The sequence below is a fragment of the Helianthus annuus genome, chromosome 7 (genome assembly GCF_002127325.2).
Source record: "Helianthus annuus cultivar XRQ/B chromosome 7, HanXRQr2.0-SUNRISE, whole genome shotgun sequence".
In the NCBI taxonomy this organism is placed as follows: domain Eukaryota; kingdom Viridiplantae; phylum Streptophyta; class Magnoliopsida; order Asterales; family Asteraceae; genus Helianthus; species Helianthus annuus.
Window position 1 is genome coordinate 117,184,444 of NC_035439.2, and position 72,089 is coordinate 117,256,532.

Below are 72,089 nucleotides of genomic sequence, written 5' to 3' on the forward strand. Positions count from 1 at the left end.
GTACTAAGGGTTAGGATCCTAACTTGGACCCTCAGGTATGATCCTTAACTATTTTTAATTCTATTCATTGTTTCTTTGAATAACCCTTGAAATTTGACAACTAAACTTATGATCCTTAAAATATATACTACTTTTTGGGATTTTTCAACTATAGGATATTTGATCATGGATCATATCCTAAATGTTTTCAATCTGACTTATTCAAAATTGCTTATTTAATAAGTGTACATCAAAACAGTTGAGAATTAAAGGAACAAAAAGAATAATAACACAAGATAAGCGACAAAAGATTAAGATTTTATTTATTAACAAAAAGACTAACCCTTCAAAGGTTGTCAAAATTACCTACCCCGAGCATCTACCAGCAATACGTGGCCCGTCCGCTGGGGTAGGTAAAGGGTGTCCATGATAATAGGTTCAAAGTAGTGCAGGAATTTAAAGGCGACAGGATCACAATGGCTTCATCCCCCAAACAGAGGATCCCTCCACCATTTGCAATCCTGCCTATTGTCTGAAGGATCCTAGATCCTTAAACCTAAAACTATTGTTCGAAATACAAACCATTAAATTGTTCAACAAACCAACCATCAAACAAAAAAATTGGGCTCCGGCTATGTCTAGAAGTTTCCATCATCGCCCAATCCTGCAGCCTAAACCTTCGCTGCATCACCACCTCCGGCTCCACTTGCTTCACCACCTTCACCTTTGCCTCCAGCCTCAATGGTCAGGATCTCTTCAGCCTCCTCATCATCCTCCAGTTCACCCAGCCTCGCTTTCCAGCCTTCCACATCCCAGGTGCTCTTGTCAAAGGTAGGATCCTGAGCTTCCAGGGCCATTTGCAACTTGGTTTTGTACATTGCTATGGCGGCGGAGACCTTGGCATCTTCAGTGATCTCATGCTTCTCATAATCAGCATTAACCAGCACCTTGGCCGTCTCGTGCTTGGCATCCTGGAGTTCCTTCTGAAGATCAGCAATTTTGAGATCCTTCAACAATGCAACCTGCTGGAGATCGGCAATCTTCCTATCTTGATCCTCAACGTGGCCGACATAGTCCTTGATTTCGGCAAATTTCTGCAAAAGAGGATAAGGTCAGGATAAGGTCTGGATAAGGTCAGGACCAGGTGATCCTCATATCAGCGGGATATAGGGGCAAAGACAGTGATCCTTACATTGTTAAAGTATTCGAGGAATTGGTGCCGGATCAAAGGTAGACCTTGCAAATCCTCAGCATCGGAGGCCTTTCTCTTCTTGACTCCTTTCCCTTTAAGGGGTGCCTTGGGGACTGAGGCTGTCGGGCTGGTAGGAGCCTTTCTCTTGGAGGACCTAATGGTGGTGAGATCGGTGACGCTGAACTTTGAAGCAGACTTGGTGGATTTTCCAACACCTATACAACCAAAACAAGATAAGTATCTTAATTTCACTTGTATTTCATTATATATTTGAATTTTTAAGCAAAGATACTTACTTGACATCGTGACAGAGCCTGAAGATACTTCCTGAGAATCTTGGGTGGTTGTCTTGAAAGATCTTGTTTCAGGATCAAGTCTCTTGAACGCGGCGAGTCTCTCTTTAGCAGCAGGAGTTAATCTAAGATGTGAAACGGAGATAGCTGCACAACAAGAAAGCAAGAGAATGTCAGTGATCCTTATATCAAAGGAAAGGTTCTCTGGTGATCCTCCTCGGGATCCTCCATCCTACCATGGGTAGCCCACTTCTTGGGTAGATCCTTCCCGTCAGGGATAGAATCTCTCTTGACAAAAAAGAAACGCCGCTTCCAGTTGGTATCATTTTTGGTAGCTTTAAAGATCGGATGTTCCTCACCAGGTTTACGTTTGAACAGATAATGATGGGAACCAAAGGTAGTGAGATCATACAATTCTCCCAGTTCTGCCATGCCTAAGTCTATCCCCTCCTGCTCGATGATCCTTTCAAGGGTATACAAAACCCTCTAGATCATCGGCATGGCTTGGATATAAGATATGCCGGTCAGGGAAAAGAAAGATTAGGTGAAAGCTGGAAAGGGATATGTGTAGCCTATGGTGAACGGGGTAACAGGAAACGCAACCCAGTTATATGAAATATGATCACTGAGGGCGTTGGGATCAAAAGATTTGAACACAGTGTTCGCCGGGAAGCAGTAGCGGATCCTATCGATTTGCGGGTCGGAGAAGCAACATCGTTCTTTTATGGAATCTTCGATGATTCCCTGGCTTTTTAGCGGGTTGTTCTTCGTGTGATCCTTAGATGGGGAGTTCCGGAGCAACATTTTGACAGAATAATGGAAAGAGGAGGAAAACAGAGCAAAGGAAGGAAGAAGATGAATACCTGTTTGTCTTCAGATGTGGTTATAAAGGGAGTAACTCTGGAATTTAAATGCAAACGATCCTATCTATATCTCCTATTTATAATCATGATTCTGCAGGGGTGTCACTTCTGTGACGTCATAGTGCAACGGATAGTTCTAAATCAACGGCTATATATCCGTTGAGTTAGTTGCGGATAAGATCAAGAAAACATAACTCGTTCATTTTACATATTACTCCTTATATTTTGGGGGCAATTGTTAGGGGAGGATTTTCTAACAATTAGTGATCCTTACTTGTTATCCTAATAGTGATCCTTACTTCTGTGACAGATGGTGATCCTCAGAAGAGCTTCAGGATCAGGATCATGGATCACCCTAAGGATCCTCATACTAACGATTGGCTGTTTGTGTTTCGTATTGTTTTGCAGGAGTAATAAGCTTGACTTGGTCTTGGCAACGTTACTGTGGGATATTCCACGGGTATTTCGCACACGTTTGAACAGAAATGGACGTTGTGGAGAATGTGGGAGCATGGCACAAAAGTCGGACAGTTTGTTAGCTTAGTTAGCTTTTATTTTTAAAGGGATGACGAGCTATTTTTAGAACACGTAGCCATTTTCAGCTACACACACTCTCGTACAACTGCACTCTTGAAGCTTTCAGCAAACACTTAACAGTTTTCACACACATTTACACAATTAACCATAGTGATCCTTGTACCTAGCTCGTCACTATCCGAAGTTGTAAACATTTATTGATTTATGTGAGCTTGGTGATCGGTAGTTTCCATCACCCGAGGTTTTTTTATGCCGGAGATCATTCATTGATCAAGGGCTTTTTCCTCGTATAAATCCTTGTGTTGTTTGTGCAATTTACATCGAAGTGATCCTTATTATTGTTCTTCATTCCAAGCATCATTCCCCGTAACTAAGAGTTTGGTTGCATTATCCTCATCAGATTTTTGACCAAAACAATAACGAAGCAGAATATGAGGCTTTGATTGCAGAATTGGCTAAGAAAATGAGTATTAAGAATTTGCAAGTATATGTTGATTCTTTGTTAATTATTAATCATTTTAACGGATCCTATGCAGTCAAGGTGAAAAGTTAATCGAATACCTTGGTATTCTTAAAAAAATAGCAGGATATTTCGATGTTTTTACACTTGAACAGGTACCAAGGGAGGATAATGCTGAGGCAGATGCCTTGGCAAACCTGGGATCATTAATCAGGATACTAGATGGGACCCAAATACCAATATTACATATCTTGTATCCTGCAACGAATCCTCAGGATAAAGAAGTAGCAGGTATTCAGGATCCTGGAGTGGAGTATCCTGAGAAGAATTCTACATCCTGGATGACTCCAATTGTGAGATATCTCAAAGAAGGACATATCCCCGAAGACGAAAATCCTAAGGCATTTAGGATGAAGGTATCACGATTCACTATTATAAATAATGTTTTGTACAAGAAATCTCTTGCAGGACCGTATTTGAGGTGCTTGGAGGATCCTGAAGCCAAAGAAGTACTTCAGGATATACATGAAGGGGATTGTGGTAACCATACTGGGGGCAGGTCATTGTTCTCCAAAGTATTAAGGACAGGATATTATTGGCCAACGATGAGGAAAGATGCTGCAGAATATGCTCGAAGATGTGATGCATGTCAAAGGCATAGTAACATACTACATCAACCAGCTGAACCACTATATCCTATAGCATCCCTTTTGTCGTTCATGCAATGGGGGATGGATATAGTAGGAAAGTTACCGAAAGCTCCGGGAGGAAAAGTCTTTATGCTAGCAATGACGGATTATTTCTCTAAGTGGGTTGAAGCTGAAGCATTTGTCCAAGTTAGAGACCAAGAAGTAGTATCCTTCATAAAGAGGAATATCCTGACCAGGTTTGGGGTACTAGCTGAAATCATCTGTGAAAATGGGTCCCAATTGTTTTGGTCAAAAATCACACAAGGATAATGCAACCAAACTCTATGTAAACGGGGAATGATGCTTGGTTTGATGAAAAAGTAAAGGATCACTTTAGTATGAAATATGCAAGTGACACAAGGATTTATACGAGGAAAAAGCCCTTGATTAATGAATGATCTCCGGCATAAAAAACCTCGGGTGATGGCAACTACCGATCACCAAACTTCAATATAACAAATAATGGTTACAACTTCGGATGGTAATGAGCTGAGTACAAGGATCACTATAGTATCGTGTGTCTAAGCGTGTGAGAAATGTGTTGTGTGTCTTCCGAATGTGGAAGAGTGCTATATATACAAGTGTGAGTGGCCCTATTTTAGGTAAATAGACTAACTATCAGCTCATTACCCCTTTAGGAATGAAAGTAAATCTAGCCTAAATTATCGCCCTTAAATCATGCTGAGTTTCCATATCTTCTACAACGTTCATCTCTGATTAAGCATATGCCAAAGTTGTAAAGACGAGTCCCTTGTTTACGTTGCTAAGAGCGGATCCTGCTAGACATTCCTGCAAGATAACATTAAATCCAATGAAAACAACTGTTAGCGTGAGGATCCCTATGGTGGTCCGTGATCCTGATCCTGGAACTCTTCTGAGGATCACTGTCTGCCAAAGAAATAAGGATCACTGGTTAGGATCACATGTAAGGATCATATGACATAAAAATCCAGCCCTAACACCAATTTATAAGCAAGAGGACCACTGACTTTTGCAAGAGTTGGGGGATCAAAATGATAACATCCACCCCAGTACATCCTCAAGCGAATGGACAAGCAGAATCCTCAAACAAGATAATCGTCAACAACTTGAAGAAAAGATTAGGGGCCAAGAAAGGAAGATGGGCAGAAGAATTACCCTTTGTTTTGTGGGCTGATAGAACGACAGTAAAGAATGCCACAGGCCAGACCCCATTTTCCTTGGTGTTTGGAGCAGAAGCAATGATTCCAACGGAAATGACGATACCTACTGCGAGATCTATCCTACAGGATCCTGAACGGAATCCTGAGGATTTGTGTCAAGATTTGGATACTAAAGATGAAAAAAGGAATGCAGCAAGGTTAAGGATGGCAGCGTATCAACAAAGAATATCCAGGGCATATAACAAGAATATAAGGACTAGAAGATTTCTAGTTGGTGATTGGGTGTTAAGAAAGGCTTTTCAAAATACTACTAATCCTGCCGATGGCAAGCTAGCTCCGAAATGGGAAGGACCATACGAGGTTCAATCAGAAGCAGGGAAAGGAGCATATAGACTCAAGGATATGAAAGGGGATATGCTACCAAGATCCTGGAATGCAATACACTTAAAGCTCTATTTCAAGTAAGAGTAGAATTTAATTTCTATCCTAATGGTATGTACTCTATCTCTTTTAAATATATTTATGCATTATCTTGAACCCAATACTGACTTAAGCATCGAAGGGGTGTTAGCCAGGCTAACACCCACCTTAGTTTGTAGTTGTTTTGCAGCATATGTTCCAGGATATAGCTCCAGGATTTGCACTCCGAACGAATCGGAAGACTAGAGGATTGCCCCCCCCCCCTCTCACATTTAAGGGGTCTCGATCCCTTCAAAGGTTTAAAGGTATTCACCTTTCTTTCGAATTGGGTTTAAACACCTCGCCTGGAGCGCAAGTTATCTAGGTATAGTTCAAGGTAGCGGGACCAGTTCATGTAAAAGTGGCTGACAATTTCGTTACTGTTGGCTATATCCTGGATCTTGAAGGTATATGAGGATTGATCAACCTCTCTCACGAAAGTGTATTTTCATACTCTCTAAGGTTTAAAGGTTTTCACCTTTCTAAGATTTGGAGTTTATACACTCTCGCCTGCAGCGCATGAAACTCAGGGTTTATCCCCAGAATATTAAGGGTTTACCCCAATATGTTGAGGATTCATTTCAGGATAACAAGGTGTTTGGAATTTGTTCGAGCCAAACCGTGAATACTTTTGCATTTTTGTCATAACAGGGGACATTATACTATTCAAAGGTCGGATCCAAGTTTATAAGTGAGAATTGGGGACATTCCTATGGTGAAAAATTGGAATTGACTCTTTGGGAATCTATGGTATGATCTTTCCTTTTCTCAGAAGTCTTAAATTTCCTAAGTTATATAATGATATCCTGACCAGGATATCTCTTAAGATACTTGTCAGGATATTCCTAGATGACGTTCCCATAATATTTCCAAAAATTCTCAAACAAAACAATTTTCATATATAAATTCACGTAATGAAAGGAGTAAAGCCAAAAAGGGTTATATTATTAACATAGCAAAAGATTATGCTTTTGGCTTCGTCTCAAACCGAGACCCATCCACCAAAAGCATGATTAGTTTTTCAACATATTTACTTAACAAATGAAGGCTTCGTCTTGGAACCCAAGATACCTCCACCTCCACTTGTTAAAAGTATTCAAAATAAACTATACTAACTGATAACCAAGGGCTTCGTCCTGAAACTCAGGATCCCTCCACCTTTGGTCATCATATTGTCTAAATGCAGGAAAGTAATTGTTTTAATGACAAGAAAAGTAAATTGTTCAAGGGACCACAACCATCAATTCTAAAAAAGTGGGCTCCGGCCTAAGCATCAATATCCATCATCGCCCACTCAGATGCCCTCACACAGCGGCATCCTCTCCAACCTTCTCCGGCTTATCAGCACCAGCATCCTCACCAGCATCCTTCTTGTCTCCAGCCTGATCCACCACCTCTGCTGACTTGGAGGACTCACCGGCTTCTGCAGGGAGTGGCACAGCTTTTCCTCCAAGCTCCTTCAGTTTAGCCACCCAAGAGTCCACCGGCCAAGCTGGGCACACGAGGCCTGTCTCCTTGGCCTCGTAGGCCATCTTAATGCGAGCTTGTAGCAAGGAGACGATGGCAGAGGCCTTAATCCCTTCCCGGAAAGAAACCATGGCCTGCTCGTGATCCATTTATGCGGTGGCAATTTTGAGCTCAGCCTCGTGGGTGACTTTCTTCATCAAGCTCTCGTAATGCTGGGACTTTGCTTCAGCGATGGCGCCTTGGTCAGCAACTGTGCTTTCGAGTTGTTTGATCCTGGCTTCGTGGAGTGCAACAGTACCGCAGGCATCATTGTATAGGTGGAGCAGATGCTGAAGGCCCTGCACATCAAATTCAGGTATGGGTCAGAATATATTAATCAGGATATCCTGTTAGGATATGTATGCAGGATATGTAGCAGGATATTACTTTGTTGAGGAAGGATGTCATGGGCTCTAAGGAGTCGGAGAAGCTGAGTTCATCATAGGAGAACCCCTCGGAGCCTGGGGCACTGATTTCAGAGCCCTTCCTCTTTTTTGCTGTGGAAGCACGGGTCCTAGGGTTAGCCTTGGGGGCCGGCAGTGGCTTGGAGCTGGTAGCAGCATGTGTCTCTTTCTTGACTATGACAGGAGTAGGATAACTGTCAAGCTCGTCAAGGTCAAGGAGGATCGGAACTTTGCTGGAGTCTGCACAACAGGGAGTAAAAATTCTTTCCTAAATATTTCAAATAAAAGCATGTATGCAGGATATTGAACAGGATCCTTACCAGACATGTTAACACTGGAAAGAGGGCTTGGAGATGGTGGAGACGGGTTAAAACTTCTTTCAGCTTCAGGAAGGAGTCTGATAGCGTCAATCCTTTTCTGTGAATCTGCAAGAGGAGGTGCTAGCTTCCTAAAATCAGCTGCATACAAAACAGTGAAAAGAAAGTTGATCAGTTCAGGATATGGAACAAGACACAAAACAGGATCATCCTAAAGCCCTAAATCCTACCCTTTCTCAACCACTGCACTGGATATTCCGTTCCACCAGGGATTGAGTCTCTTTTTACAAAGAAGAACTTAGACTTCCATTCCTCCTCATTCCTGGTGGCACGAAGTACCAGTGGGTCGCCGGAGGTAGAATAGAACAAAAAACGGCAAGAACCATGGCATCTAAGCCGATATGCTAAGGGAGGTCATGAATGGAAAGGTCAGGAATATGGTTGTTCTTGATTTGATCAAGAACAAGCAGGACTCGCCATAGCATTGGCATTGTTTGACTGAAACAGATTTTTGTGGTATCAAAGAACTCGGTGATGAAATCGGGAAATGGAAACTGTAATCCCAAGGTGAAAGGAAAAGCATTGAAGCATATCCATTCGTCGGAGACCATATCTGATCGGATTTCCCGATCAAATGGCCGGAACACCGTCCCTTTCGGGAAGATGCTGGAGGTTTTAAGGGCTGACAGATGTGCGCTGTCAAAGGTGCATATTTCCTTTTCCGGATCTTGGAGAATATTTTGGTGAATGAATGAAGGAGCGGAGTCACCGGAGCTTGATCTTGTCTGTCTCGCCATATCTTTGCCGGAATAGTGTAGAGGAAAGAAATAAGAAGAGAGAGAGAAGGGTTTTACCTTTTTCTTCTTGATAAAGATTAAATGGGGTAAACATGAGAAGATATAGGGGAGTAATGAGTAGAAATAGGCTGCACGGTTACAAGCGGTCACATCAAGTCATATCCCTTAATTGCCTCGGTTATTGTGAAAAATGTAACCGTTAGGACTCAGGATCCAGAACGGCAACATTTTTGGGGACAATTGTTATGGGTAAAATTCTGAGTTCCTCGTATCCTAGGAAATATCTTGAGTTATATCTTGATTGAATGATATCTGCTTATATCCGAGATGCTCATTCAGGATATCTATAATATCTTGAATAGTATCCTCAGGATTACTAACGGGTTGTGTGCATGAGTAGGCGTGCAGGCGCCTAACGTTCACAAAGACCCTTTCTCCAGGAGACTCGGTCCAAGTCGTTCAAATGAAGACGTTGAAGCCGCATTACTCGGACTACAACGTTAACAATGGAATATTCGGAAGCATCCCATATTTGTAGGAATTTCAGTTTGTATTTAGTTACTATAAATAGGTGGGTATACCGGATCGAATAGGACATCACAGCTACACTCACTACACTTACACGCTTGTTCTCTCGCAACTTGCACTCTCACACGAATCATTGTAACACTTAGCGATCTGGTCAATATCCTGCACTGTATCCTGGAGTTTGAAGTAATAAGAAGAACTAGGCAGCTGCGATTGTCAGCTCCCGAGGTTTTATGCCGGCGATCTAGATTGATCAAGGGCTTTCCTCGTACATCTCGCGCCAATCCCTTTACTTTTTGCTCATCGTTTGATCATAGATACAGCTCAATATCCTGGGTCGTATCCTGAACACTGTTTTTCCAAACAACATAATCAACATATTTTCAACACACTTTTCAGCACACTACCTCACTTAACTAATTTGATCACTAAATTGCTTCGGTAATTTTTGACCAAAACATATATATATATATATATATATATATTATAATTAATTTAACTGCTTTACTTATTTAGCGTCTATAACTTTTAAAATATGACGTTTTATAAAATAATAAATATGACATTAGAACGAGAATAATTTTATCTACATTTTGAACCAAGTTTCATTAAAAATAGAGTAGGTTTAATATAATGTATTTTTATAATTAGTAAATGGTCCATACGCTTGCCCAAAATACCTCATATTTCCATTGGTCAACTTACCTATAATGCATCCTTTTAATAACATAAGTTTTTATATATATTATATAAATAAAAATTTTGGGAATGTTACAACCAGTAAGAAGTCTGAACCATTAAGTGCTGAACCAATAAGAGATCTGAACCATTAAAAGCCTCATTAAGAGATAAACAAACAACCCCTAAGCCATATAAACATGTTTTGCAAATACAATAAACTAGCCAAAGATCCCTCGAATTTCGCGGGTGGACTAACACACAAATATATAACTTAAACTTGTTGAAATAATCCTTTGAAAGAAATAAACATTCAAGTAACAAAATCCATCCCTCTACCTGCGGGTACGTAATGTATCAAACGAAGTTACAAAACCAACGCAATTAGTTTTTTTACCCGCCAAAGCATGCTTTATTCACTTAAAGACGAAAACAAACATGCAGACGGAGTAGTGGCGATGTAAAAATGGAGTAATAGTACAAAGAGAAAAAACGTAAAGTTTAAAACTTGACGAAGTAGTGGCGGTAAATGGAGTAATAATGCAAGGACTAAAAACGCAACGTTTAAAACATGACGGGTGGTGGCGTTAAAAATGTAGTATTAGTTGAAAGGGAGAAAAACATAAAGTTTAAAACTTGAGGGGGTCATAGTGAAGGAGTACAAACGCAAAGTTTAAAATTAAGAGGGGTGGTGGCGATAAAAATAGAGTAACAGTGCAAGGGATAAAAACGCAAAGTTTAAAAGTTGAAAAGCTGGTGTCGGAATTCAAACTTGAGAGTTAAAAAGGTAAATTTCAAAGGTTGAGAGGGTGTAAAATGAAGTAATAGTGCATGGGTTAAAAATGCAAATTATAACAGTTGTTATAAAATTGTAAAATGAAACAATAGTATAGGATTAAAATTGTAATTTTCAAAATTGGAAATGTGTATGTATAAAGTAATTTAATAAAAGGTTAAAACTAAAAGTGTTTAAATTGCAGGAGGATAGGTGGTAAATATACCACCGACTTTATACTTTAAGAGTTATAAGAATGTTAATGCCAACTTCTATAGAAAGAAAACAAAACACGATATTGTTTATATTTCATAATAAAAGTAAAAGATAGAAATCAAGTAACGAACCCTCATTTAAGCACCAATAGTTGATTCGGAAGCAACCTCTTCAGCTCGCCTTTTGACCAAAGATTCCAACAACGGCACCACATTCGAGCTTAGTTGTCACAATCCACTTCTTGTCTTCAACCAGCCCAAATGGTCTTGATTTCACCAAGTGGTCTTTTAAGAAGCCCAGCATGGTATCTAGAAACATCAAATAGATAAGTAAAGTTTTGTTCATTGGCACTATTAACAAATATCTAAAAATTAAGTTGTTAACTTACAATACTAATAGCAGAAGGAAGACATCTGATTTAACACCATAAGGAAGCTTTTTTATTAGAGGATTAAGATGTGTAAATTGAAGGCAGAATTATATGAAAGTAATTCAAATGGTTTGAAAGACAAAATATATAAAATATATTGCATATTACATGGGATACAAAATAGATTCAATTTTCTAACCAACTTTCATATTTTCAAGTAAAGTCAACGCCTTCCCTTCTTATTGACTTTACTTATCTCAACCACATGTTCTATAGCAAGGAAATCATGTGCAGTTGCATAGGGATTAGCATTTGGTACTGGGTACCGGTCCCTACTGGTACCAAGTTTCCTATACTGATATTTTTTGTACCAATACCGGTACCCACTTTTTGGCATTTTCGATACCGGTACTTTTGGTATCGGTACCGGTAAAATACTGATTTTTACCTTCAAATACTGATACCTACCAAACATGTTCGGTACCGGTACCCAGTTTTGATGATTTTCCATACCAGTATTTTCGGTACGGTACCGGTACCACGTTCATCCCAACATCTGCATTCTCAACCCATTCTTCACCATTTAAACTCTGATTTAACCTTGACCTAACCCGATCCACCCATTTTATGTTGCCAATTTTTCTTAGTTTAATAGCAAATTCACACTGCGTTTATAGATGTGTTGAATTTTAAAACCCAAAAGATCCAAATTCATAGTTGCGTTTATAGTCATTTTAGCACAAACAAAGTGTTCAGTTTTATAAAACCATATTATCCAAATTCACAAATGTGTTAACACTCATTTTAGCACATAAAAGTGCTGAATCATTAGCCCAAATGATCCAAATATTCAGCTGCGTTTATACTCATTTTTGCAAATAAACATGCTGAATTTTTATACCCAAAGGATCCAAAATTCACAGTTATGTTTATACTCATTTTAGCACATAAACATGCAGAAATTTTAAACCCAAATGATCCAAATTCATAATTGCGTTTGTATTCATTGAGCACATAAAAATGCTAATTTTTTAAACCCTATTTTGATGATCTTATTAGTAAAAGAATAATAGAAACAACTATATGATGTAAACAAGGCGTAGTCTTGTACAAATAGATATTCGCCTATGAATAAGCATTAGTACAGCTGCGACATCACGCCAACCTGTCTTGGGAAGGAGAGAGAAGACATTTGAGTGGTTAAGAAGTTCATCACCAAACGCCCAATAAACAGGAGAAGCAGAGGGTCGTGTAACGTGTTAATGTGAAAACATACATAGTGACAATTAGGTAAATATACTTGAATTTTCGCAGTTTCCAAATTGAATGCATGATATACAATCTTTTAATGTTCATAAATAAGTGCCCTGTGCCCGTCAAAAGCTACAAAGAGAAGTTGCGTAAAAGAAGGAAGAAAGGGTATCTTTTTACAAAAGTTCTATAAACCAAAATCATTTTTATAATCGTGCAATTCTCAACCTTTTAATTCATAGCTTTATAGAAAGTGATTAGAAGAAAGCTTACAATGTGACAACACACCCTCCAAATGTGTGTAAAATTTCAGTAGCTCCTGTAAAATAGAGCACCAGCATTTTGGCCCAGAATGTTGAACCCCATAACTTTCGATTATCATGGTCAATTGTAACTTTTATCCAAATGAAGCAAAAACCCAATAGAGATTTGGATTTAAAACACTGAAATTTTAGTTTCCTTTCTAAAGTGTTGTGTTTTTATAATATTCGATAATCCCATTAATCAAGATAATATCCAATTATCGATCTTTATTACCAAAAATACATTTTTTTACTTCAACCCATGTTACATACCAGCACCGGGAAAAGAGGGATGTGCCCACGACCATCTCCTAGCACACCACACACCTGTATAATGATAAACAGGTTCTCGTATTAAAAGAAAAGGAAATGGTTGTACTTTAGTAATGTACATATTGTTAATGGTATAATGATATAAGTACAGGTTAGAACCATATTCTATCAGATGGCTATGGCTGGTAAAGGAAAGAGAAGAATAATCATATATATATGTTAACTAAGAAAAGCAAAACAACACAAAATAAGTTAAGAGCACAAAAATGAATAAGTTTATGTAGTGTTATTCACGTGTAGCCAGTTTGGTTCAAGCAATGGTACTATAAAATTTAAGTTTTTAAAAGCTTCTAGATTTAATATGTCTATACCTTCAAGTTGTTTGTATTTGGTCTACACGATATGAGGAAGTATATGTAGTGTTATTTACCAGGTAATGTCACGGCCCTCGCGCCCGGTTTGACCCGGTCCAGGAGCCGCGGGACAGAAACTTGTGGTACAGCGGAAGTCTAGCAAGATCGTTTAAACTTGAAAATGCCCGAGTATTATTTATTTCATAATTCGGGATAAACCCCTAATTTACAGTGGGGGAATTTCATAGGAATTTCCTTATTTTACAAAACATGTTTATTTATTTATTTATTTATTTGAGCCACTACTTCAAGCTTGGGAGTGCTCCGTAGCACTTGTTCTTGATTCACAGTAAGTCACCTGAAACATGTTTTAAAAAATATTTTTGTCAGCGGGGAAATACTGAGTGAATCATTCATTTTGATAAAATGACACATAGTTATAAAATTACAGCATAAGAGCGATTACAATGTCATTTATCTTATTTTTATCTGGCCTTGCCACCCATGTGACGATGGTCATACCACTATTGGGTCCAGTCACCCAAGTAGTGACGTTTTGTCACTGTTAGGACTTATTAGCCTAACCTGTGTTAGGGCTTATTAGCCTAACTCGTGAGAAATTAGTAATGTGCACAATACCCCACTAGCCAGTGATTAAGATAATCACGACTTAATCCCTGTAATTATAACATTTGAAAATAACTTGAGGTATTGTAAAACAGTTGATAAAAAGAGAATGACTCACATTGCAAGTTTATACAGGCAGGGTTTAGCCTACTGATAAGCCGAATAACCTAGTTTAATGCACACGAACCAGGTTAGTAACTAATACAGCATTTACGATAACTCACGAGATACAACCCTCACAACGAATGACAAAGTGCCATACTAAACATCCATCGGATGAATGACAAAGTATAACCCTAATGCGGACAACACTTAAACATACATTGGATAGTTTCAATCGATCGGATATTTAATCGTAGCAGCGATCGAGTTAATACCCGGTATATAGGGATGGCAATGGGTCGGGTTCGGGTCGGGTATTGGTAATCCCATACCCATACCTGGTTGTAAAATCGTGTCCCATACCTGACCCAATACCCGTCGGGTATATGTCGGGTAATTACCCGTTGGGTACCGGGTATACCCGCGGGTATCAGGTATACCCATTAGTTTGTTAAAAGATATATATTTGTATTTCCAAATAGATTTTTTACTATTATAATTATTATATAATTTTATTTATGCAACAACTATTATAAATTAAAAATGTGTATTACATACATATAAGTTTTATCATAAATTAATAATAACTTTATAATATTTATAAACTTATATGTATATACTTCACAACATACAAAATATAAATACTATCGTCAAATACATATGCTAAAAGAAAATTTATTTTTTCACATTATGAACATACTAAAATAAATCACTAATAGATAAAGGTTAATGGAAAATAAAAATATAAATTAAAAACTTCGGGTATATGATCGGGTATATAGTTCGGGTAAATGGGTATGTGGTTTCGGGTAATCAGGTCGGGTATCACCTAATCCCATACCCGACCCATACCCACGAAAATTTTTAAAACTAAACCCATACCCGGCCCAATACCCGTCGGGTATCGGGTATACCCGTCCCATTTGTGTCGGGGTTCGGGTATACCCGTCGGGCTCGGGTATTTTTGCCATCCCTACCGGTATAGTGACAGCACCTCACTATATGAAATTATACTTTTGAACAGCGAGAATTCGTCTATGAAAGATTTCATCGACACAGAATGAAAGTCCCTGAGCTAGGCTATTTATACCTTGAATTTAGGTTTTACGCAGCCCGCGTAAACCTAAGGGTAACACTTACGCGGCCCGCGTAGCCGCCTAGTCTACGCGTAGGTTTGATGGGTCATGGGCTTAGGGTTGCCAGATGGGTTATACGTGGCCCGGATGCTTATCCGGATGAATTTCAAGTTGACGCGGCCCGCTTAAACATCCCTTAAGTTTTACGCGGCCCGCCTAGAACCCAAAACTTATCCGGTGATTCATTAAGTTGTAGCGGCCCGTGTAAGGTTAAGCTATCCCTTACGCGGCCTGCCTAAAACCAAAATTTTCTTGTTTTTCTTGGTTTTTCATGCACAGTAGGGTTTTAGGGGTCCGGATGTACATCTATAGGTTGGTTAGGGACATTTTTGAAAGTCCTTACATCCTCCCACCTTAATTAAAATCTCGTCCTCAAGATTTATTGAAATAAGTGTGGATATTTGCTCTTCATCTCTGATTCCAGTTCCCAGATGTATTCAGGTCCTCTTTTTGAATCCCACTTGACCTTAACCAACACCAGCCGTTTATGCTTAAGAAACTTGATCTTTCTGTCCTCTATCTGTAGTGGTTTCTCCACGAATTTCAGTTTTTAATTTACCTCTACATCTTGAAAGGTATTACCAGAGATTCGTCAGATAAACATTTCTTAAGGTTGGATACATGAAATACATCATGTACTCCTGCTAGCTCTTCTGGTAGTTGTAAACGATAAGCAACTGGTCCTATTCGTTGGATTACTTGAAATGGTCCTATGTACCTTGGGCTCAGCTTTCCTTTCTTTCCGAATCGCACTACTCCTTTCCAAGGAGAAACTTTCAAGAGTACCTTATCACCGACTTGAAATTCTAGCGGCTTGCGTCGATTGTCTGCAGAACTCTTTTGGCGATCTCGAGCTGTCTTTAGTATTTCTTTGATTTGTGTTATCTTGTCGGTGGTCTCTTGCACAATCTCAGCTCCTGTTAATTGACTTTCTCGTATTTCTGCCCAACAAACTGGAGTTCTACACTTGCGTCCATACAGTGCTTCGAACGGGGCAACTTCAATGCTTGCATGATAACTTTTGTTATAGGAGAATTCAATTAAAGGTAAATGATCATCCTAGTTTTCACCAAAATCTATTACACATGCTCTGAGCATGTCTTCAAGGGTTTGAATCGTTCTTTCACTTTGTCCGTCTGTCTGGGGATGATAAGTTGTACTTAAATTTAATCGTGTACCCATGGCTTCTTGGAAACTTGTCCATAAATGTGAAGTAAAACGACTATGCCTATCTGATACAATGGAGAGTGGAACTCCATGTAGGGATACTACTTCATCTACGTATAATTTGCTAATCTTTCCATGCTGAAAGTTTCTTTCATGGGTAGAAAATGAGCTGGCTTGGTTAATCTATCCACAATTACCCAAATCGCATCATTACCTTTTCTGATTTTGGGTAACTTAGTAACAAAATCCATGGTTATTAATTTTCATTTCCAAACAGGCATTTCTAACTGTTGAAGTAACCCTGAAGGTTTCTGATGTTCTGCCTTAACTTGTGAACAAGTAAGACACTTAGATACATATCTAGCTATGTCCTTTTTCATTCCTATCCACCAGAAATTATTTCTTAAATCTTGGTACATCTTATTATTTCCTGGATGCATGGTATACCTAGATTTATGGGCTTCTTCTAAAATTTTATTTCTTAATTCTCCTTGCTTAGGTACCCAAATCCTTTTCTTGTGGAATCTCCAAATTCCATCAGCTCCTTGTTTCAATTCTTTTATTCGTCCTTTCATTTCTTCAGTATCATGTTTGATTGCTGTTGCTTGAGTATTCTTCAATTGTTCCATTGAATCCAACTGTAGATTTAATCTAAGTGCACGAGCTCGCCTTTGCTTTTCATGGTATTTACGACTTAAGGTATCTGCAACTACATTTGCCTTTCCTTCGTGATATTGAATATCACAGTCGTAGTCGCTTAGAATTTCCATCCATCTTCTTTGCCTCATGTTTAATTCTTTCTGCCCAAATATATATCTTAAGCTTTTATGATCCGTATAGACAGTAAACTTACTTCCATACAGATAATGCCTCCAAATCTTAAGAGCAAAAATTACCGCTCCTAATTCTAAGTCGTGAGTTGTGTAGTTTTCTTCGTGCTTTTTCAATTGCCTTGAGGCATACGCAATTACCTTTTTGCGTTGCATTAACACACATCCTAATCCTAGCATAGAAGCATCGCAGCAGACTTCAAAATCTTCTGTTCCTTCTGGCAATGCTAAGATTGGGGCATTTGTTAACTTTTGCTTTAAAATCCTAAAAGCCTCTTCCTGTCTAGGTCCCCATTCAAATTTTACGGCTTTACAAGTTAGCTTGGTTAATGGCACGGCTATCTTAGAAAAATCTTTAATAAAGCGTCTACAGTATCCAGCTAATCCTAGAAAACTTCTAACTTTCGTAGCCAATTACGGGGCTATCTTGGAGGGATCTACGTGAATACCTTCGCAATTCACCATGTGTCCTAGAAATTGCACTTCTTGGAGCCAAAATTCACACTTTGAGAATTTGGCATAAAGCTTCTCCTTTCTTAACAAAGTTAAGAGTGCATGCAGGTGCTCACAATGTTCCTCCTGACTTTTGGAGTGAATAAGTATATCGTCGATGAAAACGATTACAAATTTATCCAAATACGGTTTACATATTCTGTTCATCATGTCCATGAATGCTGCAGGAGCATTGGTTAATCCAAAGGGCATGACGGTAAACTCGTAATGTCCATACCTAGTTCTGAAAGCAGTTTTAGGTATGTCTTCTTCTTGTACCTTCAATTGATGATATCCAGAGCGCAAGTCTATCTTAGAAAAATATCTAGCTCCTTGCAATTGATCAAAAAGATCATCAATCCTAGATAATGGGTATCGATTCTTAATTGTATCCTTATTTAATTCCCTATAATCGATACACATTCTCATCGATCCGTCCTTCTTCTTTACAAACAACACTGGAGCTCCCCACAAAGAGGAACTTGGTCGTATAAACCCTTTACTTAGTAATTCATCTAACTGTTTCTTTAATTCCAGCATTTCAGTGGGTGCTAACCGATAGGGTGCCTTGGCTATCGGTATAGTTCCTGAAATTAGATGAATTCTAAATTCTACCTCCCTATCGGGTGGTAATCCTGGTAGGTCTTCTGGAAAGACGTCTGGGTATTCTGATACTATCGGGATGTCCTCCAGTTTCTTACTTTTGGTATTAACAACTACCGAAACCATATATGCTATTCCTTGTTTTCTTGAATAACTGGCCAACTTCATTACTGAAATAAATTTCAGTGGCTTTTGTGCTTATCTCCGGTAATCATTACTAATTCTCCTGTGGGTGTATGGATTTCTATGGAATTTTATCACAAAGAATTCGAGCATGGTTGGCTACTAACCAATCCATTCCTAACACAACATCGAATCCGGCTAAATTCATAGGTAACAGGTTTGCAGAAAATTTATGGCCTAAGAGTTCTATCTTTCCTTCTCGCAAAACCTTATCTATTTTAACAGAATTCCCATCTGCCGTTTCGACTGTGAAAATCTGCCTAAGGTTGGTTAAAGGTAAATTAAGAGCTTGGCAGAACAAAGTATTTATAAAAACTTTGGTTTGCACCAGAGTCAAATAATACTTTTGCATACACATTGTGAACTAAGAACGTACCAGTTATGACGTCAGGAGTTAGTTCGGATTCCTGAGTAGTCAATTGAAAGGCTCTTGCGTTCTTTTTGGTAGTTCCTTCTGTAGGTTTAGCCTTGTTATCTGCTGGTTTGACTAATTTCGGGCAATCTAGCTTGAAATGCCCGGCTTCTCCAGAATTGTAGCAGACTGTCGCCTTCTTTTTCCTGCAATCTTCTTCTCGATGTCCTGGAATTTTGCAGTAGTTATAGCACCCTTTGCATTGTCCAAAATGCCTTCCTTTACAGGTACTGCAAAATGGGGCAGTAGAAAATCGCCCTGTTCCTCTTTTCCTAAAGTTACTGCTATTACCCACTCGAAATCCTTGGGTAATCTTTTGGGCAACATCATTCCTTCTACTTTCTTCCCGCGTGCGCACCAGTCCGTCAGTTAAGGTATTGGCTAACTCCACTGCATCGTTAATCGTGCGAGGCCTAGCAGCTTTGACAATGTCACGAATCTCGCTAATCAAACCCCAAATATAGCGAGAGATAAGTATCGGTTCCGGCGAGGCCAGAGTAGGTACAATCCTGGCATACTCAAAGAATTTTGAAGTATACCCTCGGCAGTCAACATCCACCATTCGGTGGCTCAGAAATTTGTTTGCCATTTTTTCTTTTTCATATTCGGGACAAAATTTTCTTTCTATTAATTGCTTAAATTCTTCCCAACTCATGGCATAAGTCAAGTCACTTCCCTTAGCTTGCAATACTGTATTCCACCATTCTAACGCCTCTTCCTTGAAAAGGTGAGAAGCGTACATGACTTTATCCTCCTCGGCGCATTTACTTATTTTGATCACTGCCTCGGTTTTCTCTAACCAACGCAATGCTGCAGTTGCACCTTCATTGCCTGCAAATTCAACTGGTTTACAGGCAAGGAACTCCTTGTAAATGCAACCAGGTGTTGCAGCTTTCCTTCTTTTGTGTATCGGGGCTTGAATTCCGTTATTATTATTACCGCCTCCATTGATACTATTACTGGCAGTATCGTCGTGCGTACGTTTACTAGGGTGAGCTTGCGAAGGCTCAACAGGACTTTTTACCGCAACGATGATAGCTGGAATAGCATTAACTATTCCCTGAGCAACGATGTTTTCTATGTCTTGCCGGTTTAGGAAGTGATCCTCGTTATTGTGTTCCGATTGGTTAACTTCATTAACTGGTTCATTAACAGCGTGTTCCATCTGGATGTGTATCAATCACGAACTATTATTTAGTACAAATACTTTGGTACACTATACAATCAAACTTTATTTAAAACACAACAACCTTATAGATCTTATTACAATTGAAATTCAATGACATGCTATTATTTTAATTTAACTATAACGATTATGCTCCGTATTTATTTTATCGCCTCGTATTTATTTATCTAACTTCCATGGTTGGTCTAGGTTTGGCAGCTTATCTTAATTAAGGATCGAGATTTGATGCTATAGTGGCTAACATATAAAGATCTGACCCTTTTTCATCTAATTCATCTTCCCATGGCGGGTTTTTACCTATTTCCTGAGATTCCTTATTAACTATCACTTCTTTTGAATTGGACGTCCCTATTTTCTCGTGGCTTTTTCTAATAATCCAATCTCTCTTCTTGGGAGTAAGTAGTTTTCATAGTGTGCCTTACGAATAAATATTCCTTCATTAGTATTCACTGAATATCTTGAGGAATTTGATTGGGACGAGGTTCCCTTATTCTTTTGGGCACTATCTAGTTGATGATAAATATCCGAAAGCTTTTGCTTACCCATTCTGTACATTAACAAGTAGTTAAATAACACGAAGAATCAATAAAGAAACACATAATCACACAAACATGTACAGCCAAAACTGTCGACTTTGCGACTATTCGATTTTATATAGTTTTAATAGTATGCGTCCGGACACACTGATTATCTTACAACGTTTTATTTTTATACTATTTTACAAGATTTATATTTTACTATTATTGTTATTATACACTACAACCACACCACCCCATGCAACCCCTGTTAGATGGCATTTTAGAAACGACGTTCCCTCTCGTCGTACTTCCAGGAGATCTGCTCTCCTACCTCCTGAATCCTATTTCCGGCATCCACCAGCTCCTCGCCATAGTGGCGGAGTTCAGCTAAGTTTTCATGGCTCATTGGTGGGTTTGGTACAGGTTCCGGATCAAATTGAGGGAGAAAGGTGTCAGGGCTATTCATAATGTTCTGAAATTGCCAGTCGGCAGTCCACCATTCCTCCACTGCTCCTGGTAGAGGTCTAGGGTGAACAATAGGGTCTGGAATGGCAGGTTCTAGGTTAACAGGCAATAGGGCTTCGGCTGGGTAGTTAAAGAGAGTTTCATCGGCAGGTCCGATGACGTCACCAAATGCCAGTTTACGGTCCAACTCTTTTTCCCAAGATAGTGGTTCCTGGTTTTGCCTGGAACTCTCCCCAGTTTCTATTCCCTTTCCTTTATCCTTTGAATCTTCCTTTTTCATAGTTTTCTGTGTTGCTGGCTTCTTCCTGCGTACACGCCTCCAACCTACCCACCTATGTCTCTTTTTCACTACTTTTGGTTTTTCCTGAGGTTGGGCTTTAAATACCATAGGCTCCTCCACATCTGCCTGGTACCCAGTAGTAATATTGGTGATATCCATATCTGTACTATGGATAGAAATATTCTGTAGGGCTTCTGATAGTTCGTTCATGCTGTTAGCACACACGAAGACGCACACAATTCTAAGTTAAAATTTTTGTAAACTAAAATTTCACAAAATCACAAAATGGCAATCAGATAAATTAAGTATTTCTGAATACTTAATTGGCTTAAACCAGTGGCTCTGATACCACCTTTTTCTGTCACGGCCCCCGTGCCCGGTTTGACCCAGTCCAAGAGCCGCGGGACAGAAACTTGTGGTACAGCGGAAGTCTAGCAGGATCGTTTAAACTTGAAAATGTCCGAGTATTATTTATTTCATAATTCGGGATAAACCCCGTAATTTACAGTGGGGGAATTTCATAGGAATTTCCTTATTTTACAAAACATGTTTATTTATTTATTTGTTTGAGCCACTACTTCAAGCTTGGGAGTGCTCCGTAGCACTTGTTCTTGATTCACAGTAGGTCACCTGAAATATGTTTTAAAAATATTTTTGTCAGCTGGGAAATACTGAGTGAATCATTCATTTTGATAAAATGACACATAGTTATAATATTACAGCATAAGAGCGATTACAATGGCATTTATCTTATTTTTTATCTGGCCTTGCCACCCGTGTGACGATGATCAGACCACTATTGGGTCCAGTCACCCAAGTAGTGACGTTTTGTCACTGTTAGGACTTATTAGCCTAACCTGTGTTAGGGCTTATTAGCCTAACTCATGAGAAATTAGTAATGTGCACAATACCCCACTAGCCAGTGATTAAGATAACCACGACTTAATCCATGTAATTATCACATTTGAAAATAACTTGAGGTATTGTAAAACAGTTGGTAAAAAGAGAATGACTCACATTGCAAGTTTATACGGGCAGGGTTTAGCCTACTGATAAGCCGAATAACCTAGTTTAATGCACACAAACCAGGTTAGTAACTAATACAACATTTACGATAACTCACGAGACACAACCCTCACAACGAATGACAAAGTGCCATACTAAACATCCATCGAATTAACGACAAATGACAAAGTATAACCCTAATGCGGGCAGCACTTAAACATCCATTTGATAGTTTCAATCGATCGGATATTTAATCGTAGCAGCGATCGAGTTAATACCCGGTATTGTGGCAGCACCTCACTATATGAAATTATACTTTTGAACAGCAAGAATTCGTTTATGAAAGATTTCGTCGACACAGAATGAAAGTCTCTGAGCTAGGCTATTTATAACCTGAATTTAGGTTTTACGCGGCCCGCGTAAACCTAAGGGTAACACTTACGCGGCCCGCGTGGCCGCCTAGTTTACGGGTAGGTTTGATGGGTCATGGGCTTAGGGTTGCCAGATGGGTTATACGTGGCCTGGATGCTTATCCGGATGAATTTCAAGTTGACGCGACCCGCGTAAACATCCCTTAAGTTTTACGCGGCCCGCCTAGAACCCTAAAACTTATCCGGTGATTCATTAAGTTGTAGCGGCCCGCGTAAGGTTAAGCTATCCCTTACGCGGCCCGCCTAAAACCCAAATTTTCTTGTTTTTCTTGATTTTTCATGCACAGTAGGGTTTTAGGGGTCCGGGTGTACATCTATAGGTTGGTTAGAGACATTTTTGAAGGTCCTTACAGGTAAGTAGAAGAAAGACGAACTAAAATTGCCAAGAATAATGGTTGCTTAGACAACAGTTCAACCATGATACACAGTTCAACCATGATACAACCCGATGACTGGCGTCAATCGCAATAGAATAAAGTTTGGTTCCCAGCAGAAGCTCCAGTGCCCTAAGAAAGTATTAAACCACCAAATAAGATTATCATTCACTACAATAGCAGGATATCCCAATATCAATCATCTTATCTAATTTAATGGCAATTAAATCAGAAAAGAAAGGCAAATACATCCTGCCAATAAAAGCATAAAAATGAGGTAAAGTGTGCAAGTGATACTTAAATGTGTTCATAATAAACTACAATTCAATGAAGTGTAATTGTTATTTAAACTCTGAAATTTCAGTTGATTTTTTCTTTTACTTATTTTTGTTTTTTTTAGGTTTCTTTTCTCAACATAATACTTTTCTAAATTTTATATGTACCGTCGCAAGAGGTTATTTTATTTCATTCTGAACCCGTCGCACGTGGTTTTTTAGTCATCACATAGAATGTTTCGTCGCCATTTGCGGATTTACATCTCCGTTCGAACCTGTCACCATTTGCTGATTTTTATGTACGTTTCAAACCCGTTGCAGAGCATGAGTGGTAACCCACTAGTTCTAATTTCTTTAATAGCTTTTAAACTATCTATAATAAACAATTAAATATCAATATCTTTAAAAAATCAACAAACCCTTCTTGTCACAATCCCTAATCCAGATTATTAAAGTTACGAAATAAGGCAGCGGAAACTGCAGTCGAATCGTTAAGGTCATAACTTTTAACCTCAAAGAATCAAAATCACAATTCATAAGGGCGTCTACATCAATCGCAGAAATGTGGAGAACTGCTATGGCACGCGCCACCGGCGCTATTCGGTTGCAGTTGACGGAAATCACCACCACACCATTCCACCGTACCTACTCTCCGTCTGCAGTAATTAACTCCATGATTCTACGTTCTCTTAAAGAGCACTACACTGAAGTATCCAAAATGGCCCCTCCCCCTGTACGTTCCCATCTCAATCCCTCTCTCTCTAGGGTTTTAAGAGGGTTGATTTTTAAAATTATAATAAAAAATGACAAATTACTCTCTGCGGCATTTTATCAAACACCTGGTAGGCATTGTAAGATTGTGTTAATTGGGCATAAAAAACTGGATTTTGTTGTTAGGGTTTTAGTGAGGTTTATGTCCATTTGTCTCTCTAGGGTTTTACCAGGGTTTATGTTGAAAATTCAATTAATTTCGATAAGCTACTCTCTACGGCATTTTATTGAACACCTGGCAGGCACTGTAATCTTATGTTTATTGGGAAAAAAACTGGATTTTGTTTATAGGGTTTTAGTGGGGTTTATGTTCCATCCCTTTCTCTAGGGTTTTACCAGGGTTTATGTTGAAAATTTAATCAGATGCGATAATTTACTCTCTGCGGCATTTCATCGAACACCTGGTGGGCACTGTAAGCTTATGTTAATTGGGCATTAAAAAACTGGATTTTGTTGATAGGGTTTTAGTGAGGTTTATGTCCCAACTCCCATCTCTATCTCTAGGGTTTTACGAGGGTTTACCTTGAAAATTTAATCAAGCTCGATACGCTACTTTCTGCGGCATTTTATCGAACAGCTGGCAGGCACTGTAGTTCATGTTAATTGGGAACAAATAAACTGGATTTTGTTTATAGGGTTTTAGTGAGGTTTATGTATGTGTGCTTTTGACGATCTCTGATATGTTATTTGTTCAGAAGGTGAGTCCTCCAGAGCCATTTACAGTGGTGAAAGGGGCACTAGACAGTGGCGGTCCGGTTCTGACACGAGTGTATGGCGAAGAGGAGATCAGGTTATCGGTTATGCGGATGATTAACATTCTTCCCGGAGTGGATCCTTCTGAGATTGATGGGGATGATGAGATTTCTTCATGTTGATGTATCGAAGCCCGGTCAAGACTATGTTTTGCATTTCTTGTGCGGGTTGTACCCGGATGCGGTGGGGATTCATTCGGTTTCGTTAAGGCATAAGCTTGAAACTTCAGGGCTCTTCAAGGTTCCATCTAAATACAACGGTCCAAGTTTTGAGTAAGTCATGTTAATGTTAATCTTTAAATTTCTAATGGTAGAACAACTATAGTTATAATTTATGTGTATGTCATATCATGATTTGAATTTCTATATTGTGCTGTAGTTTACTTTTTATGCTATGATTTATTCGAATTTTTTTTCTGATCCTTAGATACCATAGTTCTTGGGTCAGTTTTATTGTTTTGCTTAGCATCGCCATCAACCATAGACTTGTCAATAGCGGTCACTATAGCGAATAGCGTAGTGTATAGGTTGAAGGTCGCTACAGGGTATGTAGCCATAAATAGCGGGATTTCAGTTATTATTTTTGTATTTTTTTTAAATACAAATAGATTTAAATATAGCTATAAAATAGCTGAATTTTAGGTTTTTGTTAAATATACATGTAAAATAGCATATATACCAGGGTATCTTCATATGATATACATAAGTTTTTTTTTTTTTTTTTTAGTTTTTTCTAGTGTATCACTATTTATAAAATAGTGCCCTCTATTTACGTTATTCGCTATGTAGCATATAGGTACCTTATTGCTATTTGTCGCTATTTGTCATTAACAACTACGGCATCAGCGGTGTTTTTGAAGTGATGTTTGTGTTTCCTGGGTAGTGAACAGTTGTTGCCACACATGAGTGTCTCTGATATAGGATATGAGAATACGACATACATACTTTTTTGTTATATAAGGATTTGTAGTTTTGTACACCTTATGATCAATCCAAGATTATGGTCCCTATTGCTATTTTGCACCTTCTAGTAGGTACAAGTGTACAACTTTAACATGCCATTAAATTTATATCCGGTAGCCTGGAAAGTTTGTTTTTTCAGTTTTTATTTTCTAATTTGTTTTTAGAAGGGTTAAATTACACACCCGCTAATCTTACTACTAAGGCTGGAGGGTGTGGGCGTGTGGCTAGGGGCTTTATCACGCCACCTCACCGCCACGTCACACAAGGCCTTTAAAGCCCCCTCCTTTAACTTGTAGGGTGTGGAGGGTGTGGCTAGGGGCTTTATAGCGACCCCCTTTAAAGCCAATCAAATTCGATGGATCCCCCCCCCCCCCCCCGCGTGCTCGTTAACCTGGTGGCGGAAGGATGATGGCGCCCCCTCCTTAATTGCGGCGGTGGGGACGATGGAGCTCCTTAGGCGCTATGGAGGCTGAGGTGGCGGGGTGGCGCCCCCCACACCCACCAGCCTAAATCTATACCTTTTGGAAAATTTGATTCTCGACTGATTTTGAATCCAGTGAGATGAAATATTCAATTTGACGGATTCCAGTTTTTAAAATGTTCCATTTAAGTAGACATATTCCTATACCGATTTAAATGTCTGATTAATTATTTATGAATTATATTTCAATTTTCGGATACTTATGATTTACTAGTGGGAGACCCGCGCGTTGCGGCGGTGTGAACAATTAGTGTGATATTACCATAGTGCCCGTCTCAAAACATTTATATGGTATAGTACACGTACCTGCACGTTACGGCAGAGGGTTGAACTGTGAAAATAATTAAGATTGAAATCCGTCTTCCGGATACACTACTTTTATGAGATACTTATTCATAAAATAATTACTTCAAACTTTTAATTATAAAGTTCTTGAATACTGAATCAATTTACTTGATAAACCAAACCATGATCATTGATTAAACAAGATTCTTTTTACATTTTTTACAGTCACAATTAAACTAAAAAGTGGCACACCTTCTTAAAGTTCTAAAACACCCTAATTAAATTAATACATAATCACACAACTTACAATTTGCCACACAAAAGCTTTTCCCAAGCTCAAAAAATGGTAGGTAATCAAAGCATATTCTACAAATTACATATACATCTTACTAAATTAAGTTTGTAAACGATGATGTTAAAACATACGTTACGTCAGCGAGGGGCCCACGTTGACCCGCCAAGTCATGAATGTCCCTCACGATGTCAAACACAGCCTCTGGTTGAGCCAACTTCAGGCTGTTTTCGGACATTTTCTTGAGCTCATCTGAGTTGGTGCTGAACCATCCAGCCACTATCTGGGCTGTTTCTTTTGGGCTTCGGGTGAACACACCCGCCCATTGCCCACCACATATGGGACGTTTCCTTTTTCCTGTTGGTCCAAAATGAAGCAAGTCAATTTAGGTTATTCTTTTTACTAACGGGTCAGGTAAAAGGTTAATGTTGGTTAAACTGGAAACTGGTTGAACGGGTTGAGCGAGTCAAACATCTAGGGGTGAGCAAGTTTAGGTCCGGACCGAAAATAACCGAGAACCGAACCGAAAATATACCCAACCCGACCCGAACCCAAGTACCTAGGTACTTAGATCGGTTCCAATTTTTCTTATAAAATAGGGTCGGGTCGGGTCGGTTCTCGGTTCTTTTCATGGTGAAACCCGACTTTTACCTATGAACCGGAACCGACCCTATATTTAGGGTAGTGAATCGGTTCTGTATTTTATGTTTGATCGGTTCTCGGGTCGGGTAATGGTAGGGTCGGGTCGGGTTTTTCCTTTTGCTCACCCCTACAAACATCACCTAAAGTGCATAAAACCTCCTCCTAAGTTTATTTACATTAATCATATTGAAAACATTAATTATATGAGAAACTGTTTTGACCTGTTACCCAACCCACCAGACTCGCTCATAGAAAATTGTAAGAAACACACAGAAGTGGAATTTACATACATGTCCTGGAATATAGTCGTTGAGGATGATCGGAAGCCCCCTGATCAGCGCCTCAGCCATCGGGTACCTGACAGATATGGGACCATGTATGGATACGGTTTTACAATCATAATCCAGACCGGAATTATCAAACCCCTCTCATACTCGCCTTAGTCTGAAATAAATTTGTTTTCACCATAACCAGATAACTTCTTAAAACACCTACAAAATACTAATAACTTGTGACATGACTTTAAGTTGATATGGAGGTTATTATTTGAATACATACCTGATTATTCTCCATCATCTCTTCCTGCAGTGACACAACAGGTCAACAACAAACATTCAAACAGTTCATGAACATGATAATGATGATTAAAGTTACAGTTACATGCCTGTTTTTTAAGCAATTCGTGGTTGATTTCTTTTAGTTTTGCAACTTCAGCTTCCAATTCCAAAGTATATGCCTACGAAATTCAATCAAGTGAACGTTAATCGAATATTTTGTTATCGGTGGGATTTACTGAGTATAATGATGATGATGAATTAATTAATTTCCTTTTTATTTGATGCATTGAAACATCACCCCCACAAGGGATGGAAATCATAACAAGACCTGATACAATGTTTCTGGTAATGGTAACGCACTTTTGTTGAGAAAAATGTTTACTCGCAATATCTACGAGAAAAGATGATGTCACGCACATCCATCTTTAAGTCTTTATATTGCTCCAACAAAGAGTAATAATTTTCTAAGCTATCCTCTTCTTCAATGTGAATTGGGTCCCTTTCCTCCTGAAGAACTTTCATTTGTCTCTGCAAACAGAATAAATACGTAAGCAATATGCGTGAAAATTTTGAATCATTACTTATGAAAAGAAAGATAGACAACCTCAAGATCAGGGATGGCTCGATCAGCTTGAAATTGATAGAATGAATTACGAAGCAAATTTTCTGGATCACCGTCTTTGCATCTCAACTGATTCAAAAGCATGTTGTAGCTTAAATGGAACGCGCTGACAAAGTCAACAACAAAAGTCAACTCAAGATGCAAATCATAATACTCAACACCAAGAACAATGTAACGATGTAATATGGCCACAAATGCAGCATTCAACAAAAGTTGACTTACACTACAAAAGGTATGCCTTTGACCATGATACCTGTTTAAACAGTCGGCGCTCCTTTTGACCATCATTTTAGCGGTGGAAGATATGCAGACCCCACGATCATCAATTCCTCTACGACCCGCTCGACCACTCATTTGAATATATCCACCACTCGATAGCCATCTGAATTTATCGCCGTCAAACTTCCGAACATTTGAAAAAAACAACCGTTTTTGCAGGCATATTGAGACCTATGCTAAATGTCGCTGTGGCAAACAAGCACTGTTGCAAAAAATCTCAGTATAAAAACCTCAAAAACACAAAACATAAGGCAAAACCAATATAAATGAATGCTTAACAGTCTCATCCCAACCTTAATTAGACCTTCTTGGAATAGTATTTCAATGACTTCTTTCAGTATGGGGAGTAACCCAGAATGATGCACGCCTATTCCACGCTTCAAGAGGGGAAGCATATTCGACACCTGGCAAAGCCCAAAATCAGAAACATTAACCGAAGAAAAAATTAAATAATAACTCATGAAAAGTTCCAAAATGATATATACTTCAACAGAAAAATATAGATATTGAATGAGGAGAAAGCAACCTTTGCAACATAAAGGCATTGACGGTCTCCAAAGTAGCAATAGCTACATGCTCATATGAAGTCCATTCTGTGAATTATAAAGATAAAAATAAAAAAATCAATTCATTTTATCATAAGTAATACATAATATTTTTGAGTAGTAAACCATAATATACATTTTTAACAAATAACAAAAAACACCGATTACAAGTTAAACAATTTCCACCCCCAAAAGCTCCCCTCCACCATTGAATAGCAACTTGACTATTAGCAAACCATACAGAACACATACATAGTCACAAAACAATAATAAATAATATGTTCTATCTACAAATATAACCTGTCAAAACATCCTTGATCTGCTTCTTTAAGACAGCGCCTTCAGCTTCAATTCATCCCTTTAAACACCGATTACACATTCTAAACACGGGTATAGATCAGTCTCACTCAATTATCATCATTACCGAACGTAATCAAACCCTGGAAGTCTCAATCGGAATCCTGTGTAGAAGATTTGGGAGGAACATTTATCAAGTCTTTGTTTTTGTGCGTTTGGACGATGAAGGGTTTCACAGTTACTGACATTCAATCGCCGGAACCCTAGCCTTAACCGGAAATGTTGAACCCATTCAGGCGATACACGAGCCGGAGGTTTGGAAGAGAAAGAGAGAGAATATGTTTCATGAGCTTTGGAAGAATGATCGGTCTGTATTTCATGAGGTTTGGAACAGAATTGAATTCCTTTGTGGCTGTAGAGATTCAATCATAAAGCCTAATTGAAGGAGAACGATTCGGCTGAACAAACTGATGTTTATATTCGAAGGATTTCATCATATCTGAAAGGGGATGTAAAGAGAGGAGGATAAAATGGGAAGGAAAATGTAAAAATATAGGGTTTATCTAAGACTTTTAATCTGCCATCTTAAAAAAGAGGTATTAAATTACCTTTGTGTCCATTGGAAATGTATTATATATAGTTATATAGAGTTATAAATTTTATAAAGCACCCACAGTCACACACACACACACACTGAAATAGCACAAGTTGTTAGTAATTAATAGGAGATTGAAGGCGAGGACACTTGATGTGATTTGTATGCATCATGTGGTGGTGGCGTTGATAGCCGAAGGACAAGGGGGTACATGCACTAATTGGCCTTTGCTCAGTGTTATGTGCCTTATGTCCAAGGCTTGATGCAAAACCACTATGGAGCCGGGGGGTCTCACTGGAAGCAGCCTCTCTACTCCTACTCCTACGAGGTAAGGCTGTCTACATCTTACCCTCCTCAGACACTACTTTAGCTTTGCTATTGGTGGGATTTACCGAGTATGGGCTTTTCGTACCCGAGGCGCAAGGAGATGATGATGATGATTGATAGGCGCATAAAAGCGATGAGGTCTAAGAATGAGGCGCAAAGCGCAAAAGCTGTGGGCTTTTCGTACCCGAGACGCAAGGAGATTATATGTATTTTTATATTTATCTCATAGGATTTTGGCATCCCTTATCCAAAATATAGCTATAATTAAGGTTTATATATGATTTTATCAAAAAAAAACTATTGTACAACACTTTGATGATTAAAAACAACATAAAAACACCCAAAGTACGTAAGGCGTGCACCTCAGACCCCCAAAAACCCAAAAAATTGCGCTTTTCTTGCGCTTTGTGGAAAAACACGCTTTTTAAAACCCAGGATTTGTTTATAAGTAGGAAAACGTTTCACTTCTCATTGGTTAAATGTTTTTCATACATTTGAACATTTTTTTTTTTGGTTTGGGATTGAACTTTGAAAGTTACATAATTTTACATTATCGTTTTAGTTGTTATTTGTAAGTTTTCTAACGCTTAAAGTTTATCATCGATTTAGCGGGGTTAGGTTATGACTTATGAGGCTGATTAGAGGTTGTATAGCTGGAGAATGTGTCATAGTAAAAAAAAAAAAAACATGTTGCCGGTTTCCCACTGCGCCTCTTTGAGACTTATTCTTTTATATTTACACAATTTTCATTTGTAGGGAGATGAAGAAGTTGAAATGTTTGTACCACTACTGGTTATTGCCGAGTCAACTCAATGAGCTGTAGAGTGTAGACCTAAATGTAATTTATAAAATGTGAATTAGGAAATATAATAGATAGAGGCAAGTATAATCAAACAACAAACAAGTTGATATGATTAATACAGATGATTTAACTAATTGTTTTTTTTTAAATAATTTGCAGGGCCCTTGATGATAGAATGAGGGATGCATTTCATGGTTACATTGAAGAACGAGGTATAAACGATGGTTTATTTCCCTTTTTACAAGCATGGCTTTATGTGAAGGATCACCGTGGTCTTATGCATTGGTTCAAATCAGTCGGGACATGCGTTAAAAGAGCCAATTAAGCTTTCATTCGACTTCTTATTTTGCCAACGGATCTCAGGCAAACACACAGGCTGCATTTACTGCCGTTACACAGGCGGTCCCATTCAAGTTTGGCTCAGGGACTAGCGAGACACCATCATCCGCTTCAGCGGGGTCTCTTTTTAGTTCTTCAGCTCCTAGTTTTGGTCTTACTTCTGTCGCCACCTCATCTGGCGGTTTGACCAGTAGTTCCACCACCAACATGTTCAGTTCTGGCTTTAGTGCAACACCAAGTTTTGGACTTAGCTCTACTGTCGCCTCATCGGAGACCAAATCCGGCGGCTCTGGTTTCGGTTCAACACCGAGTTTTGGAGTTAACTCTACTGTCGCCTGATAAGAGCCCAAACCTGGTAGTTCCGCTACCAACGTGTTTGGTTCTGGCTTCGGTTCGACACCTAGTTTTGGAGTTAACTCTACCGTCGCCTCATCAGAGCCCAAATCTGGTAGTTCCGCTACCAACATGTTCGGTTCTGGCTTCGGATCAACGCCTACTGTTGCTTCGTCAGAGACCAAATCTGGTAGTTCCGCCAGTAACGTCTTTGGCTCTACACCGTTTTCCTTTGGGGCGTCTACTACATCTATGCCTTCAGCCAGCAGTTCGCCTTTCATGTTTGGATCATCTAACGCAGGTGCTTCAACGGGATCATCCGTGTTCTCATTTTCTTCAAAACCGTCTTCTCCTGCTCCAGTTTTCGGAAACTCGACTCCTGTTTTCGGAACTTCGCCCACTAATAACACCGATCAAATGAGCATGGAAGACAGTATGGCCGATGACTCCAACCAAACACCAAGTCCAGCGCCTGCTTTCGGTCAAGCTTCCAGCGGCACACCACCGGGTTTCATGTTTGGTTCCGCCACACCGACACCACCGACAACGGTTCAGCCACCAGGTTTCATGTTCGGTGCGCAGACAAACCAACCGCAACCACAAGCACAAGCACCGTCTCAGAGTCCTTTTCCGGCAACACAGTTTAGTGCGGGAGGAAGTTTCTCATTAGGTAGTGGTGGAGACGACAAGTCTAATAGAAGGATTGTTAGAGTTAAAAGACAGAGCAGGAGGAAATGATAAAACATGTGAAGGGGTCGCTTGTTTCGACATTCTACAACATGTGTCGGGTATTGTGGTAGTTAGATTGTTCTTGTATCTCATTTTTGGAGGAAGTGTTTTGTATGAGGTCCATCGGTATAACATCTTCTTTATCTTCTTGTGTATCCATGTAAAAACATACAAGGTAAAGACATTGCAACTCTAGAGTCATAATGCTGAATGATATAGCTTGTAGTTCGGTCTTTATAATATATGGATGCTGTCTTTTGCTGGCGGTCGACAAGGTTCTATACATGGACTGTATAGCCATTGGCTAACCGGTTCTTGTGGCCCGTTTGGCGTCAATCTGGTGCCATTTGATGATTATGTAAGCGGGCCTGCGATTGTTTGTCATCTTATTTTGCTGCAATAATTTCTGTATCAATTTCTTAAATTCTCATCATATAAATGAAACTGGTCAAAAGTTAATGTCAAGGTTACCTTTAGATATATGAATAAAGACCTAGAGACATTTTTTTTATTCAAGTGCAATAAAAATAAAGTTCTGTTTCTTTTGTAGAATTTGTTGATATCTGAAAATTAAAACAAAAATAGTTTTTTTGAACATGGGAGGCAGTGTGGTGGTTTGTTTTCCTCTGTTCAAGAGGGTGAATGGTTCAAATTCCGTAATGTGTATATACTAGTTGATTCTCCGTCTGTGTTGCGGGGCGAATTTCCAGCTCAAAAGTCAAAACACAGGTTCGTTTTTTGATGCAGTTTCGCACGTTCACTTTATGTGCACATAGTTTTTTTAACAAGGTTGATCTAGTTATGCAATTTCATCTTTGAATTTCTTGGATATTAGTTATGTTGGTTGGACTTTCTCTGTCAACTGCTAATTTGGGTCGTATGTTTACTGTTTTTTTTTAAGGGGAAGTTGTTTAGGCCAGGCAATGGATTGGATATTGATCCATATCCAATCCAATCCAATCTGATCCATTTAAATCACTTATTAGATCATAAAAAATATCCCCTAATCCATTAATTAATCCAATGGATCAATCCATTTATCCAATTAATTATATGTAGTGATCCATCCTATAGATCCACAGTTCTCAAAGGCCAAACCCTAAATTTTGAAATAATCGAGCCTCCTCTCTCCCTCCAAGAGTCCAAAGTCGTCACGATTCAACGATCATCTTCACAATCATCATCGTTCCTCATCCAATCACAGTAAATATTCTATCCGTCTTTTTTAACAGTATTAATAACCTAGGGTTTTCAATTTTGCAATTTAGGGTTTCACTTTCGTAACCATTTCAGTCCACCTCGTAACCATTTCAGTCCCTGTATTTACAGAATAAATGGATTGAAATGGTTACGAAAGTGAAACTACAGGGACTGAAATTGTTACGAAAGTGAAACAACAGGGACTGAAATCGCAATTTTTAAACTAATGGACTAAAATAGTAATTTTTGACAAACCACAAGGACGAAAACAGTAATTAACTCGTTTGTTTGTGTGGAAACTGTAATGTGTACATCTTCATACCTTCTCGTTTACAGCATTAGTTAATTGTCTGGATTTTGAGGTTTACGAGGTCAGTAAACAACTTGGAACTTGATGCTAAACTGCTGAGGACACTTGTTAAAGTTGCGGTATTTATTTATTTATTTTTTTGATAATCTGGATTCTATGTGCGTACTATAACTCGGCACTCGTGATTTTAAAACTACTGCGATTCATCATTTCAAACTTTGTGCGTATTTGATTACTTTATTGTAATGGTTTATTGACTTTCCGTTTTTGAGTAATTGAACTTGTGATGAACTTATGAGGGCTCGTAGGTATTTTCTCAAGCTCGAGCTCGGCTCGTTTATTTTCTATTAATTAATGTATTAAATAAAAATAATATAAATAATAGACTTTTTACTGATGGCACCTTTAACTTTCATTTTGTTGTCAAAAGGCAATTTCGCTCGTATAATCGCCAACGGTTTACACTTGATTTTGCTTATAATAATCCATGTAAGCGAAGTCAAGTGGAAATCCACATGTAAATGTATGATGATTATGCAAGTGGGATTGCCTTTGGCAACGAAAGTGAAAGTTGGGAGCGTCATTAGTCAGATTGTCAGTATGGATGATTATCGGCCAATGAGTCATAAATTGAATTATAAATTTTTTATTCACTTTAAATTTATTATATTGTTAAATTCAGTTTCAGTTGTGTGTTGCAGGCTGGAGAAAAGGCTGCAAGTTGTGTTAAATTACTATTAAAGTTTATGAACTTTAGTTTACTGATTGCTTGGTTTTAAAAAGCGAGAGGCGCACAAAAGCGACAAGGTCTAAAATTGAGGCGCAAAGCGCAAAAGCGGTGGGCTTTTCGTACCCGAGGCGTGTGTATGTTTTACATCACAACTCATAACATGAACAGGCTAAACCAAATCATTCTTGGTGTGTACTTTTTACATCACAACTCATAACACAATCATGCTAAACCAAATCATTTGTGGTGTAATTACACGATATGTCGCCGCACCCCGCAGCGTCAAAAATACAATAACTAATAATATTATACAACTATCTTAATTACTATTAACACTTGAGTTCTTGAATGCATATTCCATAAACGATCATGTTATTGCTTTCTTGTTAGCAGTTCCTTGAGTGGCAGTTTTTGCACCATTTAATGCTTTTTTTGCTGCTGTTGCAAGTCAAAAGGCCAAGGTACAACCATATGCCTAGGGTACATGAGGCGCGCGCCTCAGGCCAAAAAACCCACGAAAAAACATCAAAAAATGCGCTTTTTGGGCGCTTCTTGGAAAAACACAAGGCGACAAGCAAAAAAGCCCAAGACCCTGCGCCTTGCGCCTAGGGCGCGCTTTTTAAAACCCAGACTGATTGGGTAGTAATTTTACATTCTCAGGACAGTGGACGAGCTTGGATTAGAACGGACACTTGTTACAGGTAAATTTGCAAGAAGATGTTAATGTCATATTCTTTCTTATATAACTATCTAAATCATATGGATGTGTTATGATTCAAACTGCTAACTTAATTACTATTCTGTTAATATTAACTTTTTATCTTACATTGGTCTTTCTTGCAGACCATTTAGAAGAACTAGAGCGGCTTCTTAATGGGATTTCTGTACTAAAGGATTTTTGCTGCATATTTGAATAAAATCGGTGTCAAAGCACGCCAAGTATGTGGTGGTCTCTTTGCGTTATTTTATATTTTAAAACACCTTCTGGAATATCTTTCATATTTTAGGTTCAAGCTCGTTTGCACCCTATTTTTAATGCAATATTTGGTTTGTTGATCTTTTTTGTTTGTGTGTAAACTGTAATGTGTACATCTTTATACCCGTCCATTCTAGAGCATTAGACAACAGTCTATATTTTCATGTTTGTGAAATCTGACAACTGTTTGAACCTTGTATATGCCTAACATTATAACTGAAAACCAGCCATTAAACTGGTCAAAGTAGATTTTTTTTTTATTTTATAGATTTTTTTTTTTTGGGGTTTTTTATTTTTTTAGATTTTATTTATTTATTTTTTTATTATTTTTTTAGCTTTTTTTTTTTTGAATTTTTACCATTTTTTATTTTTTGTGATTTTTAGAGGTTTTTTATTATATTTTTTTATATGGACCGATCCGGATAGTGATCCATCCATTTAAAATTATTTGGATATGGATTGGATCACGATCCATTATGTTGGATCATGGATCGGATCATGATAAATGGATCATTAATGGATCGGATCATGATCCAATCCATATCCATCCATTGACATGCCTAAAGTTGTTTGTTTATATTTATTCAAATTAAAAGTTTACAATACCTGTTGTATATGCCATTGATCTCGTCTTGAGGATCTTTTTCTTGTAGTGTTATATATGTACAGATCCAGAAGCCGAGGTTATCGCATTATCGCCAACATCAATAATGGCTACGAATCAATTCGTATGTGAGATTTGTAATAAGGGTTTTCTAAGAGACCAGAATTTGCAGCTTCACAAAAGAGGACACAACTTGCCATAGACTCTTAAGCAAAGAAACAAGAATGAAGTGGTGAAGAATAAAGTGTACATATGTCCAGAGAAAAGCTGTGCTAATCATGACCCTTCTCGAGCTCTCGCAAATCTGCACGCAATTAAGAAGCATTATAGTCGGAAACATGGAGAAAAGATATGGAACTGTGAAACGTGTCCAAGGAAGTATGCGGTTCAGCATTTGTACTCTCTAGTACCGCAAATCTTGCTAATCCGATTGAACCGCATACTTCTTTGAACACTTTTCACAGTTCCATTTCTTTTCTCCATGTTTCCGACTATAATGCTTCTCAACTACGGTCAGGTCTCCGAGAGCTCGAGAAGGGTCATGATGAACATAGCTTTTCTCTGGACATATGTACACTCTCTTCTTCAACACTTCATTCTTGTTTCTTTGCTCAAGTTTCCATGGCAAGTTGTGTCCTCTTCTATGAAGCTGCAAATTCTGGTCCCTTTGAAAACCCTTATTAGCAAATCTCACATATTAATGATGTTGGAGATAACGCGATAATCTCAGCTTCTAGATCTCACATATTAAGCAAGAAACTCCATGGATTTTTGGTTTGAGTTGTATGACAGATTGTTGGTCTTTTTCTCTCCATGGCTCTGTCCATTAATTCCTTTTGCATCAAGATCTCCTGAAATCATTCAGCAAATAATCAAGAAATGAACAGTAATCATCCGATCAATCGATCGATCAATCAAGTTACATGAAACCGAATAAAAGCTAAATAGTACTTACACAGAATCATAATCTAACCGTGGGTATTCTAAATCATAGGCTACTGAAAATAGAGCAAATAGTTACGAACCTCTTTAACCACTTTGAAATGAAAAACAAACTCAGTTGTGATAATTTCACTAATATTCAGGGTTAAGAAAATAAAAAATGAGGATGGGAAGAAAAAAGAGGACAGAAGAAGATGAAAGAAACCCTAAACCAAAATCACGATAATTATCAAGAATTCATACCTTCCTCATCTTCATCACCATCGCCATAACTTCAATTTTGTGTGTGCGGGAGAGAAGAATCAGCAGAGAATGAGGCAGATTGAATGGTGCACTCCGTCGGGCCACAAAACACCACCATGTCGCTCATTGAACCATGGTCACCTCTTTGCTGCCATCGCCAGTTAGGTGTCTCGAAACTCCATAGCCACCCTCCCTCTAGCTCATCAATATCTTTACTGCAAGAATCAAACAACAAAATATGTCAGTTGGTTTAATATGCTTTCAATCGACAGGGATATGGTGGCATAATTGAATTTCAAAAACCTTAATAGAGAGAGAGAACAGGGATATGGTGGCAGACTTGAATTTCAAAAACTCTAATAGAGCCATAAGAAGAAAAGGGCAGAGGTGAAGAATCATTGGTGGTGATTCAAAACCTCACTTGCGCCCAACTTCGGCTTGTTTGGGAGATTCTTTCAAAGCAGGAAGGAAGGAGATCCAATCAGAGTGAAGGAAGAAGAGGAAAGGGAAAGAAGGGTGGGAGCGTGTTCAGTTTTTGACATTATGTATACCTTTATTTATATTCATGTGTTTGTTTATTGTTCATTTGTTTGTTTTTAGGTTTTACAAAAAAAAAAAAAAGGATTTAAAAAGGGGCCGCTTGTGAAGGTGACATGTTTTTGGAGATATCGTAGAGAATAAATATAAAACTTTAACACACATGATAGCTACTTCAAAACAGAATATTTCTTTTTCTCTCTCTCTCTCAGATACACACACTCGCAGCAAGAGAGACAGAGAGAGAGAGGGGGCACGGTTTCCTTGTACGCTACGTCAACCATGGATTTTGGAGTATTACAATATTAGTAGTTCATGTGCTAGTAGTTCAAATAAATAAATGTGTAGATTAACCATTTGTGCTCATTCATAACCAATTTCATAAGTTTTTACAATTGTCTTTTTGTGCTAACTTCAAACCATTGTTTAACAAAATTCGATTAACACAGTTTGTACCAGATCTCAACTCGGTATCTATGTTACCCACATATGTAATATTTTCCACTCTAATAGAAGTTTTCACATATGTTACCCAAATAATGATGCATTTACTTAAGTTGTTAACATTCAAATCACATTTAAACATCTACTTAGTTTATGATTCTTATTGTTAGATTCATATGCCACTAGCAAATGTTATTATAAGTTCACCGGTTACACATAGATCCAATAGAACAACCTAGGTTAAGTCGGTTATGCTTGTGATGATAAATACCTCAAACCCCATTAGTGACGACCCACCCATGCCTAACTTTGAAGTTTTAAGAAAATATATTGAGATTACAAAGTAAAACTGAATACATGTTTATCATATAGCTACATTGTTTTAAATCTTTGGTCGATGTCAGTTTGTTATTGAAATTTGCTATTGCTTACAATGCCAAAAATATGTTTTATTTCGAATACTAGTTTGTTAACAAAATATATACTTATATATCGGAAAAGAAAACACAAATGCCTATAGAGTTTTTATAAAAAAGTTAATGAACGAAAGTTATCAACAAAGAATCAAATTTGTTGAAAATTAAATAAGTTAAACAGATATATTATATAAAGTATATAACATCATGTGAAATTAAAGCTTAAGAAAATTATTATTTATGGAACATTGAAATTTAAAAAAAATTAAAAAAAAAATTAAATGAAGGAGACATGTACAATGTGAATCTTAAAATTTTAACCTCCGATCTTGTTACTTCGTTGTAGATTATGCCTTGTTTTGAAACTGTTTCAAAGTTGTTTGAATGATTGTTATTGGATTTATAGCATAAATTCATTATTTTGTGTTACGAGTTTTGGACCTAAATTAAGTTTGGGTAATGGTATCGAGATATCCTTTAAAATTTGTGTACATCCTTCAATACAAAACGTATAGCCCAATACGTTTCTTATAGGGTTCAAACGCATTAAATGCGACACCAATAGGAATCGTATAGGGCAATACGCTTCCTATTGCTACGATGTACCTACTCTCTGACATGCAGGTAGCTCAGAACTGAAAATGTCTGAAAATTAACCCCAATAAGATTTGGGAGTCGTATAGGAAGCGTATAGGGCAATACGGTTTCCCTGTCAGTAAAGTATAGAAAGTGTACAGAGCAATACGGTTCCCCTGTCACTAAAGTATAGGAAGCGTATAGGGCAATACGGTTCCCCTAATCCGTTATCGAACTTATCCCGATATACATATACACCTATCCACAAGGATGTATGGACAAAAATACAAGAATATATATATATATATATATATATATTTGATGTGCATAAAGTGTGGTCTAATTAAACTAACTAATTTTAACCCTAAACTAAACACTCTAAGTTTTAAATTTATAACTAAGTCTCTCTAAAATCTAGACCACACAACCGGCAAGTGTACCGATCAATGTAGTACAACCTAAGAAGTCCGAGCATCGAACCCACGAGATTCCTAAGAAGCCGTTGGTACATCACCCGCTTTTGGAGGCTGATGAGGTTCAGATGCCTCAGATGGCTGAGCAGGAGGGCGGACATGATGATGTTGAGGTCCCGCCTCAGCATGAACATGGGGTGGCTGATGACTGGCATAGGTGAAATGTATAAGTATATGGGTATATCGGTTCCACCCCGTCCACCACCACGAGTTTATCCGGACCGGGGCTCGTTCTATACGCAGGAGCCCGACCCGTCCATGCAATCCTTTACCCAGCCCATCCCGTCCTTTCATGTATGTTATCTTATTTTTATTTCATTTATCTACGAGCAATTTAATGATATGTAATGGGTATTTTGTTTAAATTCTTATAGGTTTATGACCCCTATACTCAACCCAACTTTTTCCATGCCGCATTTTCTTCAGTCCGGCCAGACCATGCCGCTCTTTCCTTTGTCCGACCTTTCCATGCAGGTATGTTATTTTGTTTTTATTTCACTTTCTACGAACAATTTTAATGTTATGTAATAAGTATTTTGTTTAATTTTTTTATAGGCTCCAGACACGACCTATACGCGGCACAATCCGTCACCCTCTACTATGCATGGCCCGTACTTTACGAAGGAGGAGCTCGCTGAGTTTGACGAGGATTGATAACGGTAGTGGTTTATGTTCTTTTTATATGATGCAGTACCGTGCGAACAATTGAATTTAATATTCAGTATTTGTAATATTCGTTTAATTTGGATATGTTTGTTTTGATAAGTTATAATGTATGGATATGTTTAGTTTGTTTTAATTGCTTAATTTCACTACGTCTTTTATAAAATTTATATCAAAAAAAACCAACACCATTTTATAACAAAAAAAACCAACTTAATTAATTTAAAAAAAACACAAAGTTCAAAAAGATACGAAAAACAGTATGTTGCTCTTGAAAAAAAATCTCCAGGGAACGTGTGGCCCTTATATGATTCCCCTAGTCTCTCTGTACTTCAAGTACACGTATAGGAATCGTATAGTTCAATACGCTTAGACCCAAAGGAACTGTATTGCCCTATACGATTCCTAGAGAGTTTTAAGGACGTGCAAATAAAATGAGGAGATGTGTGGATAACCAAAGTTTTAATCAATAAGTAGTTAAGAGAATAATAGGCCAAAAGTTAACTCATATTCATTATTTCGGGCATATATACATAGGGGATGGTTCAAATGAAAGCCACTTTTATTGCGAAAACTAACTAAAAAATCCTAAAAAAACAGACAATTTTTATTTCATTTTTTTTATTAAAATCGCTAGTTTTTTTATATATATAAAAACCTTTTTTTCAAAAAAAAAAAAGAATTTTGTTGTGTAGTGCACATGTGTAGTACACATACACATGTGTACTATTACACATGTGCACTACAATTTTTTTTTAAAAAAAAGTTTTTTTATATAATTTAAATAGCGAAAATTGGTATGCAAAAAAATGGGTATGTTTTTTAAGTTTTTTTATTTAGTTTTTGAGTTTTCACGATTACTAGTGGTTTTCAATTGAACCTTCCCCTATATACATAATAATCATATCTATAGAGTTGTGATATAGAGAACACATATTACATTAAATATAAGGATATACAAATTGGGGTGCCACAAAGTGTGGCAAACTTAGTTTGCCAATTGGTAACACCACCGCTAACATAGTTTGCCACTCAAAAGTTTGCCAAATCGGTGTAGGCTTGCCGAAGTGATGAAGGGAGGGTATGAGAGAGAGAGTAGTGTGGGGTGGGGCCCATTCTAATCTCAACCAATCACACCTTTTTCCTTTTAAAAAAAATAGTTTACCACTTCACCAAGTGTCTAACCATTGCCAACACTTTTGAGTATAATTTACCACTTTGACATGATACACTCTCATTGGTTGATTTTTTAGTTTGCCATTTTCAAATGTCTAACCACTTCTTATACCCTAATATTTCTAACTTCTTAAAATTAATAGATAAAAAAGCAGGTCGTTTAACCTACAATTTTATTTTTAATTTTAGTTTTTATTTTGTCCCCAATGCATCTTCACTTGTTTAATCCTCACCCGCCTTTTGGTTTTCTAATCTTAGAGGCTGTTTGTTTACCTCTTAATAAGACTCTTACTGGTTCAGACATCTTACTGGTTCAAAGTGTTTGTTTCATGAGCAGGTGTCTGAATGGTTCAGACATTTGTCTCTGAATGGTTAAGATTTATATAGAGTCTGAATGGTTAAGACCTCTAATCTGAATTGGTCAGACATTTGCCTCTGAACGGTTAAGCATTATACAAGCTCTTAATGGTTCAGACCTCTTACTGGTTCAACACTTAATGGTTCAGACATATTACTGGTTCAACACTTAACATTCATATGTTGCCAAATAGGCCCTTAGTGTTTACTTATATGCTTTTATGATTAAGTAGATAAAAACTAAAATTACTAGTTTCAATAGTGATTATTAATTGCTAAAAATAGAAAAAAAAAATATTATTTAATTTCATGGGAGAAGCTAGGGGTTGTTTGACAACTTCTGAATGGTTAAATGCTGAACTAGTCAGAGGTCTAAAACATTAAGTGCTGAACCAGTACGAGGTCTGAACCATTAAGTGTTGAACCAGTAAGATATATCTGAACCATTAAGGGCCTGTATAATACTTAACCCTTCAAAGGCAAATGTCTGACCAATTCAGATTAGATGTCGTAACGATTCAGACTCTATATAATACTTAACCATTTAGAGGCAAATGTCTGAACCATTCAGACATCTGCTCACGAAACAAACAGTCTGAACCATTAAGTGTTGAACCAGTAAGATGTCTGAACCATTAAGAGCCTCATTAAGAGATAAAAAAACAACCCCTAAATGCTGAACCAATAAGAGGTCTGAACCATTAAGAGCCAGTATAATGTTTAACCGTTCAGAGGCAAAAGTCTTACCAATTCAGATTAGAGGTCTTAACCATTCAGAATCTATATAATGCTTAACCATTCAGAGGCAAATGTCTAAACCATTCAGATATTTGCTCGCGAAACAAACAGTCTGAACCATTAAGTGCTGAACCAGCAAGAGGTCTGAACCATTAAGAGCCCCATTAAGAGATAAACAAACAGCCCCTAAGCCATATAAACATGTTTTGCAAATATAATAAACTAGTCTAAGATCCTGCGAATTTCGCGGGTGGACTAACACACAAATATATAACTTAAAATTGTTGAAATAATCCTTTGAAAGAAATGTATCAAATGGAGCAATAGTACAAAGCATGCTTTTATTCACTTAAAGAAGTTACAAAACCAACGCAGTTAGTTTTTTTTTTACCAGCCAAAGCATGCTTTTATTCACTTAAAGAAGAAAACAAACATGCAGACAGAGTAGTGGCGATGTAAAAATGGAGTAATAGTACAAAGAGAAAAAACGTAAAGTTTAAAACTTGATGGAGTAGTGGCGGTAAATGGAGTAATAATGCAAGGACTAAAAATGCAACGTTTAAAACATGACGGGTGGTGGCATTAAAAAAGTAGTATTAGTTGAAAGGGAGAAAAACATAAAGTTTAAAACTTGAGGGGGTAATAGTGAAGGAGTACAAACACAACGTTCAAAATTGAGAGGGTGGTGGCAATAAAAATAGAGTAACAGTGCAATGGATAAAAACAGAAAGTTTAAAAGTTGAAAAGCTGGTATCGGAATTCAAACTTGAGAGTTAAAAAGGTAAATTTCAAAGGTTGAGAGGGTGTAAAATGAAGTAATAGTACATGCATTAAAATGCAAATTATAATAGTTATAAAATTGTAAAATGAAACAATAGTCTAGAATTAAAATTGTAATTTTCAAAAGAGTAAAATGCACGGATAGTCCCTGTGGTTTGGTGAAATTTCACCTTTAGTGCCCAACTTTTCAATATTACACTCTTAGTCCTGTGGTTTGATAAGTTGTTACTCGGATAGTCCCCAAAGCGGACGGAGGTTAGTTTTTCTGGTTAAGTGGGTGTGAAATGACAAGGACAATCCGAGTAACAACTTGTCAAACCACAGAGACTATCCGAGTAACAATTTGTCAAACCACAGGGACTATCCGAGTAACAACTTGTCAAACCACAGGGACTATCCGAGTAACCTTCATCCGCTTTGGGGGCTATCCGAGTAACAACTTGTCAAACCACAAGGACTAAGAGTGTAATTTTGAAAATTGGGGACTAAAGGTGAAATTTCACCAAACCACAGGGACTATCCGTGTATTTTATACTTTAAGAGTTATAAGAATGTTAATGCCAACTTCTATAGTGTTTAAATTGGAAATGTGTATGTACAAAGCAATAATAAAAAGGTTAAAACTAAAAGTGTTTAAATTGCAGGAGGGTAGGTGGTAAATATATCACCGACTTTATACTTTAAGAGTTATACGAATGTTAATGCCAACTTCTATAGAAAGAAAACAAAACACGATATTGTTTATATTTCATAATAAAAGTAAAAGATAGAAATCAAGTAACGAACCCTCATTTAAGCACCAATAGTTGATTCAGAAGCAACCTCTTCAGCTCGCCTTTTGACCAAAGATTCCAACAACGGCACCACATTCGAGCTTAGTTGTCACAACCCACTTCTTGTCTTCAACCAGCCCAAATGGTCTTGATTTCACCAAGTGGTCTTTTAAGAAGCCCCACATGGTATCTAGAAACATCAAATAGATAAGTAAAGTTTTGTTCATTGGCACTATTAACAAATATCTAAAAATTAAGTTGTTAACTTACGATACTAATAGCAGAAGGAAGACATCTGATTTAACACCATAAGAAAGCTTTTTTATTAGAGGATTAAGATGTGTAAAGTGAAGGCAGAATTATATGAAAGTAATTCAAATGGTTTGAAAGACAATATATAAAATATATTGCATATTACATGGGATACAAAATAGATTCAATTTTCTAACAAACTTTTATATTTTTAAGTAAAGTCAACGTCTTCTCTTCTTATTGAGTTTACTTATCTCAACCACATGTTCTATAGCAAGGGACTCATGTGTAGTTGCATAGGGATTAGCATTTGGTACTGGGTACCGGTCCCGTACTGGTACCAAGTTTCCCGTACTGATTTATTTTAGTGCCATTACCGGTACCCACTTTTTGGCATTTTCGATACCGGTACTTTCGGTATTGGTATCGGTAAAAGACATATTTTTACCTTCAAATATCGATACCTACCGAACATGTTCGGTACCGGTACCCAGTTTTGATGATTTTCCATACCGGTATTTTCGGTACGGTACCGGTACCACGTTCATCCCTACATCTGCATTCTCAACCCATTCTTCACCATTTAAACTATGATTTAACCTTGACCTAACCCGATCCACCCGTTTTATGTTGCTAAATTTTCTTAGTTTAATAGCAAATTCACACTGCGTTTATACTCCTGTTAGCACATAGATGTGTTGAATTTTAAAACCCAAAAGATCCAAATTCATAGTTGCGTTTATAGTCATTTTAGCACAAACAAAGTGTTCAGTTTTATAAAACCATATTATCCAAATTCACAAATGTGTTAACACTCATTTTAGCACATAAAAGTGTTGAATCATTAGCCCAAATGATCCAAATATTCAGCTGCGTTTATACTCATTTTTGCAAATAAACATGCTGAATTTTTATACCCAAATGATCCAAAATTCACAGTTACGTTTATACTCATTTTTGCACATAAACATGCCGAAATTTTAACCCCAAATGATCCAAATTCATAATTGCGTTTGTATTCATTGAGCACATAAAATTGCTAAATTTTTAAACCCTATTTTGAGGAACTTATTAGTAAAAGAATAATAGAAACAATTACATGATGTAAACAAAGCGTAGTCTTGTACAAATAGATATTCGCCTATGAATAAGCATTAGGCTATAGGGAGTGGTTGGAGCCCCATGGGGCTTTATCAAGTCCACCTAGGATCCACCTCACCTATGGAGCCCCCTTTTAATATAAATAGTGTGGATGGAGCCACTATTAAAGAAAATAAAAAAAAAACATTTGATTGGTTTAAAGCTAGTGGGCCCCACCTGAATTCTTCAACTTTGGCGTTACCACCAGTTACCACCATGGAGCCCAAGCCATGGCGCCTCTCTCTTCACTTGGAGGGTGTGGTGATGGAGCCCATACGGGTGCTATACATGGTGAGGTGGCGGTGATGGAGCCCCCACACCCTCCAGCCTTAGAACAACTGCGAAATCACGCCAACCTGTCTTGGGAAGGAGAGAGAAGACATTTGAGTGGTTAAGAAGTTCATCACCAAACGCCCAATAAACAGGAGAAACAGAGGGTCGTGTTAATGTGAAAACATACATAGTGACAATTAGGTAAATTAATAGCTCCAGTCATTATTTGTAAATATTGATATGATAGCAATCGCGTGTATTATGGAAATTTGTTATATCTCTCCCAAAATAGAGGAGATCTGTATCTTTATATTGGAATGAGAATTGAGGGAAAGGATCATCGATCCTATTACTGATTATCGGCCTCTTACATGGTATCAGAGACCTCTCCTAACCTTCCTCCTTCTTCTTCCTGTTCAGTCGATCTCCTCCCCTGTTTTACCCATCTTCCTCGCCGGCTTCATCACTTTCTCAATGGAGCCAAAGATTCATCCCGCCGCCACCGTAACTAACATTAAGAGCATGATTCCAGTCGTTCTCGAGATGGTATCTGGGCAGTATGCCTCCTGGTCCGAACTTTTCAAAATACAGTGACGTGCCTCCCTTGTCATCGATCATCTTTCACCCCGACCCTCCTCCTCTTCTGGTAAAAACAAGGACGCCGACAAAGACAAAACCGATAAAGACTCTCCAGCCGATGATTCCTGGGATCGTTTGGATGCCATTGTACTCCAATGGATTAATGCAACAATATGCAACGATCTCCTTCATACTATTCTAAAGCCGAACAAAAACCGCGTATGACGCGTGGAAGACCCTTGAAGGAATTTTTCAAGATAACAAAAGTTCTCGCTCCATTCATCTTCTGCACAAATTCTCGAACACACGGCTCGACGGGTTCCCCAACATCTCCGCATATTGTCAGCAACTCAAAGTGCTGGCCGATCAACTTGCCAATGTTGGCAGTCCGGTTGATAATGATTGCCTGGTTCCCCAACTTATCACCGGTCTCAACGAATAGTACGAAGGCATCGCTACCATCCTCCATCAACAGGACCCTCTTCCAACCTTCTATGAGGCTCGATCAAAGGTTATGCTAGTCGAATCACGTAAGGCGGAACAAGCACTTATTTTAGCCCAAACTGCGGGCACCGCCTTGAATGCAAACTCCAACAAAGCGCACCCACCAATGATGTCACACCCCAACCGATGGCGGAATCATCGGGGCGCGGCACTGAGCGAAACAGATTGTCCAGAAGTTTCCACAACAACTATTATTACAAATTCAGTTAAGTGATACGTCCCATACCGTATCCCAAATAAATAATCAAGTTATCATAGAATACAACTAAACAAATAGTATTGTTCCGACAACTCAGATTTAATTTATTACAAACCAAATGTTCAAATACTGCCCAGAGTCATTTAGACTCATCCGGACAAGATCTACAGACAACTAATGCCATAGATGCTTGATCGAACAACTCCAACGGCTCCATGGCTATTGTTTATTTGCTTCTAGAGACCCATAGGTAGGCTACGACCTACAACTGCTAGATGGGCTCTAAAGCTTTATTATTGCCTCGCTTTCCTAGCAAGCTAACACCTTAAACACCTGTCACATGCGTTAAAATAAAGTCAATACATAAAATGTAAAGGTGAGCACACAAGTTTGATAATAGCATATAGAGTTCGAATAGTTTACGCATAACCAGGCACGTACACAGAGGAAAACGATGCATGCTAATTATCGACATGGGACCATCGGTACCAACGACTGCGGGTTGGCTGTCCGAGACAGTTCGCAATACATGTTTACCACCGTAATCCATGCAAGTAATTGTCCTTAGCAACCCCCGTGTGAACGGGTGCTGAGTCCAAACTATAGTACTATGTTGCTAAAGCAGGTAGATAGCACTCCACGTGTAAACATAATAAACAGCAATCATTTAGTCATGTAGCACATGCAAGTCGGTTAAGCGTTCAAGTAGTTTGTATTTGAGTGTGATTTGATAGATAACGTATGTAACACCCAAAAGTGCTAAAGGCAAAAAGGGATCGAGTATACTCACAGTGAATCGGTTATGGATTGAAGGGAGCGCTGAGAGTAGGTTAGCCTGAATAGTTCGATAGCATAACGATGAGTAACGCGGAAATGCAAACAATGGATAATGGATCGATTGGGCCGGTCGATCGGACAACAGGTTCGATCGGATGGGCTGTTCGTTCGGCTTGATAGTCCGTTTGAACAGTCCCATTCGATCGGCCGGTAGGCTCGATCGGCTGGTCCTTTCGAGAGGATTGTTTCTTTCCTTAGGAAAAGATGTGTTTGTGTATGATGGTTTGAACTTTTGAAGTTTTAGTTGCAGTATTTGAAAACATTGAAGTATCCTTACCTTTCCAGTCGGTCGATCGAACGGACCGTTCGATCGGTTAACCCAACCGGTCGGTTAGTCACCTCAGTGTGATCATTTGGCAGAGTGTCACTCGATCGGGTGGCATGCTCGATCGGGTGGCACTCCAATGCTTTGAAAATGGTTAAGTGTTGATGTTGAAGCATAGTATCTCATGATCCGAAGAGTAATGTTACAAATCGAGTGGTAGGTTCGATCGAACATCACCTCGTCAATACCATACTTCATGGATGTGTGGATAGTGTGGGCCATGTGCCAGCCGATCGGTTAGCCCGGTCGGTCGGCTGGGAAGTCCGTTCGGTTGGGCTGTTCGTTCGAACAACCTAACCGTTCGGCCAGCCTTTCTGACCTGGTTAGCCTATCATCTAACACTTGACTGTTTTGGTTACCTTGATATGATTTTGAGGTATTTTGACAACGAGTTAAACCATAGAACTTAGGTTCTTACTTGTTTTACTGGTTCGGGTGGGAATCACCCAAGTCCGGCCAGTAAACTGTTCAGAACGGTAGTTTAACGTTTGACCCGAAATCAGTGAATCTCGTGGTTAGAATCCGAACCTTGAACCATGTGGTAGTTTTAGAATGATTTGTGAGTTGGTTCAAGCTTCGTTTCTACCGGTTTTAGTGTGTTGAGTGTAAAAGAGTTGAAAGATGGTTGGAAAATCCGTCTTTCAATCCTTCCCACCGTGAAATGTTAAGATCTTTGATAGATTTTAGTCTGTTTATGTGGAAATCGGCTAGATCTAAGCTAATCATGGTTGAATGATGCCAAAACATGATGTTCTTGAAGAACACCATGATGACATCACCCAAGAACACCTAGATCTTGGTGATTTCACGGTTAGAATCCAAGTTTTGAAAAATAGAAAGGTGTAGAATCATTAAATGAACAAGATCGTACAAGATTTAGAGTGAAAACATACCGAATCCGAGAGAAATCTGAGAAATAGTGAAGAATAGGAGCTGGTCGGTCAGAGCTTTCCAAAAGTGGTAAAGATGACAATGACAGCCCAATTTATAGGCTTCCAAAAGAGGAAAGGTGTAACCGATCGGCCAGGCACACTGATCGAATGGGCTGGCCGATCGAACAGGACTGTTCGATCGGTTGGCCTGTTCGATCAGGTTGCCCTGTTCGATTGGCACAACCTTTTGAGCGTTTCGCGACGATTTTTGGTATTTCGATTTCAATGGACGATGATTTGAGTATGATAGGGTTCCTAATCAAATTACTTTTAAAGATTGGGATTATATTTAACATATAAGCATCCTTGCTTCACAATTCGGGTTCGATTATTGATTCGATTAGCTTGATTATTGATTGATTAGCTTTATTGCATTGTTACTTCCTACCATTCAAAGTCGATTAGCGATTCGCATTCGATTAACATTCGATTTATTTTGATTATACAACACTTACTTCACATAATACAAAAATTAAAATAGATTAATTCCAATAACAGTCAATATCGACTTTGACTTTGACATTTGGAAAACACGGGGTGTTACAAGTGAATACCAACGAATATCGTCAAGACTCTGACCGTTCTCGGGGTCGCTGACGTTCTCGTGGTAGAGGCAGTAGAGGACGGGGCAGCTGGGGTCGGACCCGCAACAACAACTCTCCCAATTTTCACTCCAATTGGCCCACTCAGCAACCTTTCTGGCCCAACTCAGCCCAGCAACATCAGTGGACTGGGCCCGGTTATCCTTAGCCGACCTCCTCCCAGCCGTGGGCCACACCGCACAATCAGTCCTGGGCCCCTCCTCCTTGCCCATCATACCCCACTGCTCCTCGACCCAATTCAGCAAACACACATGGCGGCAATGGACTTCTTGGCCCTAGGCCCACTCAAGCTCACAATGCTTATGCCCCGACCGACATCGAACAAGCGCTTTGCACTATGTCTCTCAATCAGCCGGATCCTAACATGTACATGGACACGGGAGCAACAAGTAATATGTCTAATTCGGCAACTAATTTTCGATCTTATTTTGATAATAGCGTGAATTCAAATATCATTGTTGGAAATGGTTCAACCATGCCAGTTGTTGGACAAGGCACTCAAACCCTCCCCCCACCATTCCCCCCACTCATTCTTAAAGACGTCCTATATGCACCTAAACTGATCAAAAATTTAATTTTTGTTCGTCGGTTCACAACCGACAACTCTGTTTCTGTCGAATTTGACCCCTTTGGTTTTCTTGTGAAGGACTACAAGACCCGGATCGCTATCCTCCGGTGCAACAGCAGCGGTGATCTGAATACTTCCGGACATCCAAAAATTTATGTAATCATTAAAATATTTTATTTTAGTGATTGGCTTTTCAAAACTTCATTCGTTTCACAATTTAGATCGTTTTCGCGTCCGTTACGACTTCCGTCGTTAACCGAACAACGCAACCGTACGGCCAAACGAACCGACATCCGTCATATTTTTTAGCATGTTTCATGTTCCCTATGCTTTAACATTCTTGTGGAGCTTAAAAATGGGTTTGATGGGTGTTAGAAGTGCCAAAACACGACAATACGCGCACAGGGACCAAAACTGACACTTTGTGAAACTGGCTGGTCTGCAAGGTCCTTACGGACCGGATGGGACCCTTTGCGGTCCGTAAGCAGTCCCCAGGTCAGTAGAAGTGTTTTCCAGCTTGATCCAGCTGTTCCACACTCTTGCACATGGTTTTGGGCAATCTATGGGCTGGTTTGGAGGTGCCCATGGTTTTAGAAATCAGGGGGCACACTTGGACGGCCTAGATCGAAGCACGTTTTTCAAGAAACGATCCTAACTGTCTTGGTTTTCCTATAAATACCCCCACCCTCTTGCTTCAAAACCTACACTTGATCTGATTGATCTCTAAGTTGAGGTGCTTTTCACTTCATACCTGAGAATAATCGGATCAAGACTCCATTGCTTGGACCCGTTGTAAGTCCTCTTTCGTTCTTTTATGCGTTTTAAGCTTGAAAGTCAAACTTTGTTTGACTTTCTGCATTGGCCAGTTTATGGTCAACACGAAGTTCATTTGAACTTCGTAACGTGAGCATAATCACGATGGTTATAGTCCATTGTGGCTACACCTACTGATTACCACGTTATCTAGGCATAGTGACGAGTCGTAGTTTCGGCCAAAATGCGTATTCTTGCGTATTTTGTAACCAAACTACTTTTAGGTATCAAGACCCTTTGTTTTGATACCAAACCTGTTTTCAAACTTCGTTAAACATGTTTTAACATGTTTAGCTTGTCACTTTAGGTTTAGGGCTTATATAGGGTCGTAAGGTAAGCGGTCTAAACAACCGCTTATACTTCCGAACCCGACCCGTTTGGTCGATCATTAGGATCCGACCAAACACATTAGGTGACCATAGTTATATAGGGAATAACCTTCCGAGGTTATACCTTATGGTCACATCGTTTAAGTAGTTGTATGATAGGTAGTTTATATGTCTTAGGTAAATTACCAAAATGCCCTTTTTACGCCAAAATTCATTTTAAGCATATGTAACATAACTTTTGACATCTAAACTGATTTGGCAACAATATTAGACATATTAAGGCATATATTACTTGTCATAGGACTAGTTAGGCGTTCCGAACGCGTTTTACGCGAACGACGCGTTAAAGTAGCATAAGCTACCTAAACGGGTCGTAATGGGTCGTAAGCACTTAGGATAGGTTCCATTTTAGAATATAGGCTTTGTTAAACCATATTACATGAGTTCGTACACTCATTTGGTTTATGAAACCTCATTCTATCCGATCCTCCAATTTAGGTCCGTTTATTAACATAGTTACCTATATTAGGTGCCGTTTGATTTTGTGATCTTCTAGCATTGCTTGGTGGTTATCTTAGGACTATTAAGCAATCTCAAGTGAGTACATAGACCCCTCTTTTACTGTTTTTCAAACGTTTTGGGGTGAAACACATGTGCCTACTTGTTACTTTCGTGTTTTCCATGTTTTCATATCATATGCTTGTTATGTTCATTAGTACACTTATAGTACATGATTTCATTGTGTTTTTGCTATGTATGTCCATTTGTTGCATACTTTGTACATCGTTTTACATTATATTTTATGCTATGTATGTCCATTTAGTTTATACTTAGTACATTGTTTTACATTACATTTCACGCTATGTATGTCCATTTAGTGCATACTTAGTGCATTATTTTACATCACATCACATGCTATGTATGTTCATTTGTTGCATACTTAGTACATTTGTTTTTCATCACATGCTTACATTTTGGTATGACATTTGGTTTGTTTAAATGGGACAAAAATACGTTCATTAACATTGGCCATGCCGTTCGTTAGTAGGTAGTGGTACCATAGGAATTGACAACTCCCGTTCCTGATATCCTAGGTATGTTTGGATGGAAGCAATGATTGAATTCGATACACATAACTTAGGTAAACCTTTAATTTGTTTAAGGGTTTATCGCCACAGTCTACAGGGTTGAATGTATGCATTTTCACAACACCGCATAAATGTTTGTATCAGTATAGCATGGATTTCCACAAAACATAAATTTGATTTAAACTATGTTTTACTTCAATACCTTGTTTTGTGCATTTTTACCTATGGTTTAGTTGATATATTTCACTTACCATACGTGATATTTGTTTACACATTACATGATTTATATTTGACATGAACATTTTGACATTGATATACACATTACATGATTTACATTTGACATAAACATTTTGACATTGATATACACATTTGACATAAACATTTAATATTGGTTTAAACAAGACATTTGGTTGGTTTGTTTGGGTAAGTGATTTAAGTAACGAGGCGGGTGTAATATGACATCCCGCTAAACTATTGGGATAGGCAACATTAATTGCGTTGTATTCTTGGGTTTGAGTATATATAGAGTAACTTCGTTTCGGCATAACTGTTAACTTGTATCATCTTATTCATGTTGGATATGAGCACATTTAAACATTTTATTCTACTATGCTATGTATCAAACTTGTATACTCGCCAACATTTTTTTGTTGATTTTATTTTAATACATGTTGCAGGTTGATAGTCAAGATGATGAAGGAATCAAGTTAGGATGGACTAGATACCCAATAATAAACCATGTTTGTTGCAATTTGTCTTTATTTGAAACAATGTATTTGAATTTAGTCATTTATGAAATCTGATTTAATCTATATTGTCACAATTAGTGTTATGATGCTTTTGAGCGATTTGTTCATCTCATCCCGATGTTTCCGCCATCGGTTGGGGTGTGACATTAAGGGTCGAGACGCTGCTACGATTACAGGGTAATAACTCGATCACTGCTACGATACAATGTCCGATCGATTGAAACCGATCCGATGGATGTTTAAGTGCTGCCTGAATTCGGGCTATTATCGTAAATGTTGTGTTAAGTTACTAACCTAGTTTCGTTTGCATTATTTAGCTAGGTTACCAGACTTAATCTGTAGGCAAAATCTGTCCAGTTAAACTTGCAATGTGAGTCATTCTCTTTTTACCAAATTATTTCCAAAACCCTATCTATTTTCAAAGTTATAATTACAGGGATTAAGTCTTTGTAATCTTCATTATTTGATAACCGTCACCATTGGACAACAGGTTAACCAATGGGTGATATGACCATAGTCACAGACACGGTTGAGTGACAAATACCGTTTGGGTAATTTGTTGATATAACAATGTGTAATTTATAACAATGTGTCGTTTTGTGCAAATTGAATGACTCGCCAGTATTTCCCCACTGATAAAATCTTTTTAAACATGTTTCAGGTGATTTACTGTGAACAAGGAAAAGTGTCGCGTAGCACTAACAGCTTGGATAATGTGGCTCAGTAAATAAATAAACATGTTTTTGTAAACAGGGGATTTCTCCAGTGAAATTCCTTTATTGTAAATTACGGGGTTTGTCCCGAAACTTGAAATAAAATAATTGAGTATTTTCAGTTTAATATGATCCTGTTAAAATTTCTGCTGCTAAATTAAATACTAATACCCCGGGTTTCTGTCCCGCGGTGTTCGAACCAGGAAACTAGGAAGGGGGCCGTGACACAACCCCACCGTCGTCGCCCGCCATTCTGGCAATCCACGACCACCATTATCTGCTGAAACTCGATCTTAACCCCACCACTAATTTAATGAATGTAAGTTAATGTTTTAAAACTGTTAAATCACATGTTTTATGTTTGAAATAGATGAATCTGTTATATGTTTAATGAGTTTAAATTACAGCTTGAATAATAAATGACATTGCATCTATGATTCCTTGTGCCACTATGTGTTGGATGGCACTATTATCCACTTGATTTCCATTGTTATTGTTGTTTGGATTCTCATTATTCAGATTATCTTTATTCGGGTGGTTATCACTCTGGTTTTCATTATTCAGTTTTTCCTGGTTCACTTCGTTGTCCATCTGAATTTTAAACATTTACCACACATTAATATCACAAAATAATATTTAACATAGCCAATCACATGACATGCACTTTGGTCAAAAGCGTCGATCATTGCGACTTTACTCTATTGTTACGCCCTAATTCACGTCTGACCAAAAGTCGCAGCGGAAGTGCATGTATAAAAATTTCTTCCATGACAATACCTTGGCTTATTTGAATTTTATTTTCAAAACCACTTTTTTTATATAGAATACAACAACTGACTCAATTATAGAATAAATCATAGCTTATGTACAACAAATTACATCCTTAGACAACCCCGTACAATCCCTCAAGTGACTCGGTCCTCGATCTTTATACCTTGATGATTCTCCGTGTCCCGTACAACCTGCATTCACCACATACATTCAAAACATTAGCACACAATGTATAAACAAGATCATTCACGTACACTTCACATCTCTTTCTTTATCAACTTCAAGAATTACATCTGCGTATCCATTTCCTGGTGAGGCTTCATGAATGTACCTGCATTACTTATCATTCTCGTGGTACACCATCAATAACGTTAATCATCAATGTGTCTAAATCATACACATATACGTATTTACATACCCACATACATATACATCTACATACGTACATACACTCATACATACCCTTATACATACCTACATACACAACTACGTACTTACATATCCTTCCTACAACTAGACATACATTCAAACACTCATGCATATTATTAAGCGTAACTACATAACCCACTACATACGTACACTTGGAGTTATAAACACACATACCTTTCCTTTATCAAAAATGCATCAGAAACTTGATTTCGGTCCATTCGGGAGCTTAACGGAGCGCCGGGACACGAACTGGATCAACCGGGTTCACATATGGAAGAAAACAGAAAACATAAACTCTGGGCACCGTCGCCGACGCCCATATTGGCCGTCGGCGACGCACCTCCGTCGTTCAAAAGCCCCGTAGACAGAAAACTAGGCCGTCGGCCAAAACCCAATTCCCACATGCCGTCGGCGACGGCCCTTCTGGGCGTCGGCGACGGCTCCTCGTTTATTCATTTTCCTGTTGTGTTGTTTCGTCGTTCGCATAAACTAAAATTCGCATAACTTTCAACCCGTTTACCCGTTTAACCTCCCGTTCCTTTCTACATACTTGTAAATTCATCGTTTATCATAAGAACCTAAAACCCGACATCCGGATTAAGGAAATTCTTGTCTTACACGCTCTTGGCTTATTATTCACTTATGAATTATTCGACCCGTTATGGGTATTTATACATTAAAAGGTCTATAACTTACATAACCCCATACCTCGCTTTCAAACTAAACCAAGACATTACTCTAATCGAATAACTCACTTCTAGATGACTTTTAAGGTCGTTTACCCGAAATCCCTACCAAGGGCGTTTTTGTCAACTTGCCCCATTATTAGCAACAAAGCACTACCTGGCATAAGTAACCAATCCTACCACCTAGTTACGATTTTTAATCACGCATACCTTGCTCGGATCAAAGCTGAGATCCGTTTAATACTTCATCGATATCATACCATTTGTTCCTATTCGACTTCAGTTATCATACCTAGTTGAGTTGCATATAACTTTACATAAATAACTAAGAAGTGATTACGGAATCACTTACCTTGAGCGACCAAGTTCAAGCATAGGTTCCATGTTTACTTTCGACCCGTTAGCCTCCGTGCTTGAGTTCGTAGATATGTTATTCATCCTTACATGTCAATACATTAATATCCTTGTTAGCATACAAGACCACACATAACATCAATCACATTAATCCTATGCTCAACCTTTGACCTTTATTAGTCAATTTCTAACAAGCATAAAGCATATACTCAAAATCATATCTTTTCAAGCTTATATAATTTATCATGTCATTACACATTCATACATTGATCTAACTACGTTCCATATGACCTTTATAATCTTGTAATTGTCAACCATATTCAAGTTAACAATTTAACAAAACCTTAACATCCTTTTTTACTAATAAATCACTCTACCTTTAGTGCACGTCCATATCAATTCACCATCAAACCTCTAGACCAACACATGACGTTTACCGCATCATTTAAGTACGAAGTTCAACTTCTAAGCATACCTTTTATCAAAGTTGTTTTATCAATTAAAAACACATATGTATTTCAATCAAAACGCATATTTCATGCTAACCTATCGTTTATCACTTCATTATTACATTCTATACTTTTTCCATCCATCATTATACATAATTCATCTAAAATCGTCACTTAGGCATTTCATCATACACTTGGTGGGCGTACCGTTAATTAAGCATAGTGTACAAGTATCATTTGCATATCATGACCAATCCATATCAATATCATCAAGAACATCAATATTCAATAGAATTTCACATAACTTCTCTTCTCATTCAGCTCTAACTAACAATTTATCATTATAAACAATTATCATACATTCCCTCATCCAATTTTAACACTTTACAACTCATATTCATTCTACTCTAAGTGGGTTTTCATTCCCAACATTGATTTAATCGATTTCAAGCATTCATAATGTTCTAGGTGATGATCTTAGTTCAATATCATACTAATTTCATATAAACACATGGAATTTCTTGAAACCCTACATATTCAAGATCATCAAACTATCAAATTCTTTTTACCTTAAGCTTTAATAGGCCTAGATGATCCAGAAATCATTGACATGCATGAGATTTAGTCACGATTGGGGCTTCAATTGGCTGGATTTTGTGGTTAGAAGGGTTTCCCCTTCTTCTCTGGCCCTGGGCGTCGAACACACACACACACACCTGATGTGTGTGTGTTTTAATTCTTATTTCATTTTTATTCATCTAGCTTTCTTAACCTGCCACTTTTAGTCCCTTGAGTTTAATGTGGTAATTGCTTAGTCACAAACTTTACTACTATTATCTAACTTGTATTGTGACCAAGTTAAATAACATATTTGTCACATTTTATCTCGTATTCCATGAAATCTCATTAGTGAGTTAAACGTTCGGGTTTTGGGGCGTTACAAGTCTACCCTCCTTAAAGGAGGTTTCGTCCCCGAAACCTTCCTCATTCCTACTCTTACCCTTCTATTGTACTCATCCACTAGCACACTACCACATGATTTACTCGGGGCCTTTGCAAAAGTCTTAATCATGAATAAATATAATCGTACGCATTGACCCTATCATCTCAAATTAATAGTTTACTCTCATAATCACACAAGGGTCAGAGTATGATCCAGAGCTCTTATTAGTGTCATTTACTTTATAATGCTAGCTCCTAGCGCATACCATCTATAGCGTTTCATTCATCGAATTTATTCCAGCCGTATACAATTATTAATCGTGCAAACCCAAGCCTAGGGCTTGTTTCTCACTTTCTATTTATGCATATTACATTCATATATTTACTAATCTAAATAAATCGATTTATTTCATACTACTCATACACCACATGCTATCTTTCATTTTGTTCACTATGAGTCATCCTAGACATTCCATTACTATCATTACTTTCGTTTTCCTTTAAGCTCATAGGAGTGGTCGATATATTACCATACGCATACTATAGTCATTCAAGGACTTATTATTACAACCAAAATCACCCTTTTTACACCTACTTATCCGTACTTAACATGAAGACTAAGCATTATTTCCATGGTTACTATTGTTATCTATGTCATGCATATCCTTTCTACAATGCCTTGTTCAAATGAACATGGCCAACAAGCCGAGCATCAAGGTTAGCATTTCTTATCGATACTTGTCGTTTCTTATATTCTATCAGAGTTTCCACAGTTATGATCACTCAATTCAGTATCACCGGTTCGCATAGAAGTATTTTTCAAAATGTAACTTTCTATTTAACATCCACGAGTTAAACCATTTACTAACCTCGCTAATTTGGTACGAGCCAACGTGAAACAACCAGAGTTGACTTGCTCCTTCACGAATCCATAACTTAATAGGCCTGATCTTGTCCATCGGTATCATAAGCCTTCATTCATGGGCATTCTTTCGCCGTCCTAGGTAGTTTTATCGCATCGTGATTCCTGCCAATCTCTTTATAAAATTAGGGGTTTACACATTCCATTCGATTTCATTCAGATATGATGTTTATCACATCGCCTTATTTATATATTAATACTTTCTCAATTCCTTCGTAAGGCATTAGTGTGCTAGTCCTATTCATAACGGGTCAATACATGGCCATTTCTTAATATATCATTCTTATTATTTGACACGTTCTTGACAGGTAGATACATAACCATTATTTCGTAATTCTATAACTTATTTGGTGTACTACTCTACACATTTCCTTTCTTCTCTAGCAGCCCCACGGTTTGAAATTAAATTATTTCTTAGCTTCTGCAGTTTGACTTTTCAAGGTCAAACTGCCACTTATTTCTTATTATACATATATATAAACATGCGTATCGGAGTACATGTTGGTACCCCTTTTTAATTCAGACATGCTTGCGATCTCATCGCTTCACTGTTTCAGTGTTTTCTCGCAAACACTTGCCCTTCCCGTTTAAAAGTTAGTCATAATACTTATTTCGCTTACAATTCCAACATTTTAATTCCATTCACTTATATGCTTTTATTTCTTTTACGCATTCGATTACCCAATTAAATGGGTAATGGCATATACTCTCATAATGAGATTCAAGCATACCACTTACGACCCGGTCACATCGGGTTAATTGCTTTCAACATAAATTTTTCGTTCTATCCGTATAACGGATTGAACCTCATACATTTGTTATTGCATTCACGACCACCCGTTCCAAACGGATGGTACCTTATCCTTACTCGACTTGTTCAGTTTGAACCGGTCGACTTGCATAACTTATCATAGCATTCGCCATCATAACCAAATCCACAAGGGATTTGCATCATTCTTATCTTTCATTCCTTGAATCCGTCTCGCGGATTCAAGCGTTGCATTCGCATATTTCATTCCTTGAATCCGTCTCGCGGATTCAAGCATTGCATTCATACCTTTCTTTCATGTTTTGAATCCGTCTCGCGGATTCTAACATAGCATTTCATGTTTCGAATCCGTCTCGCGGATTCTAACATAGCATTTCATACTCTCATTTCTGAGAGTCTTACATTTCTCTTCACCCTCACGTCCACCTACTACTTAATTCTAACGGACACACCTGTAACAATTATCACGGGCTCACGAAAGTCATGCGTTTCTTGTGTACTGGCCAGGTACACAATCCACACACTAGTTTCGTGTCTTCGTGTAATTGTCACCTTATGTCCGAAGAATTAGGTTTCGGCACGTGTAACATTTCCAAAACTTCATTACCATTCTTATCATTATTTTTCACTTAAAATTTTCCTTTCATTGTTAGGTTTTACCATCACATGTACTTACATATATTAAACACATGTACTTGGGTCAATATGTCAAATTACATACCTTGGCGTCGGTGCTAGACCGCATCCACAAATCATTCTTTTCAAGCAACCATGCTTACCTTACACATAACATATAGTTAGTTATCTTCCAATACATACTTAAGCACATACTTACCTTTGCTTCTACCTTTAGATCTTGGTCGAGTCTCGGATTGTACGGGTTTCTTGTGATAAGAGCACACAGGTTCGAGTTCAAGTGCCTATCCTCTTGTACTTGATTCTCTCAAACCAGGGCTCTGATACCAACTTGTTACGCCCTAATTCACGTCTGACCAAAAGTCGCAGCGGAAGTGCATGTATAAAAATTTCTTCCATGACAATACCTTGGCTTATTTGAATTTTATTTTCAAAACCACTTTTTTTATATAGAATACAACAACTGACTCAATTATAGAATAAATCATAGCTTATGTACAACAAATTACATCCTTAGACAACCCCGTACAATCCCTCAAGTGACTCGGTCCTCGATCTTTATACCTTGATGATTCTCCGTGTCCCGTACAACCTGCATTCACCACATACATTCAAAACATTAGCACACAATGTATAAACAAGATCATTCACGTACACTTCACATCTCTTTCTTTATCAACTTCAAGAATTACATCTGCGTATCCATTTCCTGGTGAGGCTTCATGAATGTACCTGCATTACTTATCATTCTCGTGGTACACCATCAATAACGTTAATCATCAATGTGTCTAAATCATACACATATACGTATTTACATACCCACATACATATACATCTACATACGTACATACACTCATACATACCCTTATACATACCTACATACACAACTACGTACTTACATATCCTTCCTACAACTAGACATACATTCAAACACTCATGCATATTATTAAGCGTAACTACATAACCCACTACATACGTACACTTGGAGTTATAAACACACATACCTTTCCTTTATCAAAAATGCATCAGAAACTTGATTTCGGTCCATTCGGGAGCTTAACGGAGCGCCGGGACACGAACTGGATCAACCGGGTTCACATATGGAAGAAAACAGAAAACATAAACTCTGGGCACCGTCGCCGACGCCCATATTGGCCGTCGGCGACGCACCTCCGTCGTTCAAAAGCCCCGTAGACAGAAAACTAGGCCGTCGGCCAAAACCCAATTCCCACATGCCGTCGGCGACGGCCCTTCTGGGCGTCGGCGACGGCTCCTCGTTTATTCATTTTCCTGCTGTGTTGTTTCGTCGTTCGCATAAACTAAAATTCGCATAACTTTCAACCCGTTTACCCGTTTAACCTCCCGTTCCTTTCTACATACTTGTAAATTCATCGTTTATCATAAGAACCTAAAACCCGACATCCGGATTAAGGAAATTCTTGTCTTACACGCTCTTGGCTTATTATTCACTTATGAATTATTCGACCCGTTATGGGTATTTATACATTAAAAGGTCTATAACTTACATAACCCTATACCTCGCTTTCAAACTAAACCAAGACATTACTCTAATCGAATAACTCACTTCTAGATGACTTTTAAGGTCGTTTACCCGAAATCCCTACCAAGGGCGTTTTTGTCAACTTGCCCCATTGTTAGCAACAAAGCACTACCTGGCATAAGTAACCAATCCTACCACCTAGTTACGATTTTTAATCACGCATACCTTGCTCGGATCAAAGCTGAGATCCGTTTAATACTTCATCGATATCATACCATTTGTTCCTATTCGACTTCAGTTATCATACCTAGTTGAGTTGCATATAACTTTACATAAATAACTAAGAAGTGATTACGGAATCACTTACCTTGAGCGACCAAGTTCAAGCATAGGTTCCATGTTTACTTTCGACCCGTTAGCCTCCGTGCTTGAGTTCGTAGATATGTTATTCATCCTTACATGTCAATACATTAATATCCTTGTTAGCATACAAGACCACACATAACATCAATCACATTAATCCTATGCTCAACCTTTGACCTTTATTAGTCAATTTCTAACAAGCATAAAGCATATACTCAAAATCATATCTTTTCAAGCTTATATAATTTATCATGTCATTACACATTCATACATTGATCTAACTACGTTCCATATGACCTTTATAATCTTGTAATTGTCAACCATATTCAAGTTAACAATTTAACAAAACCTTAACATCCTTTTTTACTAATAAATCACTCTACCTTTAGTGCACGTCCATATCAATTCACCATCAAACCTCTAGACCAACACATGACGTTTACCGCATCATTTAAGTACGAAGTTCAACTTCTAAGCATACCTTTTATCAAAGTTGTTTTATCAATTAAAAACACATATGTATTTCAATCAAAACGCATATTTCATGCTAACCTATCGTTTATCACTTCATTATTACATTCTATACTTTTTCCATCCATCATTATACATAATTCATCTAAAATCGTCACTTAGGCATTTCATCATACACTTGGTGGGCGTACCGTTAATTAAGCATAGTGTACAAGTATCATTTGCATAACATGACCAATCCATATCAATATCATCAAGAACATCAATATTCAATAGAATTTCACATAACTTCTCTTCTCATTCAGCTCTAACTAACAATTTATCATTATAAACAATTATCATACATTCCCTCATCCAATTTTAACACTTTACAACTCATATTCATTCTACTCTAAGTGGGTTTTCATTCCCAACATTGATTTAATCGATTTCAAGCATTCATAATGTTCTAGGTGATGATCTTAGTTCAATATCATACTAATTTCATATAAACACATGGAATTTCTTGAAACCCTACATATTCAAGATCATCAAACTATCAAATTCTTCTTACCTTAAGCTTTAATAGGCCTAGATGATCCAGAAATCATTGACATGCATGAGATTTAGTCACGATTGGGGCTTCAATTGGCTGGATTTTGTGGTTAGAAGGGTTTCCCCTTCTTCTCTGGCCCTGGGCGTCGAACACACACACACACACCTGATGTGTGTGTGTTTTAATTCTTATTTCATTTTTATTCATCTAGCTTTCTTAACCTGCCACTTTTAGTCCCTTGAGTTTAATGTGGTAATTGCTTAGTCACAAACTTTACTACTATTATCTAACTTGTATTGTGACCAAGTTAAATAACATATTTGTCACATTTTATCTCGTATTCCATGAAATCTCATTAGAGAGTTAAACGTTCGGGTTTTGGGGCGTTACATCTATTCATATAATATGCATCTATTACACACCAGTACTGAAATTAAAATTACAATACCGACTGAAATTTAAAGTTACACTACTAGTAATAGGCATCCGTAGTTTTTTTTTATACACATACACACATATTTTATTATTATATTATATTATATTATTATTATTATTATTATTATTATTATTATTATAACCTTCTTCATCATCACTTCTACGGATATGGATTCATCCAGAAATCCATATTGCGCTCGTCGTACTTCCAGACGAGTCGCTCTCCCACCTGTCTCGTCCTTTCACTATTTTCTAAGATTTCCTCACCAAATGTCCTAAGTTCTTGTACGTTTTCTGCACTCATTGGGGGTGCAGGTTCTAGGACTGGGTTCGGAATCTGGGGTGCGGGTTCCTGGTACAGAGGTGTAGGGGCCTGGTATAGGTAAGGATTTTCTAGAATCTCCCTAATGAATACATCATTATCGTAATAGGGATCTAGAGGGTCTAACCCTGGGTAGGCTCCTAGGTTCTGCATGGGCATGTCTTCGTGTATCGGGTAACGTTGCACATAGTCCCTATTGTCGTCCCATCATGGGTCGTAATTTGGGTCTAAGGGATTTGGTGTGGGTACCCTAGGTATTTCCTCTGGATTAAAATCATGCATTTCTACTTGATTTTCAGGGTTTTCTATCTCCATTGGTTGGTCAGGAATTGGTGGTTGTGGTTGGGGTGCTAACATTTGCTCCAGGTTAGGGTCAGCTGCAGTGGTTGCTAAGATGTGAATGTTGGCTATACCCTTATTAAGCATGTCCTGGGCATAGGCATCGGTTTCTCTTTTGGCTGCGGCTAGTGCTCTCTGTTCTTGTAACTTTTTTATACGCTTTCTACGCTCATGTGCCCCCTACTGAACCATCCCCTCTTTTTCTGAGGAAATGGCTCTTCAGATTGAGCCTTAAATACGAATATTCCTTCTTCCGTATCAGCAGAGTACCCCGAAAGGGCAGACTGAGAAGAGGCACCTTCGCTTCTAGGCGAACCAGACAATTGACGGTACGCGTCAGATGGTCCTTGGTCGCTCATACTGTAAACTAACAAATAGTCAAATAACACATAACAATAAAATACAATTATGCACGTATTCCCGTAATTTATTTCCTAACAATTTTGAATTTTGGTATCAGCAGAAAACTTATGTGGCTGAATCAGTGGCTTAGCTCTGATACCACCTTCTGTCGCAACCCCCGTCCCCCTATTTATTTACGGGAACGGGCGGCCGCGGCCAGTTTCGGTGATATCTTGTTTTTGTCTAGTTTGGCAGCGGAATTTACATTAGGACCGTAGTTAGGAAATATTTGATCAGAGTAAAATACCACATTTCCAAAATATTAAACACATGGGATAAAACCCAAGTTTTCAGTACACATATTTTTATAGGAATAAATCCTTTTTTTTATTTAAAAAAACATATATTTCTTTTAGGTAACTTTATTGCCACTTTTCCAAGCCTTCAGTGCTGTCCAGCTGGCTTCTAATTGGCTTTCACATTTTGTTACCTGAAACGCGTTTAAAAATATTTTGTAAGTGGGAAATACTGGTGAGTTAATCCCAGTTCAATCAAGTTTTAATAAAAACAACTGTATAGTATTGAGGGCGGTCTCGCAGTTACATTTGTTTCCAAGTCATATCAATTAACACCCACGATACTGTCAAACCCGACTTGTGGAAAAGTTACTCCTCGCAAGGTAGTAACTAATTTTGTATACAAAACCCCAACATACCGACGACAATTGTATCCTTACAAATACTCAATAACTGCTTAATATATAATTAATTGTGTGAGGTTTTGTAAAAACAGTTTGCAAAAAGGAGATTACTCACAAAAAGGTTTACACAAAAAGAGGATTACTGTAACATTCCCAAAGTTTGTATTTATATAAAATATATCAAAACTTATGTTATTAAAAGGATGCATCATGGGTAAGTTGACCAATGGAAATATAATATACTTTACCATTTAATAATTAGATTTTAAAAAATACATTATATTTGAACCTACTCTATTTTTAATGAAACTTGGTTCAAAATGTAGATAAAAATATTCTCATTCTAATGGCATATTCATTTTTTATACAACGTCATATTTTATAAGTTATAAGCGCCAAATGAGTAAAGCAATTGAATTAATTATAATAATAAAACTAAAACTAATATATGAAAAATGTAAGTGTACGTGTACCTAAAGAATCACAAAAGAATTGAAATTGTGAATTTATGGTTAGGTATACGTGTATGTTCAATTAATAGAAAGGAATCTTTCAACTTGTCCAACAAGTTTTACACCAACTATAAATAAGAGCATATGGCAACTCTTATTTTCTCACATACCTGCTTTCAATCGCCCCTCTCTCTTTCTATACATATATTCAATTTTTATTAGTAAATTTCACCTATAATAATAATAAAGTCCTGCCCCGTTTTAAAGTGTTTTAACCCTTGATCACTGATACCCTGTCCGACTGACGTAGGGCCCCGTAACGTATGTCAAGGCTCTGCCTAAATTCGTTGGGGTTCTGTCTCGTGACGTAGGGATAAGGTAGAATTGGGTTACTATACTTAATGTGAGTACACTATATATTTTATTAGATAACCCAGGAGTTATACCCAAAATATAACAACTCTCCTAAAACACCCCTGACACCCCTACACTTCCTGAAATACATCCCATACGTGAAAACCGAGTCCGAATTATAATATAGTATTAAAAATAAATGGAAAACAAGAAAAAGTAAGTTGAGGCGGGCCGCGTAGACCCACCCCAAACTTAACGCGGGCCGTTTGAGGGGGTAACTGGACTCCGTTGAATTCTTTAGTTCATGCGGGCCGCATAAGGCCACACCGTTAGTTTATGCGGGCCGCGAGTGTCCCAATTGGTGGCGCAGCCCGGTGCGGCCACGTGGCCCAACACCCGGCAAACCTACTCGATGACTCAGCCCAGCTACGCATTGACCGGAGGTCAACGCGGGCCGCGTAAGCCCTACCCATGTATTACGCGGGCCGCGAGAGAGTCAAGTTCAGCAACTATATAAGCAGGCCATCGGGTTTCATTCAGAATTCGTTCACGATCGTTTCTTTCTCTCAAAATCTGAATATTAGGCAATATAAGCGGGCATTATACCCCCTAATTAGCGAAGCTCTGCCTCGTTGTAAGTATCATAACCCCTGGATACGTATTAGATACTCTGCCCGATTGATCAAGGGTTCCGTAACGGCTGTCGTAGTTCTGCCCGACGTAGTCGTTTGAATACCGTCTCGGGGAGGGTATTACTAATGTTAAAATGGGTTATTATACTAACGCGTGTGCATTGTTTATTTAATTAGACTATAACCAGGGAATCACAAAGGAAAGCCCTATAATAGCAATGTGAGTAATCCTCTTTTTGTAAACCTATTTTGTGAACTGTTTTTACAAAACCTTAAATACTTTTCCATGCGAATAGCAGTTATTGAGTATTTGTAAGAATACAATTACAGTCGGTAAATTTGGGGTTTTGTATACAAAATTTGTTACCACCTGGTAAAGGAGTAACATGACCATAAGTCGGAACGACAGTACCGTGTGGTGGTAATTGATATAACTTGGAAACAAATGTAATTGCGGATGCGCCCTCAATACTGTTCACTGTGACTTTTTATTTAAACTTGATTAAACTGGGATTCACTCACCAGTATTTCCTGCTGATAAAATGTTTTAAACACGTGTTTCAGGTAACTTATGTAACAACTGTCACTAAAATCCCTAATTAGGATAGTAATTAGCTATTAAGGAAACTCTAATTGAGACACCCAAGTGATTCTACACAAACCCTAAAATTTTCAGAATTTTCAGAATCAGGATCAGGGCCCCTAAAACTCAGGGGGGGATAAACCCTAGCCAACGATTATCTTCATAACTAATTGTAAAAATCGAATTTTAAGAAACTGACAACACAGCAAGCCTACACGCACGAAGGGCTACTCTATGAAAATAGGGTGGTCACTCGCGTAGCGCGACGCCTAAGGGAGTACCCCCTCGCGCTACGCGACGGTGTCAAAATTTCAGTATAAATAGCAGGGGTTGGGACTTGAATTTTGGCACTTGAACGACGAAAATCGGAGTTACGTAGGTCGAGTTATAAGCAAAACAGTCCAACACACACACACAATTATCGAATCGCTGCCACAGAACAGGGTAATTACTCGATCGCTATTACGATTCAGTTTCCGGAATCAATACATTCAAAGAATGTCTAAGTGCCGCCCACATTGGGCTATGCTTTGTCGTTTGTCGGTAATCCGATAAATGAGCCGAAGCATTGTACTTTGTCGTTGTCGACGATTCGATATACGAGTTGAAGTACTATACTTTATCGTTTGTCATTTTGATAAATGAGCCAAAGTATTGCACTTGGACATTCATTGTCAAAATTGATCTCGGGGAAATTATCGTAACTGCTGTATTGATCACTAATCCTGTTTTGTGTGCATTATTGTTAAATTAGAAATAATCAAGGCTAATCAGTAGGCTTATACACTGCTCGTTAAATCTGCAATGTGAGTCATTCCCCTTTTATAAACTCTTTTCTCACAGTTTGTGAGTCATTCTTCTTTTTATCAACTGTTTTACAATACTCCAAATTATTTTCAAAGTGTTATAATTACAGGGACTAAGTCGTGGATATCTTGATTTATTGGTTAGTGGGGTATTGTGCACATTACTATTTCTCCCAGTAAGGTTCATTGACCTACTAGGGAGAAACGTCACTATTAGAGTTCATTGACCTAATAGTGGTATGACCATCGTCACCATTGTGACTTGTCACCATTGTGACAGAACACCAGATAAAAATAAGATATGAACCATTGTAATCGCTCTTATGCTGTAATTTATAACTATGGGTCATTTCCTAAAAACTGAATGAACTCACTCAGTATTTCCCCGCTGACAAAACCTTTTTCAAACATGTTTCAGGTAATCTGTTATGAGCAAAGAAAAGTGCCAGGAAGCACTACCAGCTTAGAAAAGTGGCTCAGTGTAAATAAATAAAGGAACATGTTTTAAAAATAAAGATTTCCATGGAAATCGCATTATTGTAAATTACTGGGTTTTACCCTAAATTATGTAACGGGCAGTTTCAATACTAAAGATCCTGTTTTAAAAAGACTTCCGCTGTCGCCTAAATTAAATACCGCAGGATTTCTGTCCCGCGGCTCCTGAAACGGGTCAATCCGGGTCGGGGGCCGTGACAGAAATAAGGTGGTATCAGAGCCACTTCTCAAGCCACTGATTTAAGCCAATTAAGTATTTAGAAAATACTTAATTTCCATTAATTGCTATTTTGTGATTATTTGTTTATTTATCTGACTAATTGTGTACAATATGAGCAGATCTTTATATGCTAGTCAATGTAGTAAGTCATACAAATTCTTAAATAATTTGACTCAAGTATTAGTACTTTTATTATCTACAGTCTAGAAGTCTTATCAAGAAAATCATAAAATTTTCAAATAAAACCTCGTATGATGTAAATTTCAATAGTACCCAGTAGGAACTAATATTTAAAAAAGTTTTCTATAAATTTTATGAATTCTGACTATATCTATTTTACTAAACAGCATGAGTAACTTGTCAGAGGCCCTTCAAAATTTAAATCTCTATCCAGTAAGAATAGAAGTTTCCAGAGATTTCAATAGATATATATACCAAACATAGAGGAACCTGTAGAATTCGATGCTTTACCTTTCGAGAAACCCAAGCCCAAGGAAATAGAAATTGGGGAAAGTTCTAGGCAAATTGAAAAGTTACCATCTCAGGAAGAGTTAGATTCTATAATGACAAGCCATAATACTATTAAGCCTGTTAATGAAAATCGCTCTCTTGAAACACAACTACCAATGAACTTAGAACCAGCTATTCCAAACCTTTCAATCCACTCGCAAATAGACGAATGGTTAATCAATGAAATACAGTTACAAAACTATCCCTATAAGCTTTTTCCTCAAGTTCCATCTAGAACCTTTACCAAATCCACCAATGAGTAACAAGAATAAGGCTGAACTTCGCTTTGGTAAAGAACTAATGGATACTGGAATAGGATCCAAGAGATTGGGGGACAGATCTCCTGGAACTACGATAAGAGGGAACACAGTTACTAGTATATCGTTGACAAAAAGAATAGGGGATTTATGAAACTACTATTATGTAATAATAATAGTAAAATCAGTATGTGTAAGATAAATAATAAAACGGTTGTATATAGAAGCATGAAATTTTAGAAAATTTACAAATTTTGTTCGTATACGTGATTATGTGCAATTAAGTGTGATATTGGATTATTTCTTGTATACTAATTATTTATCTATAACTTAGTTGTCAAATGGAAAACGCTAATAATGAACCAGTTAATGAGGTTAATGATTCTGAGCAACAACCGGGAGATCAATATATGACTAGGCAGGATATAGAAAATATCGTTGCTCAAGGGATAGCCAACACTATTCCAACAATGATAGCTCAAGGGATAGCGAACGCTATTCCAGCCATCGTTGCTGCTGTTAAAAATCCAATAGAACCACAACAACCCGTTCCTAGCAAACGTATTTCTGAAGATAACTTCAGTAATAGCGTAAACGGAGGCAATGATCATGTTAATCATGACAATGAACCACAACCAGCGCCGCTCCCCAAGAAAATGAAAGTTGCAACGCCTGGTTGCACTTACAAGGAATTTCTTGCTTGTAAACCATCTGAGTTTGCAGGCAACGAAGGAGCGACTGCGGCACTACGTTGGTTAGAGAAAACTGAGGCAGTAATTGCCATAAGTAAATGTGCTCAGGATGATCAGGTCATGTACGCGTCAAACCTTTTCAAAGAAGGAGCGCTAGAATGGTGGAATACGGTGTTACAATCAAAAGGAAGAAGGATGGCGTATGCTATGAACTGGGAAGAATTTAAAAGCTTGGTAGAAAGAAAATTCTGTCCCGAATATGAAAAAGAACAAATGACAAACAAGTTTTTAACCCACCGAATGGTTGATGTAGATTGTCGAAAGTATACTACGACATTCTTCGAGTATGCTCGAGTAGTACCAACCCTGGCTTCGCCAGAGCCAGTACTTATTTCTCGATATATTTGGGGATTGATTTCTGAAATCCGTAACATCGTCAAGGCTGCGAAACCTCGCACGATTGATGATGCGGTAGATTTAGCCAATACTCTGACTGACGAACTAGTACGGACAAGAGAAGAAAATAGAAGGAAGGAAGTAGCCCAAAAGATTACCCAGGTAATCCGTTCGGATAACCATAACGATTTTAAGAAAGGAGGGAATGGGCAATCTTCTACTAGTTCATTCTGCAATTTTTGCAAAAGAAAGCATTTTGGAAGATGCAAAGGATACTGCAATTTTTGCAAAATTCCGGGGCATCAGGAAGAAGACTGCAGGAGGAAGAAATTTTCAGTTTGTTACAACTGTGGAGAAACTGGACATCTTAGGCCAAATTGTCCAAAACTGAACAAACCATCTGACACTAAAGCCAAACCTGCAGAAGAAGCAAAAAGGAATGCAAGAGCCTTTCAATTGACTGCTCAGGAAACAGAGCTCATTCCAGATGTAATAGCCGGTACGTCCTAGGTTACAACGTTTACACAAAAAGTATACTCTGATACACACCAAAGTTTTATAAATACTTCATTCTGTCAAAATCTTAACTTAGACAAATCTTTACATTCAAAACAAGCAAAAAGGAAAATATAGAACTCTCAGGTCTTATAATTCTTCGCTAACCTAATTCCTATGAAATTAGCCAAGTTTAATGTTGTGTTAGAAATAGATTGGTTAGTAGCCAACCCTACTTGAATTCTCTGTGATAAGAACTTTATAGAAAATCCAGGTAACCGCCGGAGAAGTATTTATGATTATAGGAAA

At 38.0% G+C, this 72,089-nt stretch overlaps 1 protein-coding gene and 1 pseudogene across 13 annotated transcripts; one reads left to right on the top strand and one right to left on the bottom strand.

Annotated features, from left to right (window-relative positions):
• The first annotated feature begins 23,481 nt into the window (after positions 1–23,481).
• On the top strand, positions 23,482–33,520 carry LOC110867658 (annotated as a pseudogene).
• LOC110867659 (DExH-box ATP-dependent RNA helicase DExH9-like) lies at positions 27,032–38,632 on the bottom strand. Of its 13 annotated transcripts, XM_022116666.2 has the most exons (12): positions 38,390–38,631; positions 38,087–38,301; positions 36,904–37,752; positions 29,641–29,707; positions 29,408–29,518; positions 29,089–29,316; positions 28,818–28,941; positions 28,631–28,741; positions 28,321–28,392; positions 28,215–28,238; positions 27,947–28,157; positions 27,032–27,371 (listed from the first exon to the last, which is right to left on the bottom strand). In XM_022116666.2, exons 6-11 carry the CDS (start codon positions 29,187–29,189, stop codon positions 28,074–28,076), a joined length of 516 nt encoding a protein of 171 aa, XP_021972358.1. In that variant the 5' UTR covers positions 29,190–29,316; positions 29,408–29,518; positions 29,641–29,707; positions 36,904–37,752; positions 38,087–38,301; positions 38,390–38,631; the 3' UTR covers positions 27,032–27,371; positions 27,947–28,073. The 13 variants fall into 13 exon arrangements, 1 of the variants encoding a protein (XP_021972358.1); XR_004862472.1 differs by lacking the exons at positions 27,032–27,371; positions 27,947–28,157; positions 28,215–28,238 and adding an exon at positions 29,960–31,710 and having other exon boundaries at positions 28,317–28,392; positions 28,574–28,741; positions 38,390–38,632; XR_004862473.1 differs by lacking the exons at positions 27,032–27,371; positions 27,947–28,157; positions 28,215–28,238 and adding an exon at positions 29,960–30,120 and having other exon boundaries at positions 28,317–28,392; positions 28,574–28,741; positions 30,203–37,752; positions 38,390–38,632.
• Positions 38,633–72,089: the final 33,457 nt, after the last annotated feature.

Excerpts from the sequence above, each read along its gene's own strand:
- LOC110867659 (XM_022116666.2), bottom strand. The coding sequence starts at position 29,189 with ATGAGTGGTCGAGCGGGTCGTAGAGGAATTGATGATCGTGGGGTCTGC. Across the intron at positions 28,742-28,817 it reads GAGCCATCCCTGATCTTGAG|AGACAAATGAAAGTTCTTCA; the intron begins GTTGTCTATCTT and ends TTCTGTTTGCAG. Across the intron at positions 28,239-28,320 it reads ACGAATTGCTTAAAAAACAG|GAAGAGATGATGGAGAATAA; the intron begins GCATGTAACTGT and ends GTGTCACTGCAG.